Raw genomic sequence first — 60,555 nt, forward strand, 5'->3', positions numbered from 1 at the left:
TGTGTTCTGTCACATGCATTGAATGTGTTGTATCTGTTCTGTTGTTCATTTTGTACACATGACATCTATCACACTTCTGTCCATCCTGATAGAGGATCCTCCTCTGTTGCTCTCACTAAGGTTTCTTCCTCTTTTCTCCCCATTAAAGGTTTTTTCCTGTTCCAAATTGAGAGTGTCTGAAAGAGAAAATGTATACAGATTGTATACAGATTGTAAAGCGATTTTGGGCAATACAAAAATAAATTGAATTGAAAAAGAGAAATTAAATTTTACCGGAGCTATATTTTTCCAATATGAAGCCTATCCTTTCAGACATCTCAACGTCTCCCAAATTGGTTGGCACAACATTTTGGATACAGTCGTGGTTCTCAGATGTTATACCCCAATAACTTTGGTGACCCCGACTTCCCCCTCTAGCACTTTACCTCCAATATTTGTGGCTTCGAGCAACATAGCATTTGGTAGGTACACACATTTTATGTTGAATTGTAATTACTTTGTGATCCCTTAACCTTTCCTGTTGTGCCATCATCAGGTCAACTTAAATTGGTCCAATGCCTTGGTTTATGAAAAAATACCTGCAAAACTAATGACATTCCCATAACCCTTTAGTTCCAGTGAGCAAACGTTAGCATGCTACCATAACCACAGTAAACTAGCCCTGCTGTGCCTCAGTCTTGTTTATACATAACCGTAAACTGTCCCAACAGCCTCCAATAGAGTAATAATCTGACACAACAAGATTACATTGCACACATTCTCACAGGCTGTGGTCAATTTGCAGACCACAGATCAATAAAATAAATTAAAATGTATTAATTTCTTGTGTAGTTATAGTGCATCATGAGGGATTTATAGATTGTTTAACTACTAGTTTATCTACACTAGTTGAATTCTTCCCTTTTATCTTATCAAGTTCAGTCAGACCAGAATTAATCACACCATAACACATGTCACACTATACTTTAATTTCAATGTAAAAAAACATGAATGATTACACAATTAAGAGGCAATTTTATTTCCAGCACTTCCTTTTTTAGAGACTTTTACTTTTCAAAAATCAAGCCGCTGACTAATCCACCATTGTACATTTTCCTGTTGTCGGCTGCATCAAGTGTGTGTTGTCAGTTTTGCTGTGGCTTTTTATTTCTCAACTTGCCTTGTCTCCATCACCTCAGAGACTATCTGCCTACATTACACGGAATGCATATGGACAAACTCCAGACTACTGAATTCAACCACAATGAGCTTCATTTTTTAACTCCACTTGATAATTGTTGGTGAATTTCCCCTTTAATGTTTCAGGAGTATAGCATATAATATAGAAATTAGAATGACTATTTGAAGTATGGATAAACAGGAGAAAAATATACGGTATACAGAATTAGCATGGATTCATTAATAAATGCAATGTTTTTTTGTCAGGGAAAGAATGTTGTGTATAAGATTATCAAGACCAGCCACAGGTCCTGGATGTCTACACCATCACAGAGGTCAGGCTGATGTCTCCATCGATATCCAGGGTGCTGATGTGTTGGAGGGGAGTGAAACGATGCATGTAATTGTGCGCCTGCATCCCATTGGCCACAATCCTGAAGGAGTGCTTCTCACAACAGATAGTCAGCTGGAAGAAAACAAGGGCATTTTGCAATCACATACTTTGAAGAGCCTCTCTGGTAACACTAACGTAACAAACTTGCCACAGTGTCTTTTTATACTACTGTAGAAGTCACCAGGGTCCCACACAAAAGAAAGTGATCGAGCCTTCAGAAACTTGGACTATAAATGATGTAGTCTTCTTGCAAGATGGTAGAATTAGGACAATCTGTTACATAATGCAGTCAGGCGAACAAAGAAAGATCTGTCCTGTCAACACATAAAGGCCTTTACATAGTGTGAATGATTCCCACGTCAATATACTTTTTTGAACTGCTGTTTTTGTCGTCAGTACTTCCACAGAAGCGACATCTTTCGGAACAAGTTTGATTTAGCTTCAACTTTAGCATCGCAAATAACGGCATCAACTTGTGCTTTATCTGTTTAGTCACAACGATTATTCCTTATTCCATGCTCTTATGTATGCATTTGTAAATGTATTTTAGGACAAGAAGTTCAAAGTTAATGGCAAGAAGCCAGCCCAACTTACTTTATTTTATTTTATTTTATCTCAATAAAGCTCCATGGCATGACCTAAACTGTATACTGGTTGCCAAAATATTTATTGTTCATGTGGTGTTGTAGTTTACAAAATAGTGACTGTGCTCCAGTCTGGACTTCCTCAACCACGTTACCTGAAGGCAACGTGGTTGAGGAAGTTCTTTGTTATGCTGTCACTCATGATGACACGCCCCTCTCAGTTGATACCACGCCCCCCACGCTAGATCAGGGTCAAAAGTCTGAACTGAAAAAAAGATTTGAAACTAAAAAGAAAAAGATTTGAATCTGAAAATATAAAATCTGAAACTGAAAAATGAAAAAAAAAAATGTATTCAAAAGAATTCCAGAACTGAATCAAAATTATTTTCAGCCCCAAAAAACTTTTCATTCACTTATTTTTATTTTGAATACATTGCTGTATTTTTCAATGTTCAAGACCACAACTTGAACTTTCAGGTTCAAATTTCTTTTCAAATGAACAAAACTTTTGACCTGGATTTAGCTCCATAGAGTAGGAACTGTTGTATAAATCAATCAAATGATGCCTGTACTGTATGCTCTGACCAGCCCAAACTCACATGTCACTAGCTATGATTCCCTCTCTTTGTGCATCACAATGATATTCATCCAGAGGAACTAATGACAGTAAGGTCACATTTCTAAATGAACATAGTCAGATGTCCTACTTGTGCTCAGCATTGTGAACTCTGAAAATGATTTCCTATACTTAAAACCTCTGGCCTCTGCTCGAAAATTGCATACCCATACTCAAGAGAGTGTAGATCTCTAACTACAAGGTCTATTTGAATATATATATATTTTTTTTAATAACAGAAACACTTGTGAGATTTGTTCTGATGGGTAAATATTGTGTATATGTTACTGGTTAATAGTAAATGAAGATGGCACACAGCTAAAATTGAACATTTTCAGGTTCACAACAGGTCAGGAGTCTCTAAAAAAATGTGGCTTTGATAAAGTAAAGAATAAAACAGTTATAGAGGTTTCAGTACAGAGAATTCAGGCGAGGTCATCATTTTGGAACCAGCTGTTCCATTGTACTTTGAAGTACAGCTCTCAGGGCCTCTTTTTATCTCTCCTCCAGAGATTTTTCTCGTTTCTCTCTGTGTGTGTTGGGGAATTCTAAAGCCTATGATTGGTCGATTTCACGTCTATGAATGCGGAAATGACTCGTGGATGCAATGGGACGATCCGTTAGTTGATTGACAGAACTTTCAGCCACTAAACATCCAGAAACGTGGCGCGACACCCCGAGCTTAGAAATGATTAGCCCAAAATGAAGATCGTCATAGCCTTGTCATACATGCACGTATTATCCCCATTTTTATCACAAAAGAGAGAGACCGGGAGCACATGGATGAAACGGATTAGCGGGGATTTTCAGAGTTTTTCGCCCAGAAAACCATCTCAAGGTATGATGATTGTGGTCTGGTTGATCTGGTTGTTCTTGTGTGGCTTCTACGGTGTAACTTTTTAACGGTTTCAAGGAGAGAAATTTGGAAGATATGTGCGGATTCAGCGTGGCGTCCTCATGCTCTGTGATATGCAGATTGTCCATGTAAGTGCCATAGCTTTTGGTTGGGATCGTTAACGGAGTACATAGCTCGCCGAGTCACTGTGAAATATACATGATATTGTGGTAGAACATGTATGTGAATAACTGTGTTTTGTGAAAATAGCTTCCATGGTCCATTTGCTAAGAATTTCTTCGTTACGTAGGTATATGATATATCATAAAATATCATTTTATTCATTCTCAGAAGTTATTTTAGTACATGTGTGTACTCTGTCGCCCCCCCTCTAGCCCCCAAATTTGGGGGCTTCGTGTGCATGAGGTTGGTGGAGTCCATCAAAGTGAAAGAAAGCTCTGTATCCCTGCACAATGACCTTTTGAGAGCTAGTTTAACTATCCACTTAGCTCAAGTAACGGAGATGCAATGATGTATACAAACTGCTCTCGGAATCCACTGTACTAAATGCGTGTTCTACCACCTGGTCAGTGTGTGCAATCAGTGAAGTATTTGCAGTGGTACCGTGAAAGGCTTTCCCCGGTGGAAGGGCATCACTCCGCCACGCTCCTCGGCGCCCCACTGCTCCCCCTGTTTGGTGTTTCGAACCACAGTGTTCTCGTTGAAACGTGGATTGTAATGCAGAGCGATGCCAGAGCGATGGCTCAGATTCACAGTGAGTCTGAGAACAAACAGAGGAAAGAGTGAGTAATACATGACACTGGGCCTCCTGCATGAATGCTTTCTTAGTCTTCAAAGGGGAACTGCTGTCTAGGTACAGTCTAGGCACAGATATAGAGTCTAGACAGTCTAGGCACAGATGTAGAGTCTAGACAGTCTAGGCACAGATGTATGGTCTAGACAGTCTAGGCACAGATGTATGGTCTAGACAGTCTAGGCACAGATGTAGAGTCTAGACAGTCTAGGCACAGATGTATGGTCTAGACAGTCTAGACACAGATATAGAGTCTAGACAGTCTAGGCACAGATGTATGGTCTAGACAGTCTAGGCACAGATGTAGAGTCTAGACAGTCTAGGCACAGATGTATGGTCTAGACAGTCTAGGCACAGATATAGAGTCTAGACAGTCTAGGCACAGATGTAGAGTCTAGACAGTCTAGGCACAGATATAGAGTCTAGACAGTCTAGGCACAGATGTATGGTCTAGACAGTCTAGGCACAGATGTAGAGTCTAGACAGTCTAGGCACAGATGTATGGTCTAGACAGTCTAGGCACAGATGTATGGTCTAGACAGTCTAGGCACAGATGTATGGTCTAGACAGTCTAGGCACAGATGTAGAGTCTAGACAGTCTAGGCACAGATGTATGGTCTAGACAGTCTAGACACAGATATAGAGTCTAGACAGTCTAGGCACAGATGTATGGTCTAGACAGTCTAGGCACAGATGTAGAGTCTAGACAGTCTAGGCACAGATGTATGGTCTAGACAGTCTAGGCACAGATATAGAGTCTAGACAGTCTAGGCACAGATGTATGGTCTAGACAGTCTAGGCACAGATGTAGAGTCTAGACAGTCTAGGCACAGATATAGAGTCTAGACAGTCTAGGCACAGATGTATGGTCTAGACAGTCTAGGCACAGATGTAGAGTCTAGACAGTCTAGGCACAGATGTATGGTCTAGACAGTCTAGGCACAGATATAGAGTCTAGACAGTCTAGGCACAGATGTATGGTCTAGACAGTCTAGGCACAGATGTAGCGTCTAGACAGTCTAGGCACAGATATAGAGTCTAGACAGTCTAGGCACAGATGTATGGTCTAGACAGTCTAGGCACAGATGTAGAGTCTAGACAGTCTAGGCACAGATGTATGGTCTAGACCAGGGGTCCCCAAACTTTTTCCTGTGAGGGCCACATCACTGAACATATCGTTTGACCTAGGGCCCGATTATGGGGGGGGGTGCTACGCGCAGGTGAGCGACTGTTGCATCGTGCGCGCGGATCGGGGCGGAACACCGCCGTGCGCGATACAGAGAGCAGGGGAATTGAAAACGCGCGACCATGTAGTGACAGGCATGACATGCCGGCGTGTAAATAAATTAAGCACAAGTACTCGTCCTTCAAGCTCCCATCTCTCATCTCTCGGCTCTTCTACTTCTTCTACTCTTCTACTTCTACAGGGTGCGCGCATGACAGCTCTCATCTGGTTCGCCCCCTGGTGGTTGGCTGATTCAGGAAGCGTTTGATTTGATGTGTAGCAGAGCACGTATTTTAAACGTTAATATCGCAGACGATCATGCTCATTTAATCGTGGCATCCAAAATCGTGATCGCAATTAAAATTCGATTAATTGTGCAGACTGAAAAAAAATCATAATGCGTCTCTGGTATTGTTCAGGGGGCCGGACCAAATGTTGAGGCGGGCCGCATCCGGCCCGCGGGCCGTAGTTTGGCAACCACTGGTCTAGACAGTCTAGGCACAGATATAGAGTCTAGACAGTCTAGGCACAGATGTAGAGTCTAGACAGTCTAGGCACAGATGTATGGTCTAGACAGTCTAGGCACAGATATAGAGTCTAGACAGTCTAGGCACAGATGTAGAGTCTAGACAGTCTAGGCACAGATGTATGGTCTAGACAGTCTAGGCACAGATGTAGAGTCTAGACAGTCTAGGCACAGATGTATGGTCTAGACAGTCTAGGCACAGATGAATGGTCTAGACAGTCTAGGCACAGATGTAGAGTCTAGACAGTCTAGGCACAGATGTAGAGTCTAGACAGGCTAGGCACAGATGTATGGTCTAGACAGTCTAGGCACAGATGTTGAGTTTAGGTGCAGATGTAGAGTCTTGGCACAGATTCAGAATCTTTAGCTAGCAACTGGGTTTGACTTTATTCTTCTCTTTTTCTGGACCACTCGTACGTACTCAGTCATAAGGTGTAGTGTGATGTTGTTTCAATTGTACAATGTTTTTTTTCAAAGTGAAATCTAGTAACCATGAATAAGGGAGTCAGACCTTGTGGCATTGGGGAGAACATTCCCCTGGATAGTGATGGTCCTGCCAGGTTTAAGTCCACCACTGATGGGGCTCCTATATGGAACAGTCTGTACAAAGACGGAATTGGAAAATTAATTATACAAATATCCATTATTGTTTTACACTAGTTAAATTAATGAAGAGTATAGTTCATTTATAAATCAAAGATGCTACAACTGCAGCAGGTTTGAACAGGGTGCTGCCAGGAAGCACCACGCTTCAAATCTGTAGAGAGCAGTGCAGCAGCAGTTACAGAACAGGAAGTGTTACACCCAATGAAGTGTCTGGTTTTCAACTATTGACGCAGCTGTGCTTGTCTTCATGGGCCCTTGATCCTTCTCTGTTTCTTCTAGCTTACCTGTTGTGGTCGATACTCACCCCAACCTATGGTATTTCTGAAAATCATGTTCACCTCAAACCATTGTCTAATACTTCTGAGTTTGCTTCTGCATGAATGCAACCTGGAATGAACCACACTCTGCTAACTCCCTCTCCAGAATGTGATAATATACTGCATAATATAAGTTTATTCTTGAATGAACTCGCTGCCTAGTTTGTTGTAAGGCATCCTTCTTATGAGGGGGGGTGTTAAACTACCAATACGCTGCTGGTCGAACAGTCAAATAGCTTCAGAAAGTTCCTCCCCTCACACCTTTCCAACGTTGGATTGGGGGGACTGTCTGACAATTATTGCAACTTTCTGAAACCAGCATTATTTACACCCAATTCACACTATGCTTGGTATGCTGTGTGGAGATGAGACAGGAGGTGCCAGGGTTTAAATCTCTATAGCTCTCTTTTTTATTCTATTTCTGTCACTTTTCATGTAAGCTACTAAGTGCAACGCTATGAATGCCTTCAGGAGAAACTGAAGACCGCCTGAATGTGTGCTGTTATCCCCATATTTAAGCATAATTACGTCCCCGTCCCCCTCTATGGCGGCCGACTTAGAATTAAGTGGAACATGTTTGTTTTTCTAGCAATTTGTGCAAACTGACCCTTTAATTTAACCAGTGAAGTTTGTGCTGCCCCAGAGTAGTAGCTCTGTAAAATCCTTGTAGAACTGTAACTCCACTCTGCCTGATACTCACAGGCATTGCAGGAGGAAATCCAGGCTGTGCGGGGTATCCAGGCTGTGCGGGGTATCCAGGCTGGGACGGGAATCCAGGGTGTGAGGGGAATCCAGGATGTGAGGGGAATCCATGCTGCGGTGGAACCGCCGGAAAAGATGGGAAGGCAGCATTGGTGGGAAAGGCAACTTGTGAAGCAAACGCAGGCTGAGTGGGAAATGCCGGTTGTCCAGAAAACTTAACACAGAAGGAAAACACTTTAATCATCCTTCTATAAAACTGTTCACTTACTATGTTGAATCATGTATTAGGTTTGGTATTTTTTGCAACTAGAGCATTTACATAAAGTACATGAAAACACAATGAATGCCATACTTATTTCTGGTAGCATCCTCACCATAGAGTTCTGGAAGGCAATGGAGGAAATTTCTACTTTCCCAGCTACTGCGATGGTGTCCACCTGGTGAAATGGGATACGGTGTCTGTACTCCATGAAGTGGCAGCCATTGATGTTCAGCTGGAGAAAAATTATGGAATTTAATTTAAGAAATAACATCTTTCTTTTAAAAAGCCAACAACTGTGTTTTAACTGTGGTAAAATCTATTTTTGTACTCCATCAATCTACCATCTTCTGACTTCCTCCCCACTTGCCTAATCCTATGAGCAATCCCAAATAACCACTCCAATTCTCTGATTGGCCAAAATCATGGCTCATTGTAAAACTCTCAGGTTGAGCGAGAGTGCAGGCAAATTTGAGTGAGGTCAAACTTAAGAGGTGACTGTGTTTTAATTATTCTTTGCATGATAATCTCTGTACAAACTATAATTTGTGTTCTTCAAAATGACTTGTTTTGCAATCACCAAAGATACATAGGATTTGTAAATGTTGTGAAAGAGGATCTGCCTGGATTAAACTTCTAGAATTGTGTACCAAACGAAGTAGCTCATTTTCAGATAGTCAGACCTGGTAGGAATCACGGGAGACAGTGATGCTGAGGCTGAAGGTAGAGCCAGCAGGAAACGGTGAGTTGAGCTTCCTCTCTTCACTGCCCCAGCTGTCATTCTGGAAGGTGTTGATGACCACATAACCAGGGTGGCTGTCATACCGGGGGTTAATGTGGAGAGCAATGTCCGCATTGGACCTGGAACCACACTGTAGATTCACATGGAACCTGGAGAAAAATCAAAGTCATCATTTAATGGTCTACAACAAACTGCCATTTCTTATATTTTTATAATTGTGTATAAATATGGCTTTAATTTATTTTTTTTACGTTGCGAGCTGCCCAAATAATAAACAATCTAAATGTACCCTGTGGAGGTTTTGACCACTAATGGCACTATGGAGCAGTGTGTTAAAGAGTAGATCCCATGGTCTACATAAGGAAAGCACATGTATGTGCAAAAAATATGTGCAGCTGAGCAAACACCATGAGCTGATGAAGACCATGTGAAACATTCAAAAGCTCCAGAACACACAAGTTAATGAGTTTAGGTTGTCTTGTCAACAGCTTTTCTAATGTTCCATTTGTTTATTATGCTTCAAAGATACACACCCTGTGTTTCAGTGAGAAACAGCTGGGTACCTTTACCATGTCTTAACATACATCCATTATAAAATCACAAGAGAATAAAACAAATACCAAAGGCCTTTTTGCAAAACAATAAACAAAAAAAGCCTCAATTGAGGCGAGGCACAGATGAATGGAATTCATTCAGCATAATGTGTCCTCATGACAAATAAACAAAACTAAGATAGAATGAAATGCAGTTACTATCACTGTAAGCACTTTTATCAAATGTTAACAGCAGAGAGTTCCAGGGATGAAAAGAGCGGTCTGACCTATCGGCTCCAGGCAGGACTCGTCCACTGATGCTGATGGACTTCCCCTCCTGCAGACCCCCATGGATCGATCCAGTGAAGGGGATTCTCTACAGGGACAGGACTAAACAGGTCAACAGCTGCGTCTCACTCTAACTGCTGGTATACTTCTTATTGCTGGTAGAAACACCCTTAAGGCGCATTTGTGATTTGTGATATTGGGCTATATAAATTAAATGGACTATTGGAGAAACTAAATCCAGCTTGTGTGTTTTAGTCCATCACTGTACTTTAACTAGTAGATTGGGTTGCTTCTTACTGTAGCTGAGCCTAAATTCAATGACACATGTACAAACAGACTTTCATTTAAAACTAGAGCGGTGCTCTATCTCCACCAGGAGTGTCTGCGACGACCACGGGTGTAATGTTTGACTGAATGAATACAACTCACATTTGTCGAACCCTCTGTCTGGACTGCATGTGTATCAGATGTGTTTCATTCACACTTCTCTCACATTAGATCCGTCTCATGCTATGCAGATGTCTGCACCGCCTCAGCTCCGTCTCACGGCCATTAGAGCCTTTATTTAGGCTGCCATTCTATTTTCCGACAATAGTTAAAAGTTCCTCAAAGTGACCTAACATTTTGCACATCTGTGCATTTTGTTTTATTATTGTGTGTTTTGGTCAACTTTATACTTTATACAGGAATTCTTGAATCTTTCTTAGTTTCATGATTGTCCTGCTTGTCTCTTTGGGCTCCTGTGTCAATTCATTTTGCCAAAGTTAAGGCGGTAATGCCATATGTGTTTTTATTTGCACTTCCCAGATTAGTTTGTTTCCCCAGTTTTTTTTACGGGGATCCAATTCACAATAGATCTGTACATTGTGAGAAGAGGGAAGTTGTGCATCAATGAATGCTCCTGCCCATTTGTACTGCCATTTCTGCATCACCTTACATTATCCTGTATCTGTAAACCAGACATTTACAAGAGATGAACGTTTGATAAATCACAGCTTCGTTTATGAATGGTATTGAAAATATATACACACGTTACATACTCTAAAATAAGAGCGAATACATGCATTTAAAGTTCACATGCTTTTCATTTCCTCTCATCAGTGAGACAAACTATTTTTGTTTTATGTATCAATGTAAGTTCCTGATAAATAAATATTGATGTTCATAGAATGATTGATAACGTGTATAACACTTTGCGTGTGTCTAATAAACACAGTAGGAGTACAGGAGGTCTCAGGACCAATACAGTGTGATCTTCATTTGGTGTTTGATCTATAGATCACGTTCTGCCTCTCACGACACTGAAGCCATGATGGTGAATTGTGTCCGCTATGGTGAGGGAATAAAATACATCAAATACAAACAGTTCATCACCACTATTTTATGTAATCATTCTAGTGCTGCGTGTCACTTTAGAGTTTTCTCTTCATATTCTGTTGCAAACTTTAAAAACTTTCTCCGGTTTGAGGTAACACCCGATAGTCGGGCAAGGAGCAAGACTCTCTTCCGGCCTCACCTAATTTGAGCGTCTAGCTTTTGTCTGATTTCACGTGAACGCAACAGAAAGCTGAGCTTTGCCCTAGCCCTATTTGTTTCCTTCTCTGACAAAACGGAACTAAAGGTCCGTTACAGCTGACTGCAGATAGAGGAAGCAGCGCTCCGTCACTCTTGATGTAGGCCTACTCCAACACTACAAACACTGCTCGCCAACTCGCATTATGGAAATATGATCAACACAATGTTGTAAACGAGTACAGACGCAAGTTGAAATCGTTTAATTATGAATATATTATGAATTATTTATCGAACGTAAGAACCGATGTTGATGATGCGCAGGTCTTTCTAGTCCTGCGTTGAACTGAACTCGGTAGACCGCTACCATCACGGATCTGAGGTACGAGCAGGACCAGCCTTCACTCATCATCACAGCGTTTCTGAGGAAAATAAAGTGTGAATCACTTACTGGGTTATAAAAAGGTGTCTGCTGATTAAAAGCCATTGTCCGAAATAGAGTTGCGCAGGTTTGCTGAGCTGCAGGAAGCGTGCTGCGAAATCTGACGCAAAATGGGAGACTTTTACAACTTGTGCCTTTATTCCTCAGATAGGTTTCGATTCTCCACAGTGGGCGTTGTTCTAACGGCCCTCTAATCACCAGCCCACAGAGAGGAAGGACAGAAAGGATACTCATGAGTGATTGCACAGAAACAGCTATTCTAGCCATGAGTGTGTCTCTGTATTATTCTTATATCCAAACATTAGTTGATCCTCAGTCAGCTAACAATTGTTTTATTTTGGGAAAAGATCATTCTCAGTTTTTCTGTACACTGCTTCTTGTTTAACTCAAACAGCTGCCAGTCCCAGCAGTCCACAGCTGAATCCCTCACAGATGCATTTCAATCTTTGAAAGGACCGTGCTAATATGTTTGCATGCCTTGTATATTATGTCCCATAGTGCTTAATCCCAAACTTCAGTGGTGGAAGAAGCTGTGAGAGCCTTTACTGAAGTTTAAGTAGCCTATACATTTTATTTAGAGGTAGGTGGAAGTCAAACTGCTATATTTGTCTTTCCATAACTACTGCTTTTCCTTACATTGTATCGGATTACCTAAACTAAGGATTTTTTTTCCCACCTGGATGTCATCAGAAGATGATCAGAAGGCTGATCAACCCTTTTCTTTTTTAACAAAGACATGCAAGTTACTCACTAAAAGAAGAAACCAGAGGGGGGACACCAAGCCGAGGTACGAGGGGTGCGCATTTCCACCTAACGCTTGTCCTGTGTACCTCTAATGCTCTGAGCATTAAAAGAGTGACAATACTGGAAGAGACTGTTGTCCTGTGCTCGTCAGAGCGGGATTACAAAATTGCCACCACAGAAGCCCAACTACCTCCTGTCACTGTTTCCACTGAAATCCTGGAATGACTCATTGAATACAATAATGGAACGTACTTGATGGAAACAAGTGTTCACCATGTGAACAAATAGAAAAGAGTTTGATTTGTGTGTGAAGAACCCACAGTGCCATGTATGTGATGTTTGAAGATTATGCACTCACACTGACTACACTGTAGGCGAGATATTGAGCTGAAGTCTAAAGTTAGTTTGTACAAAGTTTCCTGGCCAGGAAACCACAGCATGGCAGAAACAGGAAGTGAAGAGACTTTGAGAGATAATCTACTTCAGTATAGACTTTGGTTACAACCATAGTGACGTCTATTGTTTACTGTTAACTCTGTCGTAAATTTAATAAAAGGGCTTAAGTATTCAAAACTTTTGGATGATAAGAGTAACAGTTACAAGCCCTAGCCCTTTTTTTAGGCCTCTGCTCAAAAATTGCATACCCATACTAAAAAGAGTGTATTTCTGCAACTACAAGTTCTATTTTAATAATTTTGATGTTATAATAAAGGTAACACTTGTGAGATTTGTTCAGATGTGTAAATATCAGTGTATATGTTACTGGTTAAGAGTAAATGAAGATGGCACACAGCTCAAATTGAAAGGTTTCAGGTTTGCCTGAAAAAAAGCACTTTTATTGTTATCTCTTTTGAATGATGCAGCTGCAGGTCTAAACCTCTCCCAAATCATAGCACAACATGTGAACAGTCTCTCTGCAAAGTTTGACTTTGATAAAGTGAAGCAGAACAGAATTAGAGAGGTTTTAGTACAGAGAGGTCAGACGAGGTCACCAAAATGGTCATTTTGGAAACATCTGTTCCATTTTAATTTTATATACTATATAACTATATATTTCACTCGTTTTATCACTAATATTGTTCTATACATCCAAATACAGCAGTTTGGCTTCATGAGAGCCAGAATGCTCTCTGAGCCCTGTCTGTGTGTCTCTGCGTACTGGAGTTTTGGCTGACTCCAGCTCCTCTGTGTTGACGCGGACCTGTAAGTCAGCAGCCCATTAGTCGATTTCAGTGAATGAACCCTCCTTCGATGCGTCAGAGACTATAGAATTGAGCTGGGGTAACGTGGGAAAGATTGACAGCACTCTTAGCCAGTCAAAATCGAAAATGCGCCGTCTCTAGCGAAGTGTAAAATCCGGTATGCCGTAAATTAAATCCCTACCCCCAGCTCGCCCGGGCTCAAAATCAACCCGTCTTCACTGAAACAGATTCTACATCCGTAGAACAGATATTTGCAACGATACCCACAGATTTTATGCCTTCATCTCCACGAAAACAGCAAAAGGTAAGCTGTGTTTCTGATAATTATCGATAAAGCGGTTTGTGGTTCATATATCTGTAATGGTTTCGCGGAGAGATATTTTGAAGATATCTCCATAATCTGTGTTGAATTCTCTTGCTTTCTGGTATCTCGGTTTTTCCATGTTAGCTTCTAGCTTTGTCTTGGTAGCTACGACCGGAGCGTGGAATCGGCTCCCTCATGGCGAAATATGACTGATATTGTGGGAATTATTTTAGCTGCTTGTTTTAGTTGTGTAGAATTGTGTTTGGAGTGTGTAAAAATGGCTTCCATGATCTTGTAGCCCAGATTTTTTCTTTAACTGGGTATATAACATGTGTGTAACATCATTATATTTGTTCCTGAAAAGTGCATTATACGACACGCTGTACGCTAAACTTTCTCCGTAAAAGAGGGGGGCTTTCGGGCTAGAAAGTAATTAGAAAGTAAAACAACAAAATGCATAAATAAAAAAAGACAAATAAATAAAGTAGCTGTATTGAACATTCTGAACATTAATATCTCATCAAACAGCTGTCATATATGGAAATGTTTATAGGAGTAATGTCTACCTGAGCAGAGATTGAAGTCTCTCTCCCTCTGTGTGTTGTTATCAAAGCAGACGTGTATTTCAATTTAAAATGCAGTACTTTAACTTGCAAAAGAGCATTTTTGACACCATAACATAGCTTGACATGTGAGTGATCAACAAAATCCCTCCTCAGTCCCCAAACAAAAGGCAGGTAAAGGTTTTATTACAGAAGTCTATGAATGACTAGTCACATGCCTTACAGGAGCGATTTAGCTGGGTTACCTTGAGGTCACAGTTAACGGCAAGATGACTGCAGATATGACTGGATGGTGTGTTGTACATTCACCAGTAAAAGAAAAGGGTTTGAAGTTTATAAGACCTTCTTATCTATAGCAGTTAAGTGTCCTAACAAAGGAAAAGAGACTGCGTGTTGGTCCAGTCCTCCTGTTCAGCTCCATAACAGTGTCTTTGCTGAATCCATATCTTGAGAGAAAATTAGCAGCAGCATTACAAAACTCAACTGATTGAGTCTGTCCCTAAACTTTCATTGAAGAACTTAATCATTCTGCTCAATCCATCTCTAAAAGACAGCTATTTTACAAGTTGAACCTCCTCAAGTGCAAGTTCAAAGTTAATACAGGATCACAGTTTAAAGGTGCAAGATCCGAGACTGGGAGCATTTTGATTGCCTCTCAACATGTTGACGGTGAGCCGGCTGCTTACAGCTAACGGTGCTAATAGCGCTAACAGTGCAACTACGACGAAAGCGAAGACAGAGCTAACAGTTTTAACCTGAGGGGGAACACGAGGGTCGGCGCTACGCTTCCGCAACGACGCCGTCGGTCAGAACGGCGTAATCAGCTAACCAGGGGGGCACGCTCACATGCACTAACGGGCACACTCATATGCACTAACGGGCACTAAAAGGCACGCTGGCTATGTGAACAAAGAGGAGAAGCTCTGATAGCACACACGGAGGGACAGATTCTCTGCTCAGTAGACATTACTACCCTTTGCATAGATTATAGGTGTTGATATATTGTCAGAATATTAAATACAGCTAATATAAAATGGATTTTAAAGTTTTGGTGCAACAGAATTAAATAATCTATGTTTAGAGTATACACTTTGGTCTAAAATGTACTAAATGTAATTTGTCTTCAGTCACAATCTCATGTAGACTTGGTCTTTTTTTGGACTAGATCTGAGCTTGGTACTGACTTTGATACAAGTGTTCTTTACTACCTGCTTGTATAAGTAAGTATATTATAACATGGACTGCACATTTAGGTTGCATCATCATGACATTGATTCTGTAAGAAAATAAGCACACAGAGTCACTGGATTCAGCTTTAATATCTTCAATTGTTCAGACCAGAGGCACACAAAGTATCAACACATCCTGTACAAAAATACTCCGCAAATTAGACCTCAACCGTAAAAAAAAACTAAAAAACACAACCACAGTTTACACATTTATCTATACATCAATGGGACTAAAGTACCAATTCAAATGATCTAAACTTAAAAACCCTTGTGCAAACACTGTATATTCAATACAACCCCCAGCACTCTATATACATAAGATCATGTTTATGATCATGCTGGTGAAGCCCAACACATTCACCGAGCGTACATTGTATTCCTGCCCAAGGAAAAAATCTCAGTGTGGCAGTTATCTCTCATCGGTTTGCTATTTGATCCATTAATGATGTTTACCTCACTTGCTCTTACCAAAGCACAAAACATCCAACATATCTGTGGTTTGCAGACAATGTCAACATGTTTCCCTGGGGACTGGGCTGAACCTACAGTCCAGCTCATCATAACTGTCTGCATCTAAAGGGCTGGGTCATGCAAAGGAAATGCAGATATTGGTTTTTACTGGTCCAGGTTTGGAGACCTCAGTCTCAGAGATTTACCACGATACCATGGATGTAACTGGCCAATTCTTTTGTGATGCTCACAACATTGAACACTACAGTGTACAAACCAAGTTGAAACAATGCTGGAAGCTCTGTGAGGCTGTACTGAATGGTGCTTTTACTAAATGCTAATGTCACGATGTTACATGCTTACACCGCGCTATTGTTTAGCCAGTATGTTATACAATTCATCATCTGTGAACCATAAATGATATCGTTGTTGCTGAGATATTTCAGTATGTATCACAGTGGACTGAACGACCACATAACACTGCCATTCCTGGGGCGTGTGTGTTTAGTGTGGCTAAAAATTTAACAGCAATTTGAATTTATAGAAAAAGTATCGTGGTCACTCTGGATCATCCACAGACTTCCAAGTCAACAGTTTTCAGATTGTCATTTATGGAAAGCAGTTAGAACGTAGGAGAAACCAGTTTGCACACATACAAAAAGCTTGAAATGTAAAAACAGAGTAGAGACAAAGACAAACGATATGTTGTTTCAATAGCAGCTAATGTGATTTTCATATCATGAAAAGTGGCATTAGAGTTTGTAGAAAGAGAACAGAGAAGTAGCCTACGGATGTCCCGCCTCTATTCCTCTGTCACATGACCCCTTGCTTGTCTTAGCACTTAACAGGATCCTACATTCTCTCAGTTGACTTGACACACCCTCACAGTCCACAAGCTCTGCATACAGAACTTGCATTACTGAGAATTCATCAGATTTGTCTCTGTATTCAAAATCAATAAAGATACAGATCACAAGTCTCCATAATCCTAAATCCAATGGAAACATCTGTTTGAATTTTTGTGGAGGGAACCAGTACGATGCTAACTTCCTGTTGGCTACAGCAGTAGGTCATCCCTGCAGCGCTCTATATCTGGGACAACAAAAGCAGCTATGCGACAGTTCTAAACATCAGGTGACAATGGGAAGGACATGTCGCCCCAGATAAGAGCTCTGAAAACTCCTCTTTGAAATTGAAATGATATTTAATTTCAAAGAAGATATTTAGTTGATATTGTCAATATTTCCTCAAGCCAATATTACGTTTCAGTTTTATTAGGCACCTTGGCCTCTCAGCTGCTGTATTTGTACATGTATGGACAGTGTGCATGCAGACGCTGATGGCAGAGATCTCTCAGGCAGTGATGATGATGATGATGATGATCCCACAGCCTTTACCAGGAGAACAGCGGAGTGAGGAGACAGAAATAGGGAGTGGTGGAAAACAAGTGAGAACATAAAGAGACAGGGAATCAAAGGCACGGACAGAGGGGACAATGTGGGATGGAAGGGAGACCGTGGAGATCAGACACAACAGGAACAGGCAGAGGTGGATCAGGGGATCAGTCGGCACCCGGAGGAGAGGAAATCACAGAGACAGGAGAAAGAAGGAGAGGTGAAGAGAGGAAATACTGCTGACTATGACAAACAAGTGTCTGGAAAACAGATGAAGGAAGTATAAAGGGAGCAACAACTCCATCCATAGGCACAGCAACATGTTGTCTTGAGTCTTACTAGAACTTTCCTCAAAATACAAAAGAGCAGTCACGTTAGAAAAGGTCGTTTATATTAGTTGATACTCAGCAGGACAGCTTCAAAATGTTCACATTTCTTTACAAAATCTTATTTACAACATTTTCCATTTGATTGATGGTCATCTCATTTCTGCTTACATGACATTAAAATGATGATGATGATGTCTAAATAAAATGGTGAAGACTCCCTTCTTGAATGCTGGTGTAAATGGTGTTGTAGGCTGCTCCACCCTGGATCATGAATAAGCCTTCTCTCTCTATGGTACCTACTCAGTTGTCTTCCAGAAGTGTCCGGGGTGAGACAGCCTGCGGTTGAGTTTAGGCAGCCTCTCCAGCATGCCTGCCAGCGGGGTGAAGGTGGGCCTGTTATCGGCTTCAGAGGACCAGCAGGCGGACAGGATCTCCTGTTGAGATGGAAGGAGGATTGCTGTTGTTTATATTTCACTAAAAGGGTTCCTGTCTAATGTGGTATCATTGTTTTATTAAGCAGACATTAATGCTAACAGACAAGTGTGTCTGCCTCTCACACTCCTGCTGGTCCCATCTCAGCTCCACACAGACCCCTTCCCTCTGATCAAATTAGGATTGTCCTTCTACGTTCTATGTGACAGACTCACCGTCACCTCCTTGCCCAGGTTGGCTTCTGCCAGCACCTTCTTAATGCCCACATTGCTGCCCACTAGCCAGATTTTAGTCTCCGCAGGCAGGCTGGTCATTGGCCAGTCTCCGACCTGCAGCTCATACCAGATTGTGCTAAAAAAGGACACATCGGAAAAATCTGATCAGGAAAAATGTGGTGCCAGTGAAACCACCAAGCAAGTATGCCACAGTCTGGTGTATGAAGAACATGTTGTAACTTGTAAGGTAACACAAAAATAAGTGGTGCACTAGCTGTGAGCAGTAAACTTTGAGGGATTCAAACATCAACAGACTCCAAAGAATATGTAAGTGCAGCAAAAGATACTCTCTCTGTTAATGAAAAACATTAGTTTAAATGTCAAATTAACTTTACAATATAGCATACAATTAGTGCTGTAGGAGGCTGTTTAATTCCAATCAATCAGTCAATACCCAAATGCATAAACGTCAGCAGCTTTGGAGAAAGGCAGCTGGTCCTCGTCCACCTCTGGACTCATTTTTAGAACAATCTCTGGAGCCAGGTAGTCGATCCAGCCCCGAGGTATCCGCACCATGTTCTTCCTTCTAAAAACACACACACACACACACACACACACACACACACACACACACACACACACACACACACACACACACACACACACACACACACACACACACACACACACACACACACACACACACACACACACACACACACACACACACACACACACACGAATGAAGACAGTAACCTTGGCTTACCAGAGGAGGTACAGATCATTTAGATAGATAGACTTCACTCCTACCTGCCTTCCTGTACCACTCCAGCCATCCCAAACAGGCCAAAGTCTGTGATGACCACCTTGTTTGTGTCATAGAACACGTTGTTAGACTTCAGATCCTTGTGAATGATGCTTTTGGCGTGCAGATAACCCATTCCCTGTATAAGAGTAGAAGATGAGTGAATTCAAACTATTCATCTCTAACTTTCTTCTAACATTGGTCTTCATTTTCACATTTTCTCTCAGATTCACAGTCTGACCAGTGATACTAATAAGTAATAATTAATCCATATATATATATATTTAAGTAATTAAGCATTATTTTCTCATCTGTGTTAACTTGGAGCTTCCAGAGCATGCAAACATTAAACCGATGTCCCGTTAAAATATTACATTTTCAGTGTATCAAATCTGATTACTTTTGAAAGGGTTGGATCCTTTCACAAGCTGTATCTCATCGGATTCAAATAAGGATTTAATGAACATTAGGTTATGTGAAATTTAGCTTCATGGATTAACAGAAATGATCATATATTGGTATTGAAATGATTGAGTTTAGCTTTTTTTACTCATTCAATCTCACACGGATCAAGGGTTGCTTACCGTTACAATGTCCTGTGCAATCTGTCTGATTTTATTGATGTCGAGCATGTGACCTCTTTCTCTTACAACAGAGTACAAAGTCACACCTTTACAGAAACTGCAGAGAAAACACAGGCCACATTGGAACTAAAACCAAATTCAAAATCAACAAAAATACACAGCAAAACCACATATCACATGTATAAGTATCACCATACCGGTAGTTTATATACTGCAAGTGTGCTGGAAAAGAGGGAAGAAGAGCAGAACTGAGACCTGATGAGTCATGCAGCTGTACCTGGTGATGATGGCGAGGTGTGGCGGGGCCATGCAGGCGCCCATGAACAGAATAACGTTCTCGTGCCTGGTCTGCCTGTAGTTCATCACCTCCTTCTTGAAGAGCTTCAGGTGATCCTGGTTGTTGCCGTCAATCTCCAGTAGGCGAATGGCCACCTCTCCGTGCCAGCGGCCCTTATGCACCTTCCCCCAGCGCCCCTGGACCATAACAGAGTCCATTGTGTCAGATGATGCTATTGTATGTTGTATTCTAAGATTGAGTGTGTCTATAGTACATGTCTGTCTTCACCTTGCCAATCAGCTCTCCCAGCTCCAGCTGCTCATATGGGATGTCCCACTCCTGCAGGTAGACGCTGGTCTGGCTGGCCTTACGGCGGATAGGGCCCCTCCAGTGTCCGACGGCCCCCCGACGGCGTATGGAAGCAGGCAGGTCCTCCAGCCCGTCCTCATCTTCTCTGGTGCACTGCTCAGCTGCCTCCTCCTGAAACACATGAACTAGAGAAGTGAACATGGAACAGGATACCGAGTCAACTACCAGAGTTCTTTGGTGTTATTGTTCATTTGCTACATTTTTAAATACATTTTAGTAGAATATAATATTCAACTATGTTTTTTAATGTATAAACTAAGAATGAACGTTCATATCTCCATAGGGAGCAGGTCCTCTTCACAGAGGCTGCTGCCCTCAGGTGCTGTTATTATGGTAAGGATGGCCATGTCAGTGCATGTTAGTGCATGTGAGCGTGCTCCACTAGTTAGCTCACGGCCGCTGCTCTGCTCTGCTCTCGTACGGAGGTTACAGCTGATATCGCTGTCCTGAACAACAGCATTGTGCCGGTAGCGTAGCACCCACCCTCTGGTCCCCCCTCAGGTAAACTCTGTTAGCTCTTTCGCCGTAGTTTGTACTGTTAGCGCTGTTTGCACCTTTAGCTTGGAGCCGCCGGCTCAGGCTGTTACTCCGCAGGACTTCCTACTTTATCTGCTGGCCTTGCTCAGAGAGAGAGAGAACACAACCACACTTTCAGTTCTTCCAACTTTCACTGATGACAAAATACAGTAGTGATAGTAAGTAAGACATGAGCTGTGCTGTGAGCCAGATCAGCATCCCATCCCATCAGTAACAGGCAAATAACTTGATTTTCACTTCCTTTGGTGACCAAAAAGACGAACTGAAAGGACTGTCAGGACTCACCCCTCGTTGCTCCGCGGTCAGCTGTGTTTCAGTGAGGGCCAGCTGGGACGCTCTGAGAGAAGAACCACAAGAATTAGCAACCGACATATATATTAAGCTCTGTACGTACTAGCCTACAGAGTTTTTTATTGAAATCTTAAAAAATGTGATGGATATACAGACTAATTTTAGTTTTTTAACATCAACAAGAAGCACAACAATAAGGATTCTTCACATTAGAGACTGAGATGCTGAGTAGGACATTTCAGTGTACAAATAAACTGCTGGAGACATTGTCTCTGAATGAACTTATTTATCCTAAACATATCTGTGCTGACATTTCTTCTTACTGATCAGCTGACGTATATGAAATGTGATTAGCTAATATCAGCCAATATGGAACCTATGTTGCTTTCTCTTACCCAGACTCATTGTTGCTGCCACAGTGTTGAACAGCAGTACATGTGGAAGCAGGAACATCTGTTGGAAAAGACAACTTCAGAATACTGCACTGTGCACAGTATAAATACATGTTACTTTATCAATTCAGAACAGACGATGTTATCAGTTATCAAAGTTATCAGAAGTTTGAACCACTTACAACACTGTGTAACACTTTTGCCACGCCTTTTTGTGTGTCTGTGTCTGCTCGGCCTCTTCTGTTGATGTGTGGACTTCTTATAATGAAAGGTCGTATTTGATTCTTAAGATCTTCTCTAAAATCTTCCTCTATGAACTCAAACAGACACACTTCGTGGAAAGTTTTATTTTTCAGACTTAGTTACAGTGCTGCAGGTCTTACTCTCTCTCTCTCTCTCTCTCTCATATCAAATTTACTTTAAAATTAACACGTAAAGGTTTACTAGATTATGGTCCATAAATGTGTCAACACACGTCTCTCACTCGTTTCGTCGGTTTCGTTGTCAGTTCTCACTCGTAGCTCTGCTGGTGGCTGAAGTCTCTGTCGTACTGGAGAGCAATTACTGTTTTGTTCCTTTACATTTTATCTGCAGACTTCACAATAGTTGTGCACAACAAAATAAGCATTAATAAGGAAAGGAAAGTCCTCCGTTTTGTGTCCATCACCCTCCCTAAAGCCGCTAACCTTAACTTCAGACGGCTGCTCCATAGGTCTGGTAACGCCGCTGGACACGCCGCTCGCTAATCGCTCCAATAACAGCTGCTTCCTCCGTAATAATGCAGACTTTAACTGGACAACAGCTGCTAGTAAAGACAACAAGGTCAGCATCGCCTGTAATCAGTTCTCCATGTTAAATTAACCTGGTAGTTGATCGGTAATCAATGTTGTTGTTTGTGAGCTTCTGGGTAAGGGTCACGTGATAGATTTGTGACGAATCAGGGAAGGACACGTCATGAATGCTAGGAACCAATCAAGTAGTGAACGCGGGTGTGGGCGTCATCGTTTCTAAACGTATCCGTTTTCGACCGTCCACACGAAAACGCAACCCGGAGTTTTCAAACTTATCCGTCTCTCGGGAACGTTTTTGCTCGAAAACGCCGGCGTAGTGTGGACGCTCAGTGTAAAAGTAGCAAAACATGCGTTTTCAAATGGAAATGGAGTAATGTGGATGTAGCCTCATCCACATTACTCCATTTCCATTTTGCAGTGTGTACGGGGCAAACACTCTCCATTGAGTGTCTCTGTGAGCCCTCATGTAAACACACAGTGCTGCTGGTTTTTCATACAACTTTGCAGTCATGCAGTAATGACTTTATGACTACAGGGTAGTATCTTGAGAATGACTACTGGTTAACTTGTAGTGTTTATGAGTCATTCAATACTAGCTTCACTGTCAACAACAGAAACAGTGAAATATGTAAACATATAAAAAAACCTGTTCAAATCAAAGCAGACGTTTAGTCCCAATTATGAGTCACCTCCAAAAACACTGGATCCTACATTTCCCATAATGCAACCACGAGCATTATAGCACTGCCTGGTAAATGTCTCCATCTTTCAAACTCAATGCCTCTAGTTTGAAATGCAGGCTTTTGAGTTATTTCCTGTTTTCAGAAAGAGAACGCTCCTCCAGAGCCACTGAGGGCTTTAGGCCTTTTCAACCTAGTTCATAGTTCTAAGAACATTGTTGTTCTCGTAGTTATGAGGGGCTTTTTTAGCTCCTGTTTCAGAGTAGGTACTCTCTCAGCACAAGAGGAGCCGTGAGAGATGGAAGTGTACAGTGATCGGTCGAACACAAGAGCCAATGCAGCGTCGGCAACCACCAGTTTTAAAAACGTGCCGTGTAAACAAAACACAAATAACAACTTGAAAGAGAAAAATCGCAAAAGGCACTTTCATGACGGCTTTTTTGCTTATGTTTTTACGATCGTGCCATGTGACAGAGTTATTTGTTTGTTCTAATTTGACTACAGCAGCTAAGAGAGCTTGTGGAACGCTGTGATCTCCCAGCCTGAAATGTGTGAGCTACGCTGGACGGATTTTGTCACTTCAATGTTCCCAATGGTCCTAATAGTGTTTTGTTTTTGTTTGTTTTTACCCTTTTCAGCCTGAAAATAGTCCATTGCTGAAAAAATACTAAATATCAGCATAGATTACAGTACTTTGACTTAAAGAAAAAAACAAAAAAACATGTTGACATGAGCCGGTCTACCTCGTACACTTTGGTTTTTGGTAAATGTGTCCATTTCTTACACACATTGAAAATGTTCTTGCCACAATGCATTAAAATACAGACAATTATCAACTATTTAAAAGTAATGCAGTCTGATCCATCAACCTTCATGGAGGTTACAATGTTTTAGAGAGGTGTTGATTCAACGTATGGTCGTTATGGAGGCTGCAGTTTGTGCTATGCTAATGATAAGTGATCCAGCACATCACATCAATGAGACTGAGTATCATAAATATCTCAAACCAGATACTGTACAATGAGTGTATTTTAACACCCAAACCGTGCTAACTTTACACAAGGCTGGTGTGTGTGTGAGAGATTCCAGGGACGGGGGGCTGACCTGGGAAGTGGAAGCGGCTGTCCCTGGAGCCCTGCGGCGACGGGTTGGTCGGGGGTGTGGCGCTGACACTTGTTGGGTTATTCTGCTGGTAATGTGCAGGGGACGAATGTGTGGAGGAGGTGGATGATGACGGGTTACTGCTGGAGTCCAGCTGGTTCAAACTGGGGGGAGGCTCCTGGAAAACACACACACACACACACACACACACACACACAGACACAAGTAAGGAGCCTCCAACACGTACACTACATTTCTAATCTTACCTACATTTACCTCTGGGATAAAGTCAGCAACAGAATACCAAGCATATTGTAATGAGAGAGAAACCTGTACTTACCCTTTTGGTTATTGCTTTTGGTAAAGTGCCAAATTGCAGTGGGATCTCTGCTGTGTGATCAATCCGATTATTGATATCTGATGGCACTGATTCTGCCCTCCGCATCCTTGGCACTACAAACATATTCAAGCATTAGCTCATTTTACATCACAATATATAATAAAAGATAAGTTCACACATTTTCAACAGAACAGTAGTAACTTTTCACAACCTGTAATCATTCATCCAGTTCATACGGGCTTTTATAAGATCCCTTCCTCATGTGCTTTTGTGCAATAATACATCCCAAAGTGTACAGGAAACTAATGTGAGGTTTCAGCAGTCTGACGAAAACAACATTTCCTTTTTGTTACTTTCTCACCACAGCAGCTCAGCACAGAATCAATGTGTTCATACTAGCCCCTTAACACAGAGGATTCCAGTCATCAGTCCACAAGCATTGTGTGGGTCCAATCAGAGCACTTTCTGTTTGAGCTGAATCATTGTACACAGAATAACAGCATGGCAGACTCTACAACTCCTACAGTAACTAAGTCTAACTATAAAACCCTCTGTGATGGAAACAGAGAGACCTAATGCACCTTTAAAGAGTCCTTGGATCCTCGTCGACACTCAGCAGCATGATACAGCCTCACAACAAGCATGAACCACAAACACACCCCAAGACTTGGACAAAAACTGTGAACCTTTGCTGTAAGAAGGATCCAGAAGTTACTCATGTTGTCATGATCTTGGTCTACTTGTCAGTTAGCAATGACATGGTGCATGACAGGCAACAGTTAAACAGAAGCAGCTCATTGGTGGAGCTCAGATCCATGCTCTGTAGCCACTCACTGCATGGGGCAAAGAGGCACACTCTGTCTTTTAGGTTGGTAAAGAAATGTTCCTGGGGTTTAAAATGCGGACTATGAAGTTACTAGTTCCAGTCCAGCAGCACCTTTGTTACATGTTATTCCTCATCTCTCCTCTCATTTCATCTCAGCTCTGTACTGTCCCCTGTGTAATCAGGTCAGAATAGAATAAATCATTAAAAAACATCTACTGAATGATATAAGTACATTACAACTGAATAGATATAAAAAGATAAAGCAACAAAGGACACTGATAACTGGTGCTAAAGCTGCATCAAGTCTTGAAACCGATAGAAGCATTTCTATACGGACGACTGCATCAATGCAGTGAAAGAACATAATCAGAATTTGGTTTCAGTTCAGCTCAGTGGGAGTCTGCGCTGTGTTTTGCTCTAGAGAGAGAGAGAGAGAGAGAGAGAGAGAGAGAGAGAGAGAGAGAGAGAGAGAGAGAGAGAGAGAGAGAGAGAGAGAGAGAGAGAGAGAGAGAGAGAGAGAGCTGTGCAAACACACACACAAACACAAGCTTGGTGTCAGTCGCTGCAGCCCCAATGTAATTAAATTGTGGACTAGGTTTATTTCCCCAGATTCTGAAACCAAACCGACTACCTTGCCATGTGTAACGCTGTGATGTTCGTTACCGACTTGACTTTTGAGGACTATGGCTGTGAGATCCTGTAGAACGTGTTACATGTCGGAGATATTTTCACTCAAATGCAGCTGAAATAAAGGTAATAACAGGAAAAGTACAACCTTTACCAACATGTTGACCAGATGTCTTTTCACTGCAAATCACCTGAAGCACACTTAGTGTTCTGAGCCGCTGTCAGCATGATGTCAACGTTTCAATTTCTCTGTCACTCCTATTGAGATGGACCCAGACATTTGTGCTTTCCCTCAGTTCACTTCAGCTGGACTCTGGACTGCCACCACAGTAAACAGCCACACACACACACACACACACACACACACACACACACACACACACACACACACACACACACACACACACACACACACACACACACACACACACACACACACACACACACACACACACACACACACACACACACACACACACACACACCTTAATGCACTTGTCCTGAGATGTTATGAGCAGTAAATCACTAGAGCATGAGCAACAATCGTAAGGTATTTCTCTGGCAATTCAATTTAAAAAAAGTGTAAGAAAGTGCTTACATGTGAGAAATGATATCCGACATGAGGGAGCATCTTTGGTACATTTGTTGTGGCACTTTAACCTGTGAACAGATAAAACAGATGATAACCATAACAGGTGGTAGTATAATCAAACAGAGCAGGAAGGTTATATTTACACTCGCTTACTTGCAGTGTTTGCACTTGACACCAAACATCATGCTCCTGCGACACACTTGGCACGTCTGGGAGAGCCAGGACTTGGTTGAAAACCTACAAAAGGAAGAAAAAACATTTCTTTATCACAATGAATTCACCTAATGCCAGTCAGCCCCTACATTCAGTGACTGTAGTATTGAATGCAGGGTTATCTGGTTCGGGACTGGAGACTCCACATTAACAACAGAAAGCAACAGGAAGTGAAGCCCTACTAAAGGAATGTTTTGGATCCAGTGTTTTTGGAGCTTGACCCATATTAAGCACTGAAAGGCTTTTAAAATGATCTGACTCTTATTGCTCCCTCAACTTCATGGTGCAATACTAAAACTAAAGTTATACTTCACAACATATCATGTACTGTACATGACGTTACAATGGCAGAGGTGTTCATTTACATTCTACATTCTCTGTGACGAAGGGTTGCAGTGGACATGGCTTTGTTAGATGTCTGTTAATAAAAAGTTCTGAATTCTTTCCTTTATAAAGCCCCTGAATGTTCTTTTCACTATCAACACTGTCGTCTGCAACTACAAAAGCACACAGTCATAATTCTTGTCTTCGCTTGGTGTCAGTCGCTGCAGCTACAGGAGGTGCAGCTAGGACGTAGTAAGGGACACACTCCTGTATGCGTAGGCTCCATAGATGTGACCTCATCTCTTAAGAACGGTTGCAAAATTCTGGGAATATTCAAGGTGGAAACTTTCCATTGGAAGTTACAGGAAATATTATGACTAAAATGTAAATAATGGGGTAACTTGTCATATGCAGATAGAAACAAACATTTAGCATTATAAGCAAATGATCTGCACATGTGATGGAAGATGTAGGTAATGATTCAATAAAATGGGCAGACTTTTAACCCAAACATCCCATAAAAACTCAATTAGCTTTTTAAGCTAAACCCCAAATAAGTTTGCGATTAAAAATAGGAATGCAACGATCTGCGTTTTTCAGCCGCAAGGTGGAGGTGTGTAGAGTCGACAGTAACTGACCTGTGTGTTACAGCCAGGCCAATGTCTCTCCTCATTGTCTGAGGGGAACTCCTGTGCATGGTCACATCTGTGAAGAACATTACAGAGATGCATGTCAAAAACACAAAACTAAACAGAATCACAGAATCATAGAAGGACAAGGGAGCAGGACTCTAGGCCAGTATCTGTGATGAGGACTCACTGTCCAGCAGGGTGGGGGTGGCAGGCATCATGTAGGGGGCTGAGGCTGGGACGGGGCCAGGCGTTCGGGCAGACAGCAGCGGTGAGCGCAGCGCTGAGTCCTCAGGACTGTTACCACAGCCGTTGAACTGAAGAGCACCCAGCACTTTGTTCTTCTTACCAGCTCTGCAAAGACAGACCGCAACTAAAACCACTGTATACAGCAGGTCACTTCACCCTGTGACACTGTGAGGGGGCGGCTGCACCGCACAGAGGCATGGCATTGCTGACGCTGCTACTTCTAGAGACTGAAACTGATGAAAGTTAATATCAAATCAATATAAAGTGAGCCTATAAAGTGAGCCTAACTTCTGGAGATCACAAATATTCACAGCCAGAATTGTAATTGTTGGGTGATGATTTCTCTGGCGTGCGATTGATTAAGCAGTAATCGTCCAGTGTTTTCAATGTAACGACATACAGAATGGCTGAGGCTATACCGAAATGCAACAATGCATCTCTCAACTTTTTTAGCAGCTGAAATGTAAGGCACTGATCTGCCATCATTACCATTAACACATGACTGCAGCATCAGTTCAAAAACCCACTTGTGTGTCGCCGGCTCCTCGATGCGGTTGGGCAGCTGTGACTCCTGACTCTTGCTTCTTGTCATGTTGGGGAGGAGCTGCAGCCGCTTGCGTGACGGTGGTGGTGGTGTGTGGGAGGGCTTGCTGGTGTGCGTCTTTGAGGCTCGAGCGACTGGAGAGTTGCTTGGCTCCAGGGTGAAGGCGTCCTCAGTTAGTATGCAAGCTCTCCGGTCAGCTGAACAAGGTACCACTGATATGGAGATGGAGCGGCCATGGGTGCTGGTGGGCTGCAGGGGGGGGGGGGGGGCGGACAGAGCTGGAGGGGGTGCTGATGGGAGAGAAGACATTGCCGTCCTGTCGGGACTCAGAGCTGCAGGAGCCTGAGTCAGGCCTCGGATCACCTCGAGTCAAAGAGTAAAGATCCAAAATGAGTGCACAAGTAGAGTACGGGTTGTCACACATTACAGATGGTTGGGATGGTTACTTGTGAGTTATAATTATCAATTTATTCTGTCAAATGAATGTGAAAATTCAAATATACTATAACCCCATCTGAAATTGAGTTTACCTTTACAATGTTCATAGAACAGTCAAGGGCCAGTGAACCCGAACAACAAGAAATGATTACTGAATGACTGGATTTATGTTGCACTTCTCTAAACAAGCTGCAAAGTGCAGTAAAACAAACCTTTTTCAACTAAAAAACAGGAATTTAAAAGAATAACAGTAAAACAGCCAGCAGCATTCAAGGTCAGTCAACGCCACAGCTGCAGCCCTGACTCAGCAGGAAGAGGATTTGTATGAACGGTGTTTCTTGCTGACAGCGTTGGAGAAGCGTTGCACATTGTATGGCTGGGTTTGGAGCTATACTAGCTAACACGAGGACACCATAGCATTGGAAAACTTTTGGAGAGACTCGAGTGGATCTACAACTCAACGAACACGTTCGCAGGGAAACAGCTCCACAACCGCGGCCCGACGTGTGGTCAGCGCCGGCCGGCGGGCGCCCCGGCGGAGGTGGGCTCCCGGCCCCGCTGCGAACCTGCCGCAGCAGACCGGCGAAATACACCTGGGGAGGCTCGACTGTCATCACTGGCTCCATGAATGGAGAAGGACTTCTTACTGGAACTGAAACGATGTACTGGGATTAAACTCTTTAAGTTTCGGTAAGTGACAAACTGCGTTAGTTTTTTTACATAGTAATGTTACTACTGTTCATTTGTCTATCGTGTCGTTTTTATGAATAGTATTTGAATGGCTCGTGCTCTTGTGTGGTGGAATGCGTGGATCCGCTGCAGGTTTGCTGGATTGATGCGTCATAATGAGGTTATTAGGAGGTAATTCAACTGTAGTAGGACAGCACCGCAGGCCCAGGTATAACATGCACGGCCCGCCACCGCCGAGTACTATTTATAGCATTCCTATTAATGTTTGGATTTCTGCAGGGCAGCCAGGCTCACCTGTGTCATCAGCACTCTTCAGACAGGAGAGGGCGGCAGTGAGGCGAGAGCGATCTTCTGAGTTGGAGCCCAGGCGTCTCATGGTGTCCTGCAGCTCAGAGCTGGAGCTGTGCAGCGAGCCGTCCACTGAGAGCTTCCCTGCTGCAGCCTGCAGGAGATGGACGAAAATCTGTTGCAGTCATCATAGGACTTACAGAATATGACGAGGACTGGGTTTGTCTGGGCTCCTGTATGGGTTTCTACTTCTTTATGTTGATAAATGTCTACTACACATAGTTGTCCCTGCACTGAACCTGTTCATGCATCAGTCACAAACAGTGAAACTTTCCTAATCATGAAGACATATTAGGAAAATGCCGTCAGCTAAAATAAGCACTGGTAGACTTTCACCAAGCCTGCCAAGACCTAGAGAGTGTACGTCTGCTTTACCTCAGCCTACACAGTCACCATTCAAGTGCATCAGGACCTCTGACAGGCATTAGGAGCATCTCACAGGAGACACCATGGACCAGAAGATGTTGTTGTTTTACTTCAAATGTCTACTGATATACGTACATGTAAAGTGTTCAGCTGCCCAGGAGAGGAAGGACGCGCTAACAGGAACCTCTGTAGTAAATGTCCATTTCGTGCATCGCATGCATTTTGAGCCTCTTTTCGAATGAATGGGATACTGACATGATGGAACAGACTCTTTGACTAGCTGGGCTTCAATAGCAGAACAATGATTAGACCTGAACACGACTCCTCATCACAATATTTGCTATGTGTGAGGCAGCTGCCAGGTAGTTCAGATCAGAAGTTATTGCAGGATCACAATACAGTTAGTCAGGTAGACCTCTATGTACAATATGCAGCGTGTAAGACAGAACAAGCATGCAGAGAACATATCCTGTCCATGACCATTCTATCGTGATCCTCAAATCCCAAACTACAATTACTGAATGGAGAAGTTATGTCAATGCTTCATTCTTAAAAAAAGAAAAAGGGAGAAAAAGAGTGAGTCAGCAGGATATATTTAGCAGTAAAGACTAGTCTCTCTATGACATTCTCTCCAGAAGTTTGCTCATGTCAAACAGAACGTCAGTCTGTTCCAGTGGGTGTGCAGTAGGCCACACTATGCAGCCATTACAATGACATATTAGCACATCTAAGCCTCATTCGCTCTGCCCCATTAAAGACACTCATCTTAATTCTGCTGAACGCTAAGCTTTGAAGTTAAATTTCAGAGAAGTCTGTGATTATTTAAACAAGAATAACTGGTTCTAAGGGGGCACAGCTGAACATTTACATCTACAGCAACGCAACAGGACAAGCTTCAACAGAGTTTATGCAAGTGGAGAAGGGAAGGTATTCTGTAGCTCAGCTGACAGCTGGGTGTCTAGAACATGGAGCTGTCAACAGGCCCAGTTACTTTTTATTCAGTGGGAATTAAAAGAAAAGCCCGTCATGAAGGAGCGATTGGCCCGTTTGCAAACAAAAACAAGAAAGAAATGAGAACAAGTCAGTATGAGAAATAGCCGTGGGTCTAAACTGTCTAAAACACCAAACCTGATCAACAATGATTCCTGGAATCTGCTGGCAAACCGTGAAAACAAGGTTTATGTGTTTTCTCAGCCCTTGGTGTGTGTGTGTGTGTGTGTGTGTGTGTGTGTGTGTGTGTGTGTGTGTGTGTGTGTGTGTGTGTGTGTGGGGGGGGGCTGCATTGTGTCCATGGTAAGTGAAATGGACAGCCTGCAGTAACAAAAGGCTCAGTAATTCCATGTGCTGTATCCAGGAGACAATGAGGCTGAATTTGAGACTTCTATGTTCTGTGCAAAAATACAATTGTTAAGTTCAGCTGAAACTAATATGAGGCTTCAGCAATTTAGGTGGGCATCTTCATGTTACAGTCTTTGTAGTATATGATTCTCCATGTCTCGTTCCCAGAACAATACAACTGCCAGGATGACACATGCAAGACTTGATTTGACTAGTTCAAACCACTGAGGACCCCAAAGTCATGTCCTCAGTACTCGTTAGGACCGCAGATCTATAAATGCATATGTGTAGAGTATGCAGGGTGTGAGTAAGGTGTCAGTGTGTGTATGCATATCAATAAACCGTTTCAATGGCATTGCATTGCCAGGCAACAGCTTGGGTCCACTATACTTCCTGTCACCTGATGCCATTCACATACAGTGCAACAGCAGCCACACAATTACATGTAGATTTTCCATGCTGATGGCTTTAATTCTGCTTTATTCAAATTTGGCACAAAGGTCCACCTGGACTCAACGATGAACTGATTTCAATTTGGTGGTCAAAGGTCACTGACCACCAAAGGACATTTTTGGTCATAAATCAAGAATTCATATGCTAATTATGACAATTTCACACAAATGTCTAATAGGATAAAATGATTTTGGACAGACATTTGGTTGATGGAGGCATACATCTGTGAGGCAGTAATTCTAGTTAGCATTTTTCTCTTTTTTTCCTAAGAGGGGCTGCTCACAGAATTGATTTCTCCACACACCAAACACAACTGCTATCCAGATGAAAAAGTGGCCACTGTAGCCACAAGTAAAGATGAAGGACGAGCCCCCACATCATCTTATGCCCAGTCTAGAGGGGCCGACATGCAACATGAACAAGCTCCATCTTCCCCAAGCAGCCACAGAGACAGCCTCAATATGGTGATGATTGAGTTTATTTACAGTTTAACCTCTCAAGTCAGGTAAACGGGATTACCAAAAACAGGCAGCCCACCGCTGTTCATTTATTCTTCTCATTCCTGGAATGCACAGTTTGTTCATTTAGGTACAGCATCCACTTCTCAGAGTAAGAGGTAACGTGTGGCAGTGATTATGAAAGTGTGTGAAGTGCTGGATGCATTTTGGAGAAACTGTCTGAAATGTTTGGAGAAAGTTACTGAAGGACTGCCGCTAAGGTGAACCCTCGAGTCTTGAGAATGCTTCTCCGAGCATTGCAAAAGACGCTTCAACTCATTTTTTGTCATAAATTGGAAACATGATTCATCGGCTTGTGCAACCACACTGTTTGTTGTGCACGTAGATCTTCCCATGAATGCATCAATGATTCTGAGGTGCAGTCTTCTTCTCACCTCCTTTTTGTTTTTATCTCTTGTGCATTTCTTGACTTCATTGTTCATATTGTTTTCTAGCCCTTTTTGGTTTCCAAGCATGTTTCTAAATGTATAACTCTAGATGTATGAGTAGCAGTAGTCATGCAACGGGTCCTTAGGAGTGTCCCCACCAACATGTCCTCCAAACTAAGCAACACATCGGAGCTTTGTGATTGCCTTTAAAAATGGCACGGCCCTATCAGCACGACTGCAGGATTTCTGTACTTTCCAAAACTGTTATTGATCAGTTACAAATGTAACAAATGTGTTTTTTATATAAGCATGTCCACTATCGTAACCGTAACCAGGTATTAATTGTTGTAACCATGACAACGAAGGTTTCCTAACCTTAACAAAGTACTTATTTGAACCCAAACCATGATCGTTCCCCGACCATAACCAAGCTGTTTTCAGCTTCTATTCAAAGATAGATTCAAAGACCCCGTGAATCTTTGAGAGGAATTCAGACGTGTCTGGATGAGAGAAGGCGTTTGCAGCCAGAGACAGAAAGCTTCCAGCCTAACCACAATGACTCAGGACACATTCATCAGAGCAGCATTAAGTGCGGATGTAATCTACTGTAGTCAGTATTGGTTGTATTAATGCTTTGTGTGACAGACTTTACATCATAGTGCTATACATCATCGTACGCATTCTACATTTTATCATTAGTGTGTTTTACTGAAGTCTCATATTTATTCAGTTATTTACATAGAATCTTGAGGGAAATACCCTCCAGGGGACAGATTTGTTTTCCATTTGAATATAGCCGTCATGGGAAAAATGTTCTTACAACAGCACCCATACCAAAGTACTGTCGATGGCAGTGTACTCGACAGTCCTGGGTCCACAGCTTAGATCCACCCAATCAGAGTGCTTCAAACTAAATCAGAATGTATTAATACCAAACTACCTTTTTCATGTTGTCTAGATTATACATTGTGACTTCTGAAAATAAAAGCTGGATTAAGTTGGGGTCTAGTTTACCACCGTTTCTGAATGGTAGAAGCAACATGTTTTCTAAACAATTGGGAGCTCATCTGTCCATGATCGTCTGTGGATCACTGCTCAGTTACTACAATGAGTAACTACAGTCTCCGTTCTGCTATTCTGTGCAAAAAGCAACAGCAAACATATCTGTGTCAGTGTTTGGTAGTGCTGGGCGGTATACCGGTTTCAATTTCCCGTACCATACCGGTGCATAGCCAGAACACTGTTGTCATTCTTCTACAAGCTGCTAAAGATGACGTTCGCTACCGTAAACATTAAGGGTGGAGCTAGTTATCTTATCTGTATTGAGACAGACCCCTAGTCATGGTCATCACTTTATAACTTTATAACAATTAACAACCCACAACTAACGCTCTTTAACAGAGCAAAACACCACGACACAACAGTCTGTGATACATAAACAATTTGTAACACTAATAATTGTACATTTATAAAATTTCACCGTTGAACTGCATGCTGGGTACAGCTCACTCGCCTGCTAGCACAACAGTCTGCTAACAGCTGGGAGAGGCTCCGTCCTCCAGTAACGTTACAGAACAGCGATGCAGGATAAACATAGACAGCCCGGAGATGCACCGATAGAGTTTGACACATATGCAATGTGTAATATTACTGTAATATGTGTGGTATTTGTTATAAATGTACGTTGGTACGTAGAGGGTGATACGAAGCTGTACTTGGAGGGGCTTAGGACCCAGGGGAATGTAGGTGAAGGAAACCGAAAGAGACGGAAGACACGCCACACAAACAGCTGTTCACCGCTCGTCACGATCCTGTAGACCAGTGATTCTCAACTGGTGGGTAGTCGCGGACCCGTTTTCAGTGGGTCGCAGGCCTTTGTCTTAAAGCAGCGGAGTTATTCACGCTCCTTTCCAGCATTTACGGCACTTGTTCAGCGGCGCAGGAAAAACACAGGCCAATGCGTTGTAAATCACATCACGTGATGCAGTTTAGCCAATCAGATAAGGGTATTCTGATATGTTTCCTGACTCCAGTGAGATGTACCCACACCGTGACACAGGGAGGAGAGACAATGAAAGACATCATAGGGCAGATCTCATGAGAATCTATGTGTGTAAGTCAAATATCTGTGCACGATTTTAACAATTTAATATGCTAAAAAGATCGCATTCCCAAACCAGTGCTGTGAAAACACTGAGATAAAAGTGTTTCTTTTCCGCACACTTGAACTCATGGTTAGGTGTATGAGTTTGAAAAGAAAACCGTGATATACTGTGGTACCGCTAGAGTTAGGCAAAATACCGTGATATACATTTTTGGTCATACCGCCCAGCACTACCTGTTCATCATGATATGATCACGATCTGATAATAATCATTAAATGTGTGCTTTGTGTGGGAAGCGCACTCCCTCATACACACCAAATATGATAAGAACAGCTGATGTCTGGCCATAAACTGCTGCAGCTTCGATAATCACTGCTGCTGATTGCAACAGATTTCCACATACGGCGCCGTAGGGGCGGTACGAGCCGGCCCCTCGTTCACTACATCTTAACATCTTCTTGCATCCAAGGACCCAGCTCGGATCCACTAGGGAAGGGAAGTTCTAGTGGCTGCATCTGTATCAAGACAGCTGCTTTTAGTTAGCCTCAAATTTAAAGAACAGTGAGAGCCTCTTGCTTAAGTTATGACATGACAACACTGAGGAATATAACAAGTTCAAGTTCAGTTGTCAGTTGATTCTAGTTTCCCCGTCAGATAGGAAGTATTTGGATATAGATGCTATTTCAGCCCCAAATCAACCTGCCAGCATCCACTTCTCTCTGGTGATGACCCCGCCCTACTGGAGCAGAGTGACATATTTTATCAAGACTGGCGTCCTACAGGCCCTCGTCACTCTACCCAGTATGAGTCTTACTACGATTACATAAATTATATTCACAAACAGGAAGAGAAAGTGAAAAAAGTATCAAATGTACAGATCATCCATTGTCCTTTATTGATTGATGTTAACCCTAAGTAGACTTACGGGTAAATGGTAAATGGACTGTACTTGTATAGCGTTTTTCTAGTCTTTCCGACCACTCAAAGCGGTTTCACATCAATCGCATTCACACTCATTCATACACTGATGGCAGGGGCTACCATGCAAGGTCCCATCAGGACTAACTAACATTCACACACATTCACGGGAGCAATTTTGGGGTTTAGTGACTTGCCCAAGGACACATAGACATTAGGGGTGGGGGAAAAAATCAATACAGCATTGTATTGCGATATTTTGCGTGGCGATATTGTATCGATACACGGAAGCCAAGTATCGATCTTTTATTATATAAACTATAAACTTTTTGGTACTAGAAAAATAAAATCAATTGCTTTTTCAGTCCACTAGATGGCGCTGAGTTGTTTTCTGGTGAGGTCAGCAGAGGTCATGGGTCAGTGTGATTGGTAGGAAGTTGGTCAAAACAAAGATGAGACTTCGGAGAAAGAAATCAGAAATGCGCCGTCTGCGTCGGACGTTTCCGCTTTTAAATCAATCGCGGACGTTTGCCACTGTGCTTCTAAAGCCAGTTATGCGCTGCACTCTCCCCATGAGCCTGGCTACTGTTGGCAGATGTAACGCCCGTTGTGAGGCCAGATTGAGCGTGAGCGAAACACTTCACATGCAGGAATTCTGCTAACTGAACGGCAACGCCCACGTTAGAAGTGTTGTCGGTTACGACCACCAGGTTTTTGTCGGCAATCCCCCATTCTTATGCTGCATTTTTTGTACAAGTTGCATTGTTAATACCTGTAATCGTACAGCTGTCCGCACATGTTTGCATTCAGTTAAGTTGGACTGTGTAGACTGTAATACAAACATAAATGTTGCATGCACCTGACAAACTGAACTGACAGGTATTTATTACAGTGTTGGTCAGTCTGTCTGCTTGACAATCCCATTTTGCGGCAATAAAAATGATTGAAGTGAGATGAACAGACTGAAAACTTTATCTTATTAGATAAAACATAATTTGCAGTTGAAAAAAGGTAATACATTTCAATATATGTTATCGCAATACTTAGCATATCGCAGTATCGTGATAATATCGTATCGTGACCTAAGTATTGTGATAATATCGTATCGCGGGATCTCTGGTGATTCCCACCCCTAATAGACATGCGACTAGCAGGAATCGAACCTCTGATTGAAGGACGACCTTGCTTTCCACTGAGCCACAGTCGCATGAATGTCATAACATTCGTTCATCTGATGGTTTTTTTAATCCTCACCTCTCACTTGTTCCCAAAGGTTCTGTTCCACTTCACTATGTTAAAACTAAAGAGCAATTGGAACGGTGCACTTTGAATGGAATTCATTTGTTCAGCTACTTTGTGGTGATTTAAGTTGTCATTAACTGGAGAACATAGATTATATTAACAGAACAAACCTTCGTAGTGCAATTAAAGAAAGAAAAGATGTGTTCATCAGACACAGCCAAATCATTATTAAAGTGATAGAAAGCCAGACGTCTCCCATCATGCATTGAGAGCAGCTGCAGCACCTGGTTCAGAGAACTGTAGCTGCCTTGAGCTCCTGAGGTTCCGGTTGCTGTGGCTGAATGAACCCGTGGCTACAATAAGCTCTGGGCTCCGTGTGCATGGTGCATCCATCCAGCCCTCTCACGGTGCTCATCCACAGGCACAGAGCACACACCACACATGCCAGCTTCCCAATATTTAACTATGCTGGAAAACTAGCTGGCCTCTGGTTTGTAGTGTGCAATGTAGTGCTTTGATGAATTGCAAATGTACTTAGGAATGTGTACCTTTTCCAAACTCAATATGAACTGAAACCAGAAGAGTGTACAACATGATTTTCACACAGGGCCCCTCGACAACCTGTGGATGAAAATGACATGTAAAAGCCATCATGGGCCGTGGTGACACTTTTCTATGTGGTTTTGTTTTTTGGATGCACCAGATCAGAACTCAGCTGTGTCCTCGTGTGTGTCCACACTAGACACTTCCATGTAATCTGCCTGATCAGACAGTGATCGGATATATTTCGTGGTCAAAGTAGCGGCTGCAAAATGGTGGATAAACACATTGTATTTTCTTATAAATCCTTCACAATAAAAGTCCCTTGTTATTTTTGCTGCTTACTGTCAATAACAAAGTTCTGCTAATTTAGTGGTATAAGGAACATATTTTTCTATAAAGGCTACATTTTAAAGGCCCTGTTATATTTTCATATAAAAGCTTGTATTATATATAATATATATATATATATATATATATATATATGTATAAAATATATTGAAGCAGCACAATCAGGAAACATTGTGTTTTCTTCATCAGTTACTTAACAGGACTGAGACAGCAGGTCTCAGGTGGGTTCAGCTCTCCTCTCTTTCCTTTGCTCTCCTGTGTGGGAGGAAGATGATGGAGCGCTGCGTTTGATAAGTGGATTGAGTCCACATGCTGTCCACACTCACTGAGATCTGAACTCAATGTGAGCCAGGCCACCTCACAATGTGGTCCGATTGATCGGACATTCTTTCTATGGACATTATTATTTAGTGGTATCTACTCCCCCCAAAAATTGCACTTGGTCAAATGACACAAACCATTTGACACACAGTAAACCCGGGGCCTTCATTGTTGTGCGATTGTTGTGTGACGTCACAACAAGTAAGGAGCAAGTGGAACCGAAATGTAACCAGCGAGTACTGAATGGTGATCACCACTGTTCTGTTCTGCACAGGCCTGGCTGACTCAAACAACCTGAAGATAACCCCAACACATCACTCTAGTTGTAGTTGTGAACAGAACATTCAAGCATTCCAGTGTCACAGATGTTTACGGCATGCAAGACCTCTCTCTTCTTGATGTCCAAGAGTTTTACACACATCTGTCTCACTAAGTATTGACTTAGTGGATTTATCCAATCCTTTATTAGGGGCTCTCTGCTAGCCTTTTGGTTAGTCACGTACAACACAACTGCAATGCCACCATGGACTGAATGAATGATGAATATGCGTGATTCTTACAGTATCTGTTGTCCATTACTAATAGTAATGAACAACAGATAGTAATAGGATATGAAAAGGTTCTCCTTCAGTGCAGTAAATCCCTGCAGCCATCTGAAGGCAGCAGGACACAGAAGTCTAGAGCAGTGACAGCATGACATGAGACAATCTGCTGTGTTCACCTTCAGTAAATCATGTGCAACTGACTTCAGGCTGCCACTGAATAGGCAGCATATGAGCATTAATGGTAAATGGACTTATTATGCATTTATTTACCACTTTCTAGTCTTCTGACCACTCGAAGCGCTTTAACACCATATGTCATCATTCACCCATTCACACACTGATGGCAGAGGCTGCCCTGCAAGGGGCCTCCTGAACACCACCGCTTGATCAGCGCCTTCAGCATCCAATAGTGACAAAGCCCCCTAAGTGTCCACCTTCACTTCAGCAGAACAAGTAGCAGGTCTGATCTCTAAAGTCATCCACATGTAAAGTAGAGAGCACTGCTGTCATCATCAACACCATGCCTCCCAGGTGACGGGCTCCTCATTGACTTCTGAATTATTAACAAAGAATACAGCAATATTATTAATGTTAAATATTTAGTCAAAAGGTACCATTTTAAAATCATGAGTAGAGGAACAATTTCTCACTTTAAATCGTAGTTTGACCAACTGTCAACTTATAAAAACAAACAAATATTATTTTGTTTTGAAGTATGATGACACTTGACTTTTATATGTGTTATGGTTATTAATGTTATACAGTATTATGAATATTTAAGGGTGCTCATAGTCATACAGTTCTATAGGCAGATTATAATGACTTAGTATATTTAGAATGTATTATAGGCTACCTGTGTTGTGACTGTTATGGATCAACATAACAGTCACAACACGCTCAAACAATGAAGTCAAAATGTTTTCGAACTGAACATCGAACCACACAGAGAGGTTCAGGTCAGAGAAGGTTGTACTTGTGGACCACTGAAACATCTGCAACATCTGCCACAACCGCATTACAAAGATGGGGAATGGAGTTCTGTGGTGGTGTTCACATCATTACAAGTTCTACATTCTAAAGTTCTAGTATGTTTCAAAATTCATCCGTCACAAAGTTCCTCGGTGGTATTATCAATATGTAGTTTTATATAATTAACAGTGTTAAGTAAAATCCTATTTAAATCAATTAAATAAACGATGAAGGGGTACTAGAGCTCACCTGAAAAGGCTGTGTTGGTTTGCGACTCAAAAGATTTAGGAATCGCTGGTTGACATCACTCGATCTAAAACAAGGAACCATGTAGATGTTTAAGTGCTCCAAAAATCCAGTACACATGGCTAATCCACCGATTAACATTACAGTCCTATAATATTGCCGGACGATTGATAGTTTCGGGAAAACAATGGTAGAAATCGAGATATTGTGTTTTTATTCCACACCTGGTCAAAACCTGGAACCTATATGACCCACAATGCAACCTGAGACACTGATCAGACAAGACAGCTTTTGGTAGTTGTTGTCAATAAGAGTGAAACACCTCAATAAAAAAAAGAAAATTCAACTCAGAGCGAAAAAGCTGTTTTTCATCAGCGTTTCCTCTCATTGTAATAACTTCTGTTACCAGGAGCAACGAGACTTCAACCGTGGTTATGATCTGAACAGAAGACTGTGGGACTTGAGATTTCCGGTAGCTTGTTTTCATACATTTAAACTGTAGTATTTACTATAAATTAGCGTACAGTTCAAGGTTTGTGTTGAGCTAACATTAGCACTCATTTGGAAGTTGCCTAGCAAGAACAACAAAAAGACACAGCATACTGACCTGTCTGTTGGGGCTACAAAAAGAGCAAGCGGGACACAGCGCCACATTATTTGTATTTGCGAACGTGTAATCTTCAACCGACACCGACTCAAGTGACATCACTTCACACAGCTTCGCACTACTTTCTCACATACGCAGTAGAACTCTCCGACACCAGGAAACACGCGCTAATGCGTGAACTCAAGTTCCACTTAAACGCTCCACACAGCTCAGTCCTGAAATGACCACAGTAAGATCTCTGGTGCACAATGTGGGAACTGATATTTAACTGAGAATGATACTTAAAGGGCAACGTAGGGACAGCAAGAATGAACAGGTGATCCTCCACACTGACATTGGTACGTATTTGACAGACTCCTATTCAATTATTTGATTTTGTTTTCGAGAAGTGAGGATGGTTTCCTGTTAACTCCACTTCCATAAGAAATGAAAAGGTAGAAAATAAAAAGGTTGGAGAAACAGACTGACACATACCGATACCTGGGCAGTGCCTGGGCTTGTCTCAGCTGCCTGTGTTTACAGGTGACGAAAGCCTGAGAGGAAAGAAAGGAAGACCGACAGAGAGACAGGACACTGAGTAGGAAAGAAAGTCTTTCTGTTAACCCCATGGAGGTAAACCACACAGAAAACACACAGAATATCTTCCTCTGACACTAATCGCTGGTTTCTCACGCACATACAGAAACTAAGTTGTGAGGGATCAGAGTCCACACTAACAGACACATGAGTTTGGATATATGCCTCCACCTAACAGACAAACCTGTCCCAGAGCTCACCTCTGCCAACAGTGATCCGAACAGCTGAGCAAACAGAACACACACACGCCAAATGTGCCGACACAAACTGGAGCCACCTGAGACAGCAGCAACATTTCACAAATCTGCTTGGAGTCGTTCTCCAACGGCACTGCTGTCAAATAAGGAAATGAGGGAAACACCTTTCCTACTCCTATCGCAGGTTACATACGCCGACAGGTCTCCTACTGTACATTACCATGTGGTTGGGAGTCTCTACTGGACATTAGAGCCCCGGCACTGTTATAGAATAATCCGGGAGCGCAGCAGGCTGCTGGGAAACACACTGACAGAGAGCCAACAAGTCTTCCCACTGCTCTTATCACACTCCCTGTTTTTCTCCTCCCTCCGTCTTACATTTCCCTCCCCCTCTCTCTCTCTCTCAGCCAGTCAGCCGGTCTGTCTTGCTGACATGCCAACACTGTCCATCAGCGACCGACCGTGGAACACCAACTTTCTCATGGAAAGTCAGGGCCATTATGGTTTCATTTTCATTTAGTTTCACTTTTCTGTCTAACAGCTGGGTGTGAAGTACATTTTATGAGCTGGCCTCTAAGTAAGTAAGGTAAAAAAAAAGATCTATGCCAGTTTCTTGTTTCTCAATATCGCTGTGATAAGCTTTGAAACTGTAGTTACCCTCTTCACATTTCCGGAGTGTTTTTCAGTGCTCATGTCTAATCAGTGCTGCACCCCACCCTACCTCACAAGAAATCCTCCACTTCCTCTGCGTGCCTTTTTCCCCCACTGTATCATTCCCCTGCACTGTCCAAAGCCAGGCCATATAAGACTTAGATGGTAATGAGAGGGCAAGCAGGGAGAGGACAGAGAGGGGGTGTACAGTTGACAGGAAACAGAGAATTTGAGCCAAAAGGTGGGGAGTGCAGCAGCAGATATAACACCTTCTTAAAACTCTGGGTGTACCTGTTAACTGTAACAGATTTTTGGAGTAACCTAACTGTGATTGGACAGTGATGGTGAGATAGGAAAAGAGGGAGAGAAAAGAGACACGCAGCAAAGGGGGGATTCAAAGCCAGTAAAGTCTCAGTCTAGGTTCATGCATGTGGCGCCCACTCTGCCAGGTGAGCTACACAGGCCTCTTGGTAATATGGTTCTATACAGCCAGCAGTCAGCGGTTCAGAAAGTGAAGCCAATGCTGAAAAGTCTTACAGCTGCATTCTCTCTACTGACCAGCAGAGACTAGTGACGCCACTCCCCTGACTAGTGGTGGCACTCCCCTGACTAGTGGCGTCACTCCCCTGACTAGTGACGCCACTCCCCTGACTAGTGGCGTCACTCCCCTGACTAGTGGCGTCACTCCCCTGACTAGTGACGCCACTCCCCTGACTAGTGGCGTCACTCCCCTGACTAGTGACGCCACTCCCCTGACTAGTGGCGTCACTCCCCTGACTAGTGGCGTCACTCCCCTGACTAGTGGTGGCACTCCCCTGACTAGTGGCGTCACTCCCCTGACTAGTGGCGTCACTCCCCTGACTAGTGGCGTCACTCCCCTGACTAGTGGTGGCACTCCCCTGACTAGTGGCGTCACTCCCCTGACTAGTGGTGGCACTGGCAACTTGTGGCATCTACTGACAACTACATATAAGCAGAGGAAGAGTGAAGATATTTTCAGACATGTATTTTTGGATTGGAATTTTTAAGGGTTTTAATTTTAAAACGTTTTTATATATATAATTTTAAATGATAATAAAATGGATGATTTATTTTCATTATTTTAGCCGATTGTTGTAAATGACTATAAAAGTAATAATTTGGAAAGAGTGTATTATGTTCCCTTTTGTTTCAAAACCAACAAAATCATAGTACAAGCTAATTGTGATTAGATTAGCGACAAAGCTGAACCAAACCTTAATGTGTTTATGTAGATATTGGGTAGACCTGGAGTGCAAAATGCCACTTTTTGGCCTCATCGCACCGTCTCAAACTTTCACTTCAGATGTTCAAGGCTCTGAAGCTCTACATGCTTTGGTTAAAAGTAACTGTAGTCAAATGTAGTGAACACAGAACGCACCAGTGACTGTAAGTGACTGTGACACAGGAACGTCAGGCACTTAGGCTGTCCTGTCAGGAAGTCATAATGTGTCTTTATCAATCACCTAAAAGGCATGCTCTCACTTAACATTACAACTATAGTCATAGTACCTAAAGCTAGTGTAGAAGAACGTTTTGTATCTTTACATTTTATTAACTGTATTCTTTCATATTGCCTGTGTATTCCTGCCCGTTCTGTCTGAAACAGTAACCTCCGTGCAGACAGAAACTATTTTACATGAATTAACAAACCTCTGTGATTGAAACCTTTTGGTGTAGTGTGAAGAGAGCCCAGACCTGACCTGTAAGAGGTCACACCTTAATGTATCAATCCCCTTTTGCTTTGTGAAACAGACCTATATTGAGCCCATGCAAATCCACTACAGACCTGTAAGTCAGGTTCTCAGGCCCAAATCACCCCCTGAACTGACAATGAATACATCTCGCTTGCTGATAGTTTCAAGGTCCCTTGTCCTTCCTGAGAAGCTTAGCCCGACCCACACCTTTAGTTTAACTGTTATTTCCTGTAACCCTGTGTATATAATCATGGCCAGAACTCTCTCTGGTCAGAGAGAGTTCTACAGCTTTGTTGTGAACTCCTGTCCCTCTGCAGTGAATAAAACTCATCTGAACCAGCCACTAGATAGACATGGAGCTGGCGTCCCTCGCTGTGGTCACTCTGACTGGCTGGACAGTGCTCTCACTTGTGGCTAAGCAAAATAAAAGGAGGATATCTATTAGGGTTCAAAGCATCAGCCTCAAGCATTTCTCTGCTGGAAAGCTTTTTCCTGCTGCATCATCGTACACCAACAGTCACCAGAAAGAATGTTGGCATTGTACATTTCTGCAAACCACAGGATACAATAATGTGAACGTTTGTCAGCCAAAATGAATTCCGAATCAAAAAGTTTCATTTCATCCTTGTATCACCTTATTTCCATCCCTAGTTCATTTCATATAAATTGGGTTGATGCATGATGATATAATCTCTCAATATCATGCTTTCCATTAGGCACTGGTGTTAGTATCACTTCTTTTACACTTTGTATTTTTACTCTTGTAGTGAATCTTTGTTGTTGTATTTTACTTTTTCTATTTGAAAAGATTTTTTTTCCTTTATTTCCTTTACTCTTATTGCTATTGTGTTATTTTTCAATGGAGTCAGTATTATATATTTTACACTTATTTATTCTATCGTTCAAATATGTTTGTATTTATATGCTATTGTTTTTTGCTATTGTTCCGTTCTTTGACTGAAGAATTTCCTTCAGGATTATCTGTCATCTTTCACAGTTATGTAAAGCTAAAATGATTAGTCAATTAATGAATCTTTCTTGTTAAGTTTCTCATCTTAAAAGTTGTTTTTCAAGTAAATTGGCACATAATGTAAATTATAGTAAATTGAATATTATTATTATTTTTGGACATTTGAGGAGGATCCTCCTGATTTTCAGACTCATGATTCTATTGGTTAGGTGCAGCCCTACCTTGGTGCTACAGGGCCTCTCTGCAGGCTCTTTTCCTACTTGTGTCATTCTGTAGCAGTGTGAACACAGCTGCAGATGAGAAACTTTACATTGTGGTCAGTAAGCAGCCACTGACACCATTTAGTAATAATGTTTGCTAAATGGCACATGTAAATCCAACTTACTAACCTTATTAATTGTATGAGCTGCAGCTATAACAATGTCTGACGCACTGTGAGATCGGGTGCCGCAGGGCTTTAATTCTAATGTGTACCAATGAGTGAAGTCTGTAATCATTAAAAAAAACAACAGTGAAAGATCTAGAAAAAAAGAGGAACAAGAAACATTTCATCAAACAGTATGAGTAGTATGCTATCAGAAGGCTATACTCCAAAAGTGAACAAACACTTAAAGGGCCAGTGTGTAGGATGTGGCAGCATCTGGTGGTAAGGTTGCCGATTACAACCAACTGAAACTTCTCCAGTGTCTCACCGTGTAGGAGAACTACGGTGAAGGACGCACAAACATAACCTAGATCTAGTGTTTGGCTAGTCTGTTCTGGAGTACAAACATGGTGGACTAAGAGGACCCGCTCCCTAACGATTCTTAGTTTCATGTGGTTATACACTAAAGAAAACACACATTAATATCAATAGACCCCCCCAAATGCTGCACACTGGAACTTTAATTGAACTATTTCATTGATGAAAGATGAGCATGTCCAATAGTGGTGTAACCGATCACGGATCGATTTGTGATCGGTTTGGATCACACCTCACGGTTCGGCACACTTGCGGATTGAGTTTTTTTTCTTCTTTTTAACAGTTTAATCATCATAGTGTGTAATAAAGTTTTACTGCTGCTGTTCCTTTTCAAGTAACAAGTCTCCGAATATCAATGCAGAGTGTCAGTGAACAGATATAAAGCAGTAGTGTGTTCACGTGAACGGAGCGTGAAGCATTTAACGGTGAGTCACGGCGAGTGGAGGAGCGTCAGAAGCCCCCGGCGTCATTTAAGTCGCACATGTGGGAGCATTTAGTCTTCCCTGTAACTTATAATGACGGGATGCGGGTGGTGGACAAAAGCGTTACGGTATGTAGGCGTTGTTTAAAGAGAAAGACATACGATAACGGCATTACAGTTTGAAGCGCCATCACCACAGACAGGTGGACCTCCAGGGCTCTTTTATAAAATAATGTAAAGTTGTAGACTATTTCACAGTAGTGGTAAACATTATTGCAGTGTATTTGAATGACATAACCTGACAGGAAGTAAACATAGACCCAAGTTGTTAACAGAATTGAGTATTCTTGAATGTTTTATTTTTATTTATTTATTTCATTTTGTTTCAAACTGGACATCTTCAATATTTTTATTTTGATGTAAGACTATAGCCCAAAGTTCTTTGCTTTAAGTGTTCTTGAAGTTCTTTAATTAATAAATGGAAAGCAAAGTTATTTGACTCCTCCCATTTTCCTTGCAGATCCGAAAAATGATCCGAACCGAACCATGAGGTTTGTGATCCGTTGCACCCCTAATGTGCATACAGCACTGGGAGCCTTTTGCACTGTCAGACTCTTCCTTTGATCAAGAAGATGACATCATGTAAAGTCTGAGAGTTCAGTGCTTTAGATTAAGGATGGACATTGAAACTGGACATGTTTTACGTCATGCTTTACATTACATCATGTGGGAGGGAGGTTAAAGATGCGAAACATGCATTCATGTGACCTAACCCTGAGGAGTGCTGCCTATTGACTTACTGAATGCATCCACTTAGAGTTGCAGCACTTTGACTTGGTAGTGAAGAAGGTACTGACAGTGCAAGAGCCTCAGAGGAACAGAGATGGGATCAGGTTGTTGTCACACACAGATCCATCAGCATCAGACAAGTCCAGAGGCCCCCATGAGGAAGTCCACTTTAGAGCTTTCCTTTACTGAGTGGAAGTGATCTCAGGTTCAGGTTTGGTTTGTACATTTGACACCAATGAGTCCTCCGTTCAAATGCCCCAATGAAATTCATTATTCCTTGGTGCAAAAGCAATAAGGATGAAAATGTATCAAAGTATAACATTTAAATTAAATTAAACATTTTATTCAAATAATTTTCATAGCTTGAAAGCAAAAGTGATTCAAATAATGAACAGATTCTTTTTTGGTTGAGGGTGAGCATAGCCTTGTATCTCTAAATTGATGACATGTAGAGAGATGAAGGGATCTTGGTGCCAGTAGAACACACTGTGCAGTACCTGAGAGGACGAGTCTTATGCAGGCAGCTCTCTGCATCTCTTCATGCCTCTTCATGCATTTAACTGAACTGTTGAAATCATGTAAATATTGTGGCAACACGTCTGATCCCAGATCTGCCCCCTAGGGCCATGGCTACCCTCTTCCAAAGTAAAAAATGACAGGAACGCACATGCAAAATGTGAAACCAGGGACATGTACATACCAATAATTACATGAAAAAATATGCAAACAACAAACTGAATGGTATAGTATATATTCATATTGTACAAGAAAGATTGTAAACGGAAACTTGCTACTACAAAATACTGTTCATGCAACGTTCACATGGTGGTAAATACGTATTCCGTGCTGGTGGCCCACATTGGCAGTGTTGGCCTGAGGAGGCCCGGATGATTCCTCGTGTCAGATGGTGAAATGGGTCAGAACCCCCTCCCCCCAAACCATTCCAACGTCCCTTTTGGGGGCGTGGTGGGGCGGCTGTTTCTGTCACTATCCCAAACCGACAGTCCAACATTCACACCCACTTCACACCGTGATTGGTCAGCAGAGGAGAGAAAGAAGCCAGAGTTTCGCTCAGTCTTTCCATCTCCTCTTTCGTTCTTGGCAGACCTATTTCTGTCACTTAATACATGAACAACCGAGGGCGACACTACAAAAGTCATCCGGGAGAGACCTGAGCCGGTATCCCCGCATTTAAATAATATTGTGTCTCCAGTCTCTCTATCGCTGTGGTTTCTGATGAGGTGCACCAGATTAGAACTGAGCTGTGTCCACACTTGACACTTTAATGTGACCTGCCTAATCGGATAATCGTCAGATTTATTTTGTGGTCAAAGGAGCAGCTGTAAAATGGTGGATAGTTTAATTTAATTTCCTTTCCATTTTTCTTTTTAAATGTTTGCTGCTTACTCCTCCAACCTGCAATAGTAGTAGATCTGGTTTTATTGAAGAAAAGCCCTTACCAAAGCTACACTAACTTAGAGATAAACACATTTTCCTATTCTTCATTTTGAAAGGCCCCATTAGTTTGTCATTTAAAAGCTTTTATTCTGAAGCAGCACAATCAGGAAACGTGTTATCATCATCAGTAACTTAACAGGACTGAGACAGCAGGTCTCAGCTGGTTTCAGCTCTCCTCAGAGGAACTCCTGTGTGGGAGGAAGTTGATGGAGATTGATAAATGGATTGAGTCCACATGCTGTTCACACTCACTGAGATCTGAACTCAATGTGAGCCGGGCCACCTCACAATGTGGTCTGGCTGATCGTATCCCAAAGCGAGAACAGATCTGATCTCGGAGCGTACCGACTTGTCAGTTAATGTGACCTGGTATGATCGGATGACAAAAGTCACAATGAAGAGACCAGTGTATCCTCGGCTTCTCATGTCACCTTCAAAGTCCCAATTACTGAACAATTAGTCGATTAATCAATCAACAAATAATTCATCAGCAACTATTTTGATAACCAAATAATTGTTTAGCTGCTGGTTCCACCTTCTCAAATGTGACCATTTGCTGCTTTGGAAGGTCACCAGTCAGAGACAGGACGAATCTTGGTGGCGAAAGTGACAGAGCAGCACTACCACCAATGAGTTGCCCTTGAGCAAGCCCCCCCAGTGGAGCGGCTCAGGGGCCAACAGGTCACACTGTGGTTGTGAACAAGGCCTTCCTGAAACTGCTCCCAGATAAACCTCCCTGGATAAGTGAAGGTTAACAAAAGTAAGATCTCATGAGGTCAGACCATTACATTTCGTCCCGTCTTGCGTAAAAGGGTAAACTCTGGCCTTGTGGTGGTGCTAGAGGAAAAGTCATGGGGTTAAACAAAACAACTCTCAAGGGGATCATAAATATGTGAGGATCGACATCATTGGGTACCACCAACACAAGCAGTACAAACGCAACTTGTCCATGTATATATTAATTTGATTGATATAAACTGATACTCAGTCACACACATTTATAGACGCTGACAAATAAAGGTCAACAGAAACCCACAGCGATTATAAACTTATTTTGCTCAGTGACCAAGCATTCCTGCAGAGTGACTCACAGTTCACTGAGTGACTGGAGTTGCTGGTCAGGACACAGAGGGCTGACGAGGACACACTTCACTGGCTCCATCAGGGAAACCAACACCACCGACACACAAACTATACTGCTGTTCACTGTACCAATATCTGAGAGCACCAAACAAAGTACACAATGTAAAGGGCCGGTGTGAAACATTTGACAGCATCTAGTGGTGAGGTTGCAGATTGTAACCAAGGGAAACTTCTCCTGTTTGCCAAGCGTGTAGGAAAACTATGCTAGATTCTAAGCATTCTATTCGAACAAAAACAATGATTCTTAGCTTCAGGTAAATTTTACACTAATCAAAAACATGCCTATTAATATCATATCCCATTTCTGCCAATATATACTGCACACTGGACCTTTAAAGCTGTATTATAACTGTGGATATGTCAAACCAGCTTTGCTAGAAAGGGGACAGCATTGGGTTCAGTGGTAGAACGTTACTCCCACTACACAGCAGGCAGTAAGCAACACAGGATGCGTTCAGGCACAGTATTGAGTGTAGTTCAGACTTGTTTCAGCCAATGAAAATGCAGTTTTAAATTTGGACTTTGGCCTAGTAACTATGTATACACTAAATAACCAATACATGTCAGGTTTTTACATGACATGCAGACCTCACTCTCTTTCCCTTATTACCTCTTACTGTGTACTAATAACAGTGTCCATCCAAATCGACAAGTGGGGACAAGCACAAACCTGAAGTACTCCTTTATTTGGGGTATTTGCATTGTACTCCATTGCACTGAATCTGACAACCAAACAGTAGTTACCGGTTACTTTGCAGATTTTACATAGGGCTGGCAATATGGCCAAAAACTTCTATCCCGATACGAGTCAATTCATATTTTGATATATCCTGATATAGCATGTTTTCTGGTAGTTCAAGAAATAACCACATAAAGCCTATACTTGTATAATTCTGAGTGAATTAAAAACTGTATTTGACAAATGGAAAGTAACAAGAATGTTCTCATGTAATTAAGAACTTAATTGCAAAATGAACAGAGTTAAAAGCTTTAAACTGTCAATGTTTACATCAATGCACACCATTACAGATCAGATTAAGTTTGATCATATTTTTGAATGAGAAATTTGAGTTAGTATGTGCTTGTTATAGAAAACATTATTGTGTCACGCGATATATATCGATATATAATTTCATAACTAAAAGATTCCATTGAAAGACCAGAAATTATCATATTGAATTATCGCACAGCCCTAATTTCACATATAAACCATAAGATCGTTTCATAAATGATAGATTATATATATTAAACCAACCAACAGTATAAAACACAGTTAAAATGTGTTCCACCTCCACCAGTAACAACAATAAAATGCTGCTTACACAATCAATCAATAATAATTATCCAGGATTATAATAAAGACTATAGCACAGTAAAAAAAAAAATGTATACTTAAATATAATTTGCCAACTAGGGATTTCATGAAAACAAATACTTCGGTACCAAGTCAATGCCAATGACAACAATCTGCAAGCCACTCAGAAGCCTGTAATGCATGAGGTGTCCTATTCATGCAAAACAACATGAATCACACTGAACGAGTGGTGCAATTAAACAATACCACTATGGTGGACATGGGCCATTACAGCAGAGAAGACGCCAAGCAGACAGACTGAGGTTTGCAAGGTGACAACGGAGGAGAGCAACTGATTTTAAATGATCCACCTCTTTAGATGGGAACTACATTACATCATATGGTGTATTTAACAAAGGACCACACACAATCAAAGGGACAATACACTCTCTGTGACTAAAGATTTAAAGCCCTCTTTGGGGCAAACATATGCTAATACAACCACATTAAGTTCAATTCATTGCTGACTTAGAGTTTTGTCTTACCTCAGCGTCCTACATGTGATCCTGTGAGGTTGGTAGAAGCCGAGCTGCTCCCATGCAGGCTGACTGTCTGCTGCTCTGAGCCCACCTGTCGCCTACTCCTCAACAGTGTCAGGAACTAACTAAGTGAACCTGAAGCAGAGCTCTAACCCTGCCTCCACTGTTGGTGTTCACGATTGTTTACAAGGCGCTTTTAAGTCTGCCGAGCTGTGTGTGTGTGTAGATCAGACATGCGTAGGCTCTTGTGTGTGTTGGTATGTGCAGAGGCTGGTTTGGGTGTGTATATAAATAGCACACTGGGGAGGGACAGAGGCTTGCAGAGCAGCTGACTCAACACATTCTAGTTTGGGTGAGTGCTCATCACAAAGAGCAGTGTGGCCGTGCTATTCAAAACACTGCAGGACTCTGTCATACCAACCCTTTGCAGCACACAACTGCCAGACCTCACTTGTAGTGACTAATACTTTCTAGTAGCAGCAATTTGAAAGATGCATTCAAAATGCATGGGAAATCAACTATCTAAAAAATACCATCTAAAAAGCTTTCAAATTGTCAATACTGCTGGACACCACTATGACTCAAATTGTGTCTTGGAGTATGGACAGCATTCAAACCGGAAATTTGAATCATTTGAATTTCTTGACAAACAGGACCTGCTCAGAATGCGTGGGAGGGAACCACAGCTAAATGTAGCCTCCTGCCAGACATGTACACAACTAGGGCTCAGGGCCCAACCTGAGTGAGTGACAGCAGCCACTCCTCAGCTACACCACACACCGTTGTGATACTTCACACGCATCAAGCCCAAAATCAGATCAAAAAATTCATTGAACCATCAGTGTTGTCAACACTGCTGCAGGACTTTTTGGACCTTTTAATGACAACATTAAACGTTTAACACATGATGAATGTGATTAAAATAGTACCACCACCCTGATACAGACTGAAAGAAAGACCTGAACCAAACAAACCAGACAGTAACCTAGAAGAGCAATGTATGGACTTACTAATGACTAACATCATCAGATGTCTTTGAACAGCGTCACATGTACAGGTTGTCATATATTTTGCAGTGGTTGATATTCTCAAGAGGACGGGTCTTATGTAACACAAGCCCAACTGTCTCCTTAAAATGATCTTAATATTGTACTAAATGGTTTTCCCAATCACGTAGTAGTGACAGACTGCCTGGACTATGTTCAGAGGGGACTTCTGTTCAGTTAACGGGTTACATTTATCTACTGCACCAGATTGATTTAGTAGAAGAAGAAGCCGAATTATTAACAGTTTTACACATGTGTTTTATAATGGTGGCCTGTGTTTAAAATGCTTTTTTGCTAAAATACATCCATGAGTGGCTAAGTTCAACAAAGGTTTAAAAGTATTTTTAGGTCATTCCATCTTCTACCTTCAGGTGAAAGACTACGCAGTAATAAGACTAGAAGATGTAGCTTCCACAGCATCACTTATCCTGCAGCATCCCACATCTGAGTGCTTCACCGGTTGTCACGCACATGCACTTTAACATGTCACTTGAAGGGCATGAGCAATCTGGTTGATCTATTGCATTCATTGTATGGTTACTGTATTGTATTCATGGCAGTGTGTTTTCACTGCTAATCACCTGCGGTTGATATGGCAGTGAAGTAAGGAATCTTGAATCAGGGTCCTCAGTGTGGGTTTGGCTAATGCACAAGTTCATGGGTGTGCTGGCCACTTGGGTATCCTGCTTTGGGGGAGTGTCTTAAGTTGGAGAGCAACAAATATGTATCTGAATGCTGCAACACAGAAGACTTTTTTTAAATTATATTATATTTATCCCGTTTAGGGGGAAATTAGTCTCTGCATTTGACCCATCCCTGTATCAGGGAGCAGTGGGCTGCCTATGACAGGCGCCTGGGGATTTGACATTTTGACCATGTCATTGTAGGAAAAGCATGCATTAGGCCTACCAATGACATTAACAATGGCTCTGCTCTATTCAAGTGTCCCACTAAGCCCTGATGATGTGACAATAACACCATCACCCTGAAGCAGCGGAATGGAACGCAGCCATTATGCATTGTATGAATTAAGCTACACCTGTGCCTGACCAGAGATGGGCAGTATTTCTATTACTTGTATTTGAAATACGTATTTCAATTACTTTTGAGTATTTTGTAATTTGTATTTGATAGGGCCGATTAAAAATCTAATGTAATTTGTAACAAAATACTTTAGAGTGGAGTAATTTTGTATTTAAAATACTCAAAATACTTTTTCCACGAATCAAAAAACAGTTCACGAGTTCAGTCTTCAGATCTTCAAGTTCAGCTGATTGTCTGTCAAGTTAGATATTGTATCTGAGTGTGACAGATGTCAACTAGCTTGATGTATAATTTATGTCTGGGTCTGGCTACATAACCTATTGTATATGCATGGTGATGGTTATAATATCAAGCTAGTGAGCGATGCTAACATGCTAATGACGCTAGCATGCAAGGCTAGTGCTTAGCCAGTGTTTAGCAATTTAACTTATCAGTTGAGTAGCTAGCTATAGGAAGAGGGAGATTGGGAGCTTGTATGTCATATGTGATGAATATTTTCTTGTTGATACAAAGCCAAAGTTTATGGGCTGTTAAGTCCAGTGGTGTATAGTAACGAAGTAGAAATACTTCGTTACTGTACTTAAGTAGTTTTTTTGGATATCTGTACTTTACTTTACTATTTATATTTCTGTTGACTTTTACTTTTACTTCACTACATTTTGCAAAGAAAGCTGATACTTTGACTCCGATACATTTCCCCTGAATCCTTCGTTACTCGCTACGAAATAATATCTATCTTTAGAAAAAAAATGAATCATGAGACCAACGTCAGGGACTGTGGTGGAACACAGACTGCAAGCAAGCAGGTTTGGTGAATCAGTGGACCTAGCTTGCAAGTTAAATCATTGGTTAATCACGTTATTACGCAATTGCAAACAACTGCTCTCAAAGCCGCGGTTTTTTGATTCCCAGTGATGCCCAGGATGCTAGCTAGCGAGCGACTACATGAGTAGAATTCCACTCTACGATGACTGATTTCATGATGGAAGCAGAAATGGAAGCACCTGCTGCTCCCGCAACAAACGACGGTGGTGACGAAGACCAACACCGTGGCCATATTTGCGAGAAATGTTTTCTTATGTTGGAGTGAAAGATTCTTCGTACCGGATGAAGTGCCTCTTACCCGAAGCTACTGAAATATTGGCATTCAAAAACTCCCCATCCAACCACAGGAAACACATTGGGGTAAATTAAGATGAATCCCATGAGCCGCAACGTTAATGTTTAGTTATCATAATTATCATAAACCTGTTAAGATATCTAGCAGTGTTTCCCACAGGATTGGAGTATATCTTTGTCGGGGGAGGGGGGGGAGACAGGTGTCTGATCTTCTAATTTAGCTATACATGGTGTATGTTAGGCTAACGTTCGCTAGCTATCGTAAATCAAATGAAACAATTAGTGTAGTAGACAGATCGCTAGCGAGTTAGTGAGCTGAGGAAGTGTTGACAGTTGTGAGATGTTGTTGATTTGAGTCATCTTAGCTATAATCATTGCAGCACTAGTTGGCTAACGTTAGCTAACTTAACATTAGCTAGCCACCACACCATATGATTGACAGGAGCCGCGAGAGCGCCGCATTACGATTTGTAATACTTTAGTATTGATCATGTTTTGATATTTGAGTCATTTGGTGGATGATCAGATCGAGTTATGATGGTAGCAGTCGACAAATTGCAGATTCAGCTTGAGCAAAACCTTTGCCTGTTGTGTTCAAATCAGGCCCATAGTTCATAGTAGATGCAAAAGTTTACTTATGTACAATATATGATGTTCAACATTGTTGCTCCTGGATGGATCACAGCCAACCCAATTATTTTCAACACAACTCCTTGTCCTTGGTCATGGTGGCCACAGCACTTAAAAGAATAAACTTCATAATTCTCAAAATTCTGACCCTTTGCTTTTTTATTAACAGCATTTACTTGTACTTTTACTTTCAATACTTAAGTACATTTAATATCAGAAAATTACTTTTGCTACTTAAGTGCAATAAATATCAGATACTTTAAGACTTTTACTCAAGTAGTATTTTAATAGGTGACTTTCACTTTTACTGGAGTCGTTTTCCAGTAAGGTATCTTTACTTTTACTTTTGTGTACATTATATAAACCTGAATGCTCTGCTATACCACATTGTGAGAAAACAGAAAATCCAGAAAAAAGTATTTCCTATATTTTAAATACAAAATACATGTATTTTGTTACATTTTCTGGCACCAGTATTTTGTATTTTGTTGTAATACATTTATTTGGGGGTATTTTGTATTTTGTATCAAAATACATTTTGATGTATTTTTGCCCATCTCTGTGCGTGACCTACTGTGACAGGTCAACATGTGAAACAGGCCTATAGGTTTTAACACACTTGTTAGGCAGCTAACAATACAGCTAGTCACCTCAAACGTTCACTTTTCAACTAGACAAAACTAAATTCTAAACGTGTGACGCTATTTAACGGTGCACAGTGTTAACACTCGGAGCAACGAATGGAACGTATCACTTTTTCTATCATTAGTTTTAGTAGCAACCAAAACATGAAGATAACGTTAAAATGTGACCGCGGGAGCACACAGTGGCCGTGTGATAAGTCACAGAGTCGGATGGGGACAGAATAAAGCGTAGCACCTGTTCCCACCTCTCTGTCCCTGGAACAAGCCAGAAGCTGGCCCACTCTGCACATTGCAGCGGGCCTGTACAGAAGGCGCTGGAGGCTCGAGCACGAGCAGCGTATTTCCTCTAGCGCAAGTTACCTCCGAAGTGCGGATCTCCCGCTGTGTGGGGTCTTTGGATGCAGCGCATACGGTCCTGTGAGCCCGCAGACTGGAGATGGAGGTGTCCTCCAGGTTCAGCATCAGTTGGAACGGCTGCAGAGCGTCCGTCCCGCTGTGGACCATGCTGTCTCTTCTGTCCATTCCTCCTCTCAAGCGGCGTGTCACACGAACAGCGACCTGAAGACGTGTCGCACGCGGACGCTTAAACAATGCATCTCTTCAAACACGTTTCCGCATTTGGACCTGAACAGAGCTACAGGTCTCCTCCACCAAGCTACCTCAGTGAGAACGAGACCGCACTAACACGTCCGGAGGCAGCCTTCAAATTAAACCCGCACTTAAACGTTGCTTCAGTCAACATCGAGGGTAGAAGTTACAGGGGAACACCACCGGTGTGTTGTTCGCATGGCCTAGAGAAGTTCCATCTATGTTTAAAAACATGAGCTGAAAAAAACAGAGAAGAAGACTCCAACCGGTGATGTCATCACGTGCACAGCGTGGATCTGCTCCAGAGACACTGGCCCAATCCCAATGTCCCCCTAAACCCTCAAACCCTAAACCCTCAAGGATTTACTGACGTCACCTGGTAAATGGGTGAGTGTGAGAGACTGTGAGGGCTTGAGATGGTGTAAATATGAACGGGACAGCACTTTGCTGCAACATATCACGTTACCATGAAAACTATAAAACATATGATGTATAATTGTGGGTATTTATTTTATACTTTGTACTCCCTGATTTGAACGTCTTCTAGGCTCTTTCCTCACAAGATGAGAAGTGACTTCATATAATCTATTTACTCGTTTTTATCAAAACAGCTTCAATGACAAAATCAAATATTTTATGAATAAATAAATAAATATTCTCTGATTTCAAGTTTATTTTTTGTTCCATCTTTAACCCTTAATGTCTCTGTGTAAATGTAATATTCCAGGCTGAACACACGTGAGCCGTCCTCTTTTACCTTTTTTGTTACGTCTCCATGCGTCCACTGCAGGGTCACCTGTCATCATGAAAAGTAAAAAACAAATAATGATAAAATAAATAATATGTATCTACTGATCTGTGCTATAAATGTAATTTCTGTATGATTTCAATCATTCTAAGCATGTTTATAGTCAAAATCGCTGAATTTGCTCATGGCCTGTTCTAACAGAGGAGACACGCGAGGTGAGGCAGCGACAAGCTGTGCCTCACCTCAGATTGTGCAATCCCTCACAGACAGGTTGAGCGCGTGCCTTTTGCGTTCTCATTGTTTGTCACCACTGTAACATTTGTCGACACTTGTATTATATGTCCTTTCTTTCCATAGAATAGGTCATGTATTTCATGTATGCATAGATGGGCAAAAATACATCAAAATGTATTTTGATACAAAATATAAAATACCCCCAAATAAATGTATTACAACAAAATACAAAATACAAAATACTGGTGCCAGAAAATGTCCCCCTAAACCCTCAAACCCTGAACCCTCAAGGACTTACTGACGTCACCTGGTAAGTGGTTGAGTGTGAGAGGCTGTGAGGGCTTGAGATGGTGTAAATATGAATGGGACAGCACTTTGCTGCAACATATCACATTACCATGAAAACGACAACAAATATGATGTATAACTGTGTGTATTTATTTTATACTTTGTACTCCCTGATTTGAACGTCTTCCAGACTCTTTACTCACAAGATGAGAAGTAACTTCATATAATCTATTTACTCGTTTTTGTCAGCTTCAATGACAAAATCTAATATTTGATGAATAAATAAATAAATATTCTCTGATTTCATGTTTATTTTTTGTTCCATCTTTAACCCTTAATGTTTCTGTGTAAATGTAATACTCCAGGCTGAACACACGTGAGCCGTCCTCTTTGTTTACCTTTTTTTTTTAGGTCTCCATGCATCCACTGGTTACCCCGTGTTTAACGTCACATTGCAATGATTTGTGGGGAATTCCCTTAGGCTAAGTCAGCATTCCATGCTGACTTGCGGAAAGGGTTCATTAAGGGCTCAAAATGTCTGCGAGAGAGCCTCAAACACTCGATGATTTGACAACGGGACAGCCCTAAACCCTCACAGACTTCGCGGGAGCGCGCCTCAAAGTCCTCAAAGTCCTCAAAGTCCGTGAGCCGTGTTCACACCAAACGCGTTTAACGCGATGAACGCGGCGCGATTACATTCAAAGTCTATGTACAGACGCGTTGGACGCGATGGCGTGTTTGGCGCGTTTGGCGCGTTTGGCGCGGCGCGTTTGACGCGTCAAAACGCCGAAACGCCGAAACGCCCCAAACGCAGAAGTTGAAGTGTTTGAACTTCTGCGAAAAAATCGTGTGCCGCTCCAGCGCGATAGCCAATCAGCGTTGAGTTGCTCTCTCCGTCATCAGTGAAGTCCTGCCGTTGCTAAATCAGAAAATAAATGCTGTAGCCGCTATGTTCACCCAGAGCTCTACGATACCTCATATCAGTAGAGACCGGACCAAACTATGTGTAGACATGTTTGTGTGTAAACCATATGGTACAAACAATGAATAGACGCTGCCGTATTTACGTCTATATGACGTTATCGTAATGTTAGCATAGCCTAGCACCGATCGATCCGAGCTTCATTGATAAAACAAGTACAAATCGGCATCATTACGTAGTTATTTCGGAGTCCCTTTTTGTCGGTTTATTGCCGTTAAATCACAGCCAAGTCAGTTTATAGTGTGTTCATACAGCTGTAGTAAATAGCCGACGTGTGGCTCGCTAGACACAGTGAGCTCGATGAAATCCACGGAGCTCCTCCGGACTATGTTATGAACCAGACATGACGGCGTTTAGTTCCCCGTGATATCTGGGACTTCCACAACACGTACTGAGCAGAAATAGAGGCTATTTTTCTACGGTTGATGGCTGACAGTTGAACAGCTTTCAGGCCGATAAGCCACGCCCCCTTTTTGGCGCGTCCAGCGCATTGGACGCGATGGACGTGAATGAACACAAATAGTCCCCGGCGATGCCGGCGGCGCGTTTGGCGCATTTGGCGCGATTCGCGCCGCGTTCAACACGTTTGGTGTGAACGCACCGGGGACATTGGGATTTGGCCGCTGACTTGGCCTAAGGGAATTCCCCACAAATCATTGCAATGTGACGTTAAACACGGGGTAACCAGTGGACGCATGGCTCCTCCGCGAATCGCCACCTTACCGTGGTGGAGGAGTTTGAGTGGCTCAGTGATCCTGGGAGCTATGTTGTCCGGGGCAGTAGCCCTTGGTAGGGTCTCCCAAGGCAAACAGGTCTCAGGGGAGAGCCCAGACTAAGAGCGGTTCAAAACAACCCTGATGATAAGCAGCCCACGGACTTCAGCCACCTCGCCCGGACCAGGGAAACCGGGGCACCCTCCCGGAGCCAGACCCAGGAGGGGAGCTCGTCGGCGAGCGTCTGGTGGCCGGGCCTTCGCCCATGGGGCCTGGTCGGGCTCAGCCCGAAGAAACAACATGGAGCAGCCACCCTGTGGACCCACCACCCGCAGGGACAAGCATCGGGGTCGGGTGCAATGCAGACCGGGCGGCAGGTCAGGCCGGAGGCCTGGGTGAGCCGATCGCCGGCAGCATAGACTAGCTCTAGGGACGTGGAACGTCACCTCGCTAGCGGGGAAAGAGCCAGAGCTGGTGCAGGAGGTGGAGCGATACCAGCTAGATATAGTTGGACTCACCTCCACACACAGCACTGGCTCTGGAACCAAGCTCCTGGAGAGGGGTTGGACTTTGTCCTTTTCCGGAGTTGCCCAAGGTGAGAGGCGCCGGGCGGGAGTGGGGATACTCAGGAGCCCCCGGCTGAGCGCCGCTGTGTTGGAGTTCTCCCCGGAGAACGAGAGGGTCGCCTCCATGCGCCTACGGGTTGCGGGGAGCAAGGCTCTGACTGTGGTTTGTGCTTATGCACCAAACAGCAGTTCAGAGTATCCGGCCTTCTTGGAGTCGGTGGGAGGGGTCCTGGAAAGGGCGCCGCCTGCCGACTCCATAGTTCTCCTGGGGGACTTCAACGCTCACGTGGGCAATGACGGAGAAACCTGGCGGGGGGTGATTGGGAGGAACGGCTTGCCCGATCTGAACCCGAGTGGTGTCTCGTTATTGGACTTCTGTGCTAGCCACGGTTTGGCCATAACGAACACCATGTTCGAACATAAGGTGGCTCATAAGTGTACCTGGTACCAGAACACCTTAGGCCGGAGATCAAGGATCGACTTTGTAATCGTATCATCTGATCTGCGGC

At 42.3% G+C, this 60,555-nt stretch overlaps 2 protein-coding genes across 2 annotated transcripts; both read right to left on the reverse strand.

The window, feature by feature from the left end:
- Nucleotides 1-947: 947 nt before the first annotated feature.
- Nucleotides 948-12,967, reverse strand: LOC306700643 (galectin-9-like). Its single transcript, XM_079165719.1, has 8 exons — nt 11,563-12,967; nt 9,599-9,687; nt 8,720-8,927; nt 8,152-8,271; nt 7,776-7,991; nt 6,664-6,752; nt 4,212-4,368; nt 948-1,624 (listed from the first exon to the last, which is right to left on the reverse strand). The coding sequence occupies exons 1-8, from the start codon at nt 11,818-11,820 to the stop codon at nt 1,478-1,480; spliced, it is 1,284 nt and encodes a 427-aa protein (XP_079021845.1). The 5' UTR covers nt 11,821-12,967; the 3' UTR covers nt 948-1,477.
- A 2,698-nt stretch (nt 12,968-15,665) lies between these two features.
- Nucleotides 15,666-56,516, reverse strand: LOC306700961 (kinase suppressor of Ras 1-like). Its single transcript, XM_079166125.1, is given in 19 exon segments — nt 15,666-18,202; nt 18,416-18,551; nt 18,870-19,001; nt 19,226-19,359; nt 19,805-19,901; nt 20,082-20,278; nt 20,370-20,561; nt 21,273-21,324; nt 21,674-21,731; nt 24,246-24,420; nt 24,583-24,695; nt 26,634-26,695; nt 26,781-26,864; nt 27,803-27,869; nt 27,984-28,147; nt 28,570-28,859; nt 28,861-28,949; nt 30,009-30,156; nt 56,288-56,516. Coding segments are annotated over 19 exon segments (2,490 nt in total). The 5' UTR covers nt 56,450-56,516; the 3' UTR covers nt 15,666-18,064.
- Nucleotides 56,517-60,555: the final 4,039 nt, after the last annotated feature.

Source organism: Pholis gunnellus, assembly GCF_910591455.1.
Source record: "Pholis gunnellus genome assembly, chromosome: 9".
NCBI lineage: Eukaryota > Metazoa > Chordata > Actinopteri > Perciformes > Pholidae > Pholis > Pholis gunnellus.

Excerpts from the sequence above, each read along its gene's own strand:
- LOC306700643 (XM_079165719.1), bottom strand. The coding sequence starts at position 11,820 with ATGGCTAGAATAGCTGTTTCTGTGCAATCACTCATGAGTATCCTTTCT. Across the intron at positions 8,928-9,598 it reads GTCCTGCCTGGAGCCGATAG|GTTCCATGTGAATCTACAGT; the intron begins GTCAGACCGCTC and ends ATTTTTCTCCAG. Across the intron at positions 7,992-8,151 it reads TTGCCTTCCAGAACTCTATG|TTTTCTGGACAACCGGCATT; the intron begins GTGAGGATGCTA and ends TTCTGTGTTAAG.